Source organism: Callospermophilus lateralis, chromosome 17 (genome assembly GCF_048772815.1).
Source record: "Callospermophilus lateralis isolate mCalLat2 chromosome 17, mCalLat2.hap1, whole genome shotgun sequence".
Taxonomy (NCBI): domain Eukaryota; kingdom Metazoa; phylum Chordata; class Mammalia; order Rodentia; family Sciuridae; genus Callospermophilus; species Callospermophilus lateralis.
This window is the reverse complement of record NC_135321.1, coordinates 3,856,724-3,927,468: the sequence shown is the minus strand read 5'-3', so window position 1 is coordinate 3,927,468 and position 70,745 is coordinate 3,856,724. Positions and strand designations below refer to the sequence as shown.

The 70,745-nt window shown below is 47.4% G+C and overlaps 2 protein-coding genes and 1 non-coding gene across 7 annotated transcripts in view; 2 read left to right on the top strand and 1 right to left on the bottom strand.

Moving 5' to 3' along the window:
- Dipk1c (divergent protein kinase domain 1C) overlaps window positions 1-5,928 on the bottom strand; it is a 16,826-nt gene extending 10,898 nt beyond the window's left edge. For both annotated transcript variants that reach the window (XM_076837210.2, XM_076837211.2), the window contains exon 1: window positions 5,746-5,928. In XM_076837210.2, coding sequence (XP_076693325.2) covers window positions 5,746-5,928 — 183 coding nt within the window. The remainder of the gene's footprint in view (window positions 1-5,745) is intronic.
- An 8,773-nt stretch (window positions 5,929-14,701) lies between these two features.
- LOC143383054 (U6 spliceosomal RNA) lies at window positions 14,702-14,807 on the top strand. Its single transcript, XR_013089100.1, has one exon. It is a non-coding gene; the product is annotated as a U6 spliceosomal RNA (small nuclear RNA).
- Window positions 14,808-40,001: 25,194 nt separating this feature from the next.
- On the top strand, window positions 40,002-58,535 carry LOC143382493 (cytosolic non-specific dipeptidase). Of its 4 annotated transcripts, none has more exons than XM_076836511.1 (12): window positions 40,002-40,042; window positions 43,126-43,244; window positions 44,415-44,558; window positions 47,275-47,437; window positions 49,886-49,974; window positions 51,567-51,767; window positions 52,990-53,074; window positions 54,057-54,217; window positions 55,110-55,274; window positions 56,557-56,698; window positions 56,935-57,082; window positions 57,849-58,535. In XM_076836511.1, the coding sequence occupies exons 2-12, from the start codon at window positions 43,185-43,187 to the stop codon at window positions 57,916-57,918; spliced, it is 1,428 nt and encodes a 475-aa protein (XP_076692626.1). In that variant the 5' UTR covers window positions 40,002-40,042; window positions 43,126-43,184; the 3' UTR covers window positions 57,919-58,535. The 4 variants fall into 4 exon arrangements, with proteins under 4 accessions (XP_076692626.1, XP_076692623.1, XP_076692622.1 ...); XM_076836508.1 differs by having other exon boundaries at window positions 40,038-40,078; XM_076836507.1 differs by lacking the exon at window positions 40,002-40,042 and adding an exon at window positions 40,086-40,288.
- The last annotated feature ends 12,210 nt before the right edge of the window (window positions 58,536-70,745 follow it).

Genomic DNA, 70,745 nt, shown 5'->3' with positions numbered 1-70,745 from the left:
TGGAAAGGATGAGACCCTTGGTGTCAGCCACGTTGCCTATAATTGCTTCCATATTGTCCTTGTGAGAAACCATGTGCCCCAGAGACCACAGCACAGCCTGGGGAGGAGGTGGGAACCTAAGAAGACGGGAACCACAGACGCTGGGCAGGCTATTGATTTTACTTGTCTTTTCTTTTTCCCTACTTCATCTGGTGTTTTCAGTATAATAATCAATTTTAAATTTCCTTTTAAATAAGAAACCAAAAAAAAAAAAAAAAAAGGCTGAGCACGGTGGCACACACCTGGGATCCCAGTGACTAAGGCAGGGGGATCGCAAGTGCCAGGTCAGCCCCAGCACCTTAGCAAGGCCCTAAGCAACTTAGTGAGACTCTGCCTCAAAATAAAAATGAAAAGGGGCTGGGGACGTGGCTCAGTGACTAAGTGCCCCTGGGTTCAAATCCCAGCGCCAAAAACAAGTAAAGGATGATTTCCAAACATGGTTTGATTCGATTTCATAAACATTTTTCCAGTGTCTCTAGATTTATAATTTAGCCAAAGGTGCTTTTGTGTGAAGTACTTAACAGAATTGAAAAAGACAGTAAAGTGGGCAGCAGAAGCCCAGCGGGGGCAGCAGGGAGAGGTGACCCGTGCTGGGAGGAGGGGAGGGAAAGCCTAGGAGGCTGGCAGCTGACCGCCAGGACCCTCATGCTTCTCATCTGAGCTGCAGCCACCTTTGCCATGAGCCATGAATGACTGCTGGGGGCCCAGAAGCCAGCTGGATACTGACAGGATTGGGAAAGGCCTCCGGCTTTCAGCCCCACCTTGCCACCTGCAAACCACCAACACCAGCTTCTGCCCAGAGACAATGAGGGTGAATGTAGATCAGGCCCAGGAAACAGGATGCAGAGGCCCAGTCCAAGCTTCAATGTAGCACCTAGTGTTCAGAGAACCAGAAGGAACCAGCAGAGGAGAGAGCCAACTTAAAGATGTGAACTCAAACTTTGCCCCGTGAACTCAGAAGGCAATCCCAGCAGGAGCTGCTGGACATTTGAGCAGTGGTTTGACCATTGGGTTTGGCATCAGCCGTGGGTTTTTAAGAGGAACATTATTCTTGGCTGCTTTTCTGGAGGTCAGCACATTGGCTTATCAGTGCAGGGCCCACATGGCTGGCTCCTTGCTGGGATACAGAGTATCAGAAAGGACAGGAAGTGGAGGTGGGTGACCAAAGCCTGGCCTGGCCCTGCCAGTTACCACAGTGAGACCCTGGGTTTCTGACCTAACTTTTCAGTGCCCCAGTTACCTTGTTTGCCATGATGGAGCATTTACATTAAAACACAGACACACACAGTTTTCACAGAGCTGCCGTTTGCCATTATCCTTTATGATGCATGTTGGTATCTCAGTTTTGCCCTTCTTATACAGACTGTGAGGCTGTGGCTGGTTACCAGCGCTTCAGTAAGTGCTTAAGGTCTCTTGGCATGCCTGTGCCCGCTGGCCACAATTAAAGCTTCATCCAGCGATTTAAAAGACAGTAAGTTTAACCCCAAAATAACAAGTTTGAAAGGGAAAGCTCTCATCATGGGAGAGACAAGAGTTGGATTAGCTCAGTAGCAGCATATCCTGTTGAATCAGAAATTTTTAAACTCATTTAAAGTGGTTTGTTCAGGGCTACTTAAGTGGTAATACACTTGCCTAGCATGCACAAGGCCTTGGGCTTTATCCACAGCACCTCCCTCCAACACACACACACACACACGTAGGGGTTTACTTATTTTTAAAGTCAGACTTTATCAGACATTTTTCTGCTAATGGGGAGCTCCTAACTGCCAGCTTGAAAATAGGTGCATTTCTGTAACCAAATTTGTGCATACAAAATCCACAGGTGTCATATTTTTAAATAAATTGGGCAAAAAGAGGCCTCATTGTCTCTAGCTCTGGCAGTATTTAAGTTAATGAAGTTCACAGAGGATTTGTGTTTCTCATGGACATGTATAAACACACAAACGCCCATTTCCATGGGGCAGCCCCAGCTCCTGTTGGAAGTCTTCTTTGTGGTTGTTGCTTAGTGTCTTTGCATTTTATATCATGGTTCTCAGGCAAAAACAAAACCTGTCCACTCTAATCTAGGAAACGACTAACAGGCTCTCAGAGGTCATACTGAAGGGCTGTTTTCTTTTATGTGCTTGGTTTTGTAAGAAGCATTCAGTTCTGGTGTGGTTAGCCACATTCATTTTTCATGAGGGTATTGCTTCCTCAAGCCGCTACAATGTGCATTGCACAATCTCAGCCGGTAGCTGGTCCACTGTGCAGTCCCTCTCCATATTAAAAACATGGCCAGGCACTCAAGGAAAGAGCCAGTTGCTGCTATGAAATCTTCCTGGGTATGGGTCCTGGCTTCTGGGTCCCACGGGGGCCACCAAGAAAGACAAGCCTGCCCTGTTAAAAATGAATCCCTAACAAAGGCCCCAAATTAAATCCCATCAAAAACTAACCAGCCACAAGGCAGTTAAGCCTCCTGATAACAAGTCTCTGGGGATAGTTTTGAAGTGCTTTGAAAATGACATCCATGGAAAAGCTGAGTATCCGCTAAGTAACAGCTTAGGTTTTTTTCTGTCGTTGGCTTGGATTTTTGGGGTATCAGAGATTGAACTCAGGGACACTCGACCACTGAGCCAAACCCCAGCCCTATTTTGTATTTTATTTAGAGACAGGGTCTCACTGAGTTGCTCAGTGCCTCACTTTTGCTGAGGTTGGCTTTGAACTTTGGATCCTCGTGCCTCAGGCTCCCAAGCCACTGGAATTACAGGTGTGTACCACCACGCCCAGCACAGCTTAGGGTTTAATCACAGGAGAAGCCACGCACTGTCTCAGGGTTTCTACTGTGAGACTGCACAGAGTCACACCCTGGCTCCTCAACACAGTGGTAAAGAAGGACAAAGTTACTTTACCTGCAGCTCTGTTTTGCCCTCTGAAAAAGGGGGCTACTACAAAGCAAATACCTAATAAAGGCTGTTGAGATGATTAAAAATGAAATAATACATGCACAAATCCTCTGCACAGTGCCTGCCATAGAGGACATCCACAGCGCCGGCAGCAGGCATCTTCAGGCTCTGAGGAAGTGTTCTGCCTGCAGCAGCAGCCAGGCACCAAACTGAGCAAGCAGAGTCAAATTCCCCGCAGCCTGGCTGAGCTTCCTTGTGCAACTGGACTACGGTATATGCTGAAAAGCCGCAGAAAGAGGAGCCCTTAGTGTGACTGAGAAAATCCAAAGCTCCAAGACCCAGGGTATGAATCCTTTCCAACAACTCAAGTTGGCTCTTCTAGGGACTCCTGTCCCCAGAGTGTGGTGCTCCCCCAGGAGGTAGGCTGGGGGCATGGGGGAGCCTATAGATCTCCGACCCCATCCCCTAACTTCATCATCTGGTGGCAGTATCTGCAGGCAGCTTCTCCTAGGCCAGCAATGCCACCTGCCCTGCTGGGCCTGGGAACAGGAGTCCGGGATTCACTAGCACTCCTGGCTCTGCCAGAGGCTCCCTTTGGCTTGGCTGGCAAAGTTGATTCTTCTGTGCTCCGGTACTCAGAGTGAAAGCTAATGAGAGTCTGGAGGCCAATCAGGAAAATAACAACTCGTTTTATTATGTAGGATGAAAGCCAGGCAGAATGAAAAGTGCCGGGGGAGCCGGGACACAGAGGCTCGATTCAGCTGGAGTCCTCAGAAGCCACAATGCCACCCTCTGCTTGGCAGCCCAGCCCAGCCCCGTCTGGGCTGTGGAAATGGGGGTCATATTTAAGCCTGTCCTAGTTTAGAGTGTCCTGGACAGAAGTTGAGTCAGAGCTCTGGGTAGGTCTCACACCAGCAAATGCAGAACAGCAGAAAGAGATGTGGCAGTAATAAAGGGGGAGAGAGCTTCTGAGTGAGTGTGAGGAAGAGCAAACTCACAAGGCGATTCACGGGCTCCCAACACATCAGTTCACCTGAGACACCCTCAGACAAACCTGGGGAAGACAGATGTGTCACTGAACCCTTCTTTTGGCAATGGTTAAGATTGAGAGCCTTTACAAGCAGAATCACTCTCTCCAGTGGTATGTCAGACTAGAAAATGATTCCATATGACTGCCATTGAAGATGTATTGGCAAACTTCTCAACAGAATTGGTTTTAATTTTGGACCTAGAATGCTGGGAAAGTTATGATTAGCAATTACTTAAATTATCGCAGGCTATTTAATTTCCATTAGGCTTTTCCCCTCTTGGCCAAAGATAAATAAATGAAAAACTGTGTTTGTTTTTTATGTTAATCTAGAATATTATCATATTAAATTTATAAATAGGTCTTGCATCTTAGCCAAAGTATTAATTTTTGTTTACCTTAGTCAATCCGTGCCCCAAAAATAGAGGGGGGGAATCTTTATAACTGAGATGAATTTTTATATGAGTAACTGAAAAAAACCATACAGCTCTTGAAACTTAAAACTTGATCGAAATTCTGTGCAACGGTCGGGGGGATGGATGGAGAGTCTAGGATGTGTCTCACCAAAAAACCATCAACTCCTCACAGATTCCCATTCAATTAGGGAACAAGATTTGTATTAGATCTTTATTTTTTCCAATCTCATTTTTTAAATTATTTATTTTAAAAACCTTTATGCTGCCACGGTTTGAAAATCTGCAATCCCAAAACCCCACCCATATGTAAGCAATTGGACTGAACAGTTCCCATGTGTTGGGGATTTCTTAAATAGATCACCTTTCAAATCAAATGTGTAGATGGTCACTATTTTAGGAAATAAACAATGGCTTAAGAAATCAAGCAACATAGCTGCTGAGGTCTTCTTTTTTTTATTTCCTTGGGGAGGGGGGCGGAGTGTCTGTCTACCTGTATTCCAGTCTCTGCTGCACATAATCTTCCGCACCCAAGGACAAGAGCAGCTCTTGTTTGGAATCAAGGAAGACCAGCATTTCGTTTGGGGGCACAAGGCCCAGGGCACAGAGCAGTCTGCAGAAGCCAACCAAGTGTGTCTTTCTGCCTAACTGCCCAGGCCAGCCAAGGAGCTGTTCGGTGTGTGCCTGCAAGCCCTCCACTGCGTTAGGAGACTGCAGTGGAGGACCAGGACAGGCCCCCTCAAGGCACCAAGCCTGCTCGCTGCGCGCTGCGCTCGTCCGCCAGCGCTCTGCCTTGGTTCCCACGGACCCCGACCATGCAGAGCCTTGGCTTTGAGGCGCAGAGGCGGGGCCCTACCATCCATGTGCGCCCAACTAGGCAAGTTGCAGGTACCAAGTTATCCCAGGGTGGACTCAAAAAAGGGCGACTGGCCTAGGGACACCGGAGGACCCGAGGGACAGAAGCACGGTCCCCTACTAGCACCGAACCCCAAGCCAGCCCACTCCCCGATCCCGGCCGCCTGACACTGGTCGCGGGCACCAGAAACCGGGAACCAACCCGAAAACTTTCTTCGGGAGCTTAGGCTCAGAAGTGGCGGCGGATAGTCAGGCAGGGACGCTGTCTTGGGACAAAGGAGCGATTTTGACAAAAAGGGGAGGGCTATTCCCTGTGCCCCCATAGAGGACTCCCAGGCTGAGACCCCGGTCGTGAGCCTCGGCTTTCCACGCAGGTGGCGGGGCCCCCTCCCCCGGGCGGGAGCCACCGCAGCCCTCGGCTCCGGGGCGGGGTGGGCGCAGCCTTGCCGCAGCCTCCAGTGGCCCGAGGAGGTGTCGGAGGCCCCCACCCCGGACGCGCGGCGCGGGGCAGTGCGGCGGCGGGACCTACCAGCGCGGCCAGGATGCGCCGGCTCTTCTCGTCGGTGCAGCGCTCGGAGAAGACGCCCGGGTGCGCGCGGAGCAGCAGCGTGGCCGCCAGCACCCAGCCCGCGGTCCACGCGGCGAAGGCGAGGAGCGCGCACCGCCCGCACCGCGCACACCGCCCGCACCGCGCGCCCGCCGCACGCGCCATGGCCAGGCCGGCCCGGCCCGCCGCCGCCAGAGCCCCGCGCCCCGCGCTCGCGTCGCAGCTCCGGGACCCGCCGGGCGGGAGGGGGCGGGGGAGGGGCAGCGCGGGGAGGAGGGGAGGGCGCGCACCGAGCCCCGCGGGCGGGTCCGCTCGCAGCTCCCGGGGGACGCGCCAGGCGCCCCGCTCCACTCGGCCCCCGCCCGCTGCCACGTCCCACTTTCCCCAGAAGACCAGCCCCTCACTCAAACGGAATCCGCGTGGATTCGCCCCCGACCGCCAGCTCCGCTGCCTACGCCCCAGCTCTGAGCCGCGGGAGCGCCCGGGTCCCACCTGGACCCCTGACTCCCCGGTGGCTGCTATTCTTTTCGATCCCCTCCCTCTCCACGACTCCGACCTCATCTGGGGCTTCCTCCGGGCCCTCCCTCCGGGTAGAGCTGGGGGTCGGACCGTCAGGGAACGTCTGGGACAACCTGGTGCGCCCTTTCCCACCCGCCCAGGATCAAACAGCCGCCGCCCACCCGGGCAGCCCAGGACTCCCGGCGTCTTTCTCCGTGTAAAGAGGACACACTGATCTCCGCTTATGGGGCGAAGAGAAAGTGCTCAGCAATGTGCCTGCATCTGCACGTATGTAAAATCTGGAGGAGCACGCTTCCATGTTCAAATCCCAGTCCTTACTTAAGCAGGGGGGGCGTCGGGGCTCCATCCTTTTCCCTACACACACACACACACACACACACACACACACACACGGAGCGGGGTGCTTCTCCTGCTCCCCAGACCTTTCTCCAATAAAAAGCGAGTCCGCTGTGGGTGGCGCTCACCCCTGGCACTGTCACAGCTGAAGGTCCCGGAAAGCAGCCGCCCGTCTGGCCCAGGCATTCACCAAACCAAAGCCTATTCAGCGCTGGTTATGTGCCAGCCCCATCCCTATGAGCCTTCCTCCTTCCCTGTGCCCGAATTTCTCAGAATACATTCCGAGCTTAGACATAATAGAATTGCACAAACCCAGATCTCGCGTTCTGTAATTGCCTCAGGAACAGGCTTTCCAACCTAGTCTATTCTGCAGCTGGTGGTTTAACTTCTCCTTATGGCTGGCCCCGTGGTACAAGTCCCCAGGAACTGGAAAATATCAAGTCAACAAATGCTTGGATCTAAGGAACACTTTGAATACACCACAAATAAGTATTTCCTTAATGGGACAGCCCCTGGGGATGTGAGTACCACTCAATCACTTCAGTCCTGTGAGACTGGTTCTCTGGCCTCTGTCCATCTCTAAGACACACCCAACCAGAAGCACCAGGAGTTTCCTAGCTGAAAACTTTCTTCTCCTACAGTTGCAGGACTCAGAAAGCATCACAGGGTGCTTCAGCATCTGCGATAGCAGTGTGCAGTGGCTGCCCTCTTCCAGATTTCATTTGGTGTGGAAGGAAGGAATAGGAAGGAGACTGAGATGAAGAAGTGTGACCACTTGTTCTTTAAAATCTAGGAATAAGCCAGGAGTAGTGGCGCTGCCTGTAATTCCAGCAATTTGGGAGGCTAAAGCAAGAAGATTGTAAGTTCAAAACCAGCCTCAGCAACTTAGTGAGAACCTGTCTCAAAAAATAGCAAGGGCTGATGATGTAGCTCAGTGGTAATGTGCTCCTTGGTTCAATCCCCAAGTTTAAAAAAAAAAATCTAGGAATTAAAATCACAAAAATAAAAATCATTGAAAGGAAAATCAGAACTTGAAATAAAGATTGACATTAAGGTTTACAAGGTAAAGTTTACTTTTGTGGGTTGTATAATGTTAGTAATACATTTCTTTTGGTATTTTATAAGGAAAAGTATAGAGAAAAGAAAATTGAAACCCCATGACGAAGAGATCCTTTTAACAGGCAGCATTATTTCAATACAGCAATTAGGGTACTCTCTAGAGCCAAAATAAGATCCTAAGGGACCCCAGCAGGACTGTCATCCTGTTGTGCCCTTTGTGCACTGCAGTCAGATAGGGCTGAAGTCCGTCAGAAGTCAGTCAGTTCACTAACTCCTCTTTCTGGGAACTAAAAAGGGACACTTTATCAGAAGAGACACTTTTTAAATTGCCTGTTCAAAAGGGACTTATTATTATTATTATTCACAAGAAGATGCCTTATAGGCTAGCTTTACTTGGTACAAAAGATGATCCCCTAGAGCAATAAAAAATAAATGAATAAATTATTACATTGACAATGAAATTGCAAACTTCTGCTGAATAAATGAGAAATTAGCTTGGTCTCATTTCTCAGGAGTCCTGCTTGCTGCCATGGGTACCACCCGCCAGTTCTGTGTGATTTAGGATGACTGGCAGGCTAAGTGGGGCTAGGGGCAGGGCAGCTGCACTCAGGATGAAGGGGAGCAGGGGAATAGTTTGCTCCAGTCCAGTTCACGTCATCTTGACTTGAATAGGGTTTGACTCCTTTAAAAAAAAAAAAAAAGAAGAAGAAAAAAAAAAAAACTATGAAATTCAAGAACTACTTTCCACTACTCCCTTTCCCAAAACTATGAACTCACAGTCATATTAGATACTGAGTTCAGTGACCCCCTCCAGTCCTATCAAACTGCATTCAGACAGAAATTCATGGTGCAGTGTTCCTTTGCCTTGAAGGAAATGTAAACTTAGCTCTGTATAAGCAGAGGAGAGGCATCCCAAGATTCCAGAGTCCAGGACCCAGGACCAATGCCTGAGTCTCATTGAAATGAACAAATCATGTGTCTAGAGGTGGTTTTGACAATGAAGCCTCTCTACCACCACCTCTGCACTGTCTTCCATTGGACTAGAGGAGGCCTGAGGCTTGGGCGTTGAAGACCTGGTATCTAATGTATGCCTGATGTGGAATAGGCCCTTAAAAGTCTGCTGAATAAATGAGTGGGATATGGTTGCAAGCATTTCCTCTGAATAATCAGAAAACTTTGAACACCCCATGGAATTTTTCTCAAGAGAGTGCTTTTAACACATAAATATTTCTTTCTGATTCTTGAGGCTAAGTTGAGCAGTGCAGACACATCACAGGGTTGGGAATATGTTTGAACATATCCTCTGGGTTCTGACCTCCTCTATCGAGAGCTGAACTTGTCGCTGAGAGCAGAATATGAATGTTTGGTTTGCAGGCCATTACTGGAAGGAAAAGTAACGTTCCATAGTTTCCTAGACAAATAGGGTTATTAGTGTTCATTCTGCTACATTTCTACATAAACATATTTATTCTTGAAAGGACTTTGGCAACAAGAACTAATTTTTATGACTGTACAGTACTTTATATATTCACAGTGATTAGATCATAAACTTCTGCCAGCGACCCAACAGTGTAGATGAGCAAATGTTGTTAACTCATGTTCTGTAGAGAAGGGCGCTGGCCTTGTTTATGTGGTGGGAGTGACATGGCCAGAGTTCACCAGCTTCTTGGCTGGACATTCTGATCATTGTATTGATATTAAATTGCCCCCTCCAGAAGCAGACATGGAAAATGCTCTCTGCCGTCACACCTGCTCACTGAGGTATCTTGCCTGGGGCTAAGAAACCTTGCAAGGGTTACCGGCATTATGAAATGTTTCCAGCCTTGGATGGAACAAGATTTTAACTCGAGCTCAGTTTTGCTACAACTTCTTTTGCCCATTGCAGCTTCACACCCCCCACTCACAGATGGAGGGGCCCTTTGGGGCAGGCAGGGGGCAGTTCTGGTCACCTACAGGGCTGAGGAGGGCCAAGTCAGAAGCACCTAAGGCCAGCCAGCAATGTCTCCTTAGATGCTGTCCCGGCTTGAAGAAAGTCCTCTTCAGGGCATGACTGCACCCAGGACTTTGCTTTCAATGAGATCAGGCTGGTTTTTGAGGCGAGAGTTTGAGAGGAAGGGAGGTGTCTGGAGGACCTGGAGGTGAGGGAAGAGGTGGGGACGTGGGAGAGGAGAAGGAGGCCTGGGGTGACTCCACCTTATAGAGCAGGGGTTTGCCACCAGCTCCTCATTCTAAGAGCTGAGGTGGAAAGGCTCTACACCTGGTCTGTGCAGGTAAACCACCGCCATCTCGAGCTAATAAAAATGACCACCTGTGAACTTACTGATTCAGCAGAAGTCCACGGGTGCATGAATATACTAAACTCAAATCAGAAAAACCAGACCCATGAGCTTATCCAAGACACCAGACACTGAATGAGGGAACCTTGTCACCGAGGCCCAGAAAATGAGGAGCACCCCAGGACCGGACTTGGGGTCCCAGACCCAGTTACCCGGTATCTCATCAAGCCTTGCCCAGGAAAATCACTACAGTGACATACTTCCAAATGTGCCCTCAGGCGTCTCCTATCTGTGAGAATCATGGGTGGCCCACTCCAAGCTGATGCTCTGAAGCTGCTGACCATCCAGACCCTAGCCTAGAGCAAGTTCCTGCACTTTGACAGCTCTGCACCCTGAGCAAGATCAGTTTGTGATCTTACAGTGACTCTGCATTCCCACCTGCTCCAAGCCTTGGCTTTCAGTTCAGCCTCCTGGACCCTGTGCTTTCAGAGTCTTTCTGTAACACACACACACACACACACACACACACACACACATATACACACACACACATATATGCACATGTGTGTGTAAGGTATGATGTGTGGCTTGAGTGTTATAAATATTAGAACTTAAGACTGGAATAAAAGAACTTGTGTTTGCTTATGAGTCTCGGGTGACCCACAGGACTGAGCAGACTGCCATGCTGACAGTGGTGTGCTTCCGACACTGGGAAAGACAGAATGCTTTGAGCCTGTTGCTGGCATGGCTTGCTCACCACAAGGAGCCCAAAGCTACCTGTGCTGTATCAGGCTCGCTACCCATCAGCACCGGTTAGGGATCTTTATAATGGGGCAGAGAAGAGCAACAGCAGGCTAAGTACCTAAACACGCACAGTAGGGACTGGGTAGATCACCCTTACTCATCTGTCGGTGGAAGAATGACGCGTTGCAAGGAAAACAGTCTGTCCTTTCTCCTTGTCCTACACCCCAAGTTTCCTGGGGGACTCACACCCCTTCACCATTCATCTCTGTGGTTTGTCCCCACTGTCCCCACCGGTGGGAGCAGGACTTGAGATGAAGCCTACTGGGGGCAGCTTCACATTCCCCAACCACAGGAGCCGGCTCAGGCAGCCCCAGCCCAACAGGCCAGTGGGAGCCAGGGGCACCCGTTCTGGTGCTTCCTGGAGCTATTAGGAGAGAGTGGCCTTGTATGGGCAGATTTGGCCAGGGCCACCCAGGGGGATATGCTGGAGGGCAAGACAAACCGGTGAGAGGGAGGGCATGTTCCTAGGATGGCCTCTGGCTCCTGACTTTCCAGTTACTCTGTTGATGAATTCCCTTGGGGCTTCAGCCAATCTTCATGGAGTTTCCATCATTCAGATGGAAAGTCTTGCCTGGCATGGATGTCCATGATATACTGAGTGAAAGAGCAGATTCCCAAACACAGCATCCCACATATTTCCATCTCAGTTGGTGCTCACTAGTGTACCATATACTTACGTTGTATGCAAAAAAGTCTGGAGACATGAAGATGTTTACAGTGGTCTTTCTAGGTGGAAGTCATGCAGCGATGGTCTTTTTATTCTCTTGGCTTGTGATGATTTTCTAATTTTATTTACAACCAACGTGCATTATTTGTGTCCCAGCAAAGCATTGTTAGTTGAAGAAAAGAATTACCAGAATTACCAGCCGGGACTGAGACACCAGAGTCTGGTCTCTGGAGCTATGGCAGTGAGCTTGACAGGGGAGAGTTCAGCTCTGGCTCATCCTTGACCACTCTGAATGGACAAAGCTGGGCAACTGCATCTATTGTCCACTTTCCTGCTGCCTTGGATGCCAGTCCCAGGTCACTCCAAAGGTACACAGGAGCCTGGAAAGGATGGCGAAGGGAGCATGGTGGTGGGTAACAGTGGAAAAAGGCACAGGGTCACATAATGTTCCTCTCTGTTGATGGCTCCCATCTTTGCTACCTTCGCCCATTGGCCCAGGAACTCAGGACTCTGGCTCTTGCTCCTAGAACTCTTGCCTGTAACAGGGAATGTGATTTCCAAGGGCAGGTCCTCCTAGATCCCAGGTCCTCCACAACTTAGAGTTGAGATTCCTGGGTTATAGTCATCATCATTGTTTTTAATTGATTTATTAAAGTATAATTTATATACCATAAAACTTCCTTTTTTTAAGCATAGAATTCAATGATTTGTAGCAAATTTTCAGAATTCTTCAATCTAGTTGGGAACATTTTCGTCACCCAGAAAGGTCCCTTTTGCCCACTGGTGTGGGGCTTCCTATTCCCCACCCCCAGGCAACCTCTGATCCATCTCTACAGATTTATTTTCTTCTGGATATTTCATATAAGTAGGATGATATCGCAGTGTCTTTTGCACCAGGCTTCTGTCACTTGGTTTACTGTTTGTGGCTTTCTCCACAGGGTGACACCTGGCTCCACTGCATTTCTTCTGCATTACAGCAGCATTGCATCCGATGTGTGAGCACATACCGTCTGTCCAAACATCGGGTGACGGGCATCTGGATGGTCTTCACATTTTGGCTACTTTCATAACTGCTTCTGTGAATATGTGTACATGTCTTCATGTGGATATATGTTTTTATTTCTCTTAAATTTCTAGGAGTGGAATTACTGGGTTTTATCGTAGATTCGGGTTTAACTTGTTAAGAAACTGCCAAATGTTTTCCAAAGTGGAAAACACCATTTCATACTCCCATGAGCGATGTCCATCTCCTCCTAGTTCTGGCCAACACTCACCGTCTTGATTACAGTCGCTCTGGTAGGTGGGGAGGGTTTCAAACAGCATGTCCTTATGAAGAGTCATTGTTTTGACTTTCAGTGGCCATAAGTGGCCTTACGACTTGTGTAACTATCCTTTTCTTGTCTTGTGATTAAGTCACAATTTAGAAGCTGCAGTCCCAGCATTCTCCCCTTCCGGCACTGATTGGTGCAATGGTAAGGGCCTGCAGGACAGGGACGGGGACGGGCGTGCAGAGGATTGTCAAAGAAGCAGAGTCCAGTTCCCTGGAGCACAGATGGGCTCGGGGTCCTTCCAGGAGCACATGTGAACTCAGCGTCCTCCCCGGAGCACACAAACACACTGTGGAGTACACATGGATTGGGGTCCTTCTTGGAGCACATGAGAGCTCAGGATCCTCCCTGGAGTACTCACACAAGCGCAGGGTCCTCCCTAGAGTACATACACCATTTCAGGGTCTTCCCTGGAGAACCTGTGAGCTCAGGGTCCTCCTTAGAGGAGCACTTCCTTAGAACATGATTATGAGCCATGAATTTTAAAACTGCAGGCAGTTGCTATTATTTCCACACAAAAGTTTAGAAGTAAAACATTTAGAACCACACAGTGAAGTTGTTGCTGTTCTCTTTCACTAAGGCCTCTGTTGTTTGTTGAGGTTGGCCAGAAATCTCTGCACAAATGAGTCACCCTGTTTCTCACAGGACTCAGCTTGGTTTATAAGCCTCTGGGGTTTCCTAACCATCCACAGTTGCAGTGCACTTGGAGACTAAACTTCAGGAAACTTATAACCTTTTTTATTCCCTCCCTTCTTTTATTTTCACTTCAATTCCATTACAACTGCTTGTTGGGCTTCCCCTCCAGACAAGGGACAGAAGGAGGAGCCCCTGATGCTGATCCTTCACGTACACAGGTGCATCTTCCTGTGGGCACACATCAGAGGTGGGTATCAAGCCCATCCTGGTCACCCAAAACTGCTGCATGCGGAAAAAAACACCATGGTGCTTGGCTTTGAAACTCTTACAGCAGCATCCTCAGGAAAAAGTGACATCCCAGAGTTGTCATTTCCCACTTGGCAAAGGACATGCAACTCTTTGCAGAAAGTGGCGCTCTGCCCCTCTGAAGGAGTCTGCAGCCCTGGCTTCTCCCTGAGCTGCATAGGGCCCGCGGGTGCCCTCTTCACCAGCAGATGAAAGAAGCCTCTTCCCACACGCTTTGGTGGACCCAGGATGTTGAGATTAGAAAAGCCTAAATATCCGACCATAGCTGCTCTGCCAAGTGAACATCCTGAGAATACGGAGAGTTCTGGAATTAGATTCTCTTGGCCAAGGGATAAAGTAGTTACTAAATGTCAGCATGTGAGAAACCATGTGTCAGGTTGCCAGCATCTGCACCCCATTAAGCTCTCCAAGTACCCTTGAAAGATGGGGTGGGCTTCATCAGTAAAAACACTGTTTTATACAGGAGAGTCTGTGCTACCGAGAACCTCTCCACAGGGTCTCCTGGCCTTTCTGTGCTCAGCTCTTCCACCTGCTCGGCTCCAGCACACTCCTAAGAGCCCTGACATCTGCCAGTGACGTCATAAGCCACCCAGTCACTTCCTAGCTCAGAAATCTTGGGTGATTCTGGTCCCATCCCACTGTCACAACCCAACACTGCAGGTTTTTTTGTTTGTTTGTTCATTTTGGTCTTTTTGTTTGTTTGTTTTTGAGCTACAGCCTCAGGTCTAACACCATTAATTTTTAACTTAGAAATGTTCTTTTTTTTAAATTTCTTTCTTTAATACATGACAATAGTGGAATGCATTACATTCATAATTATCCATTCACAGCACAATTTTTCTTAACTCTGTATATAAAGTCTGTTCACGGCAAATTATGACATTATACATGAGCTCTCTTATTGTTTTTTGCATTACAATTCTTAATACACCTTTATACCACAATTTATCATATCTCTGTTTGTATAGATGGTACCAACACTGCAGTTTTTAAAAGTAAAAAATGTTGTGCTGGGTTGGGCAGCACATACACTAAAACCAGAATGACACAGGAAAGTCAGCATGGGTCCTGTGCAAGGAAGACATTCCAGTCCTTGAAGTGTTCCATATATTTGTGAAAATTATAGAACACTGAGAAATAAGTTGAAGAATATGTTCCATATTAACAAAGGTGACTTTACAGAATCACTGCCATCTCCATCAAGATACCAATGAAATTCTTCACAGAACTAGAAAGAACAGAACTAAAACTAATGTGGAAGAATAAAAGACCAGAATAACCAAAGTAATATTAAACAAAAAATAACAGTGCTGGAGGCCTCTCAATGCACAATTTTAAATTATACTCTAGGACTGTGGAACAAAACCAGCATAGTACTGTCATAGAAGCAGACACATAGACCAATACAGAGCGAACCCACACAGATACAGTCATCTGAGAAAACCACCTTGGGGAATAAAAGCCTTCTTAAAAAATGGTGCTGGGAAAACTAAATACCCACATGTAGAAGAATGAAACTTGCCCTGCACAAAAGTCAACTCAAAATGAATCAAAGACCTCAGAATTAGAGCAGAAACTTTGCCACTGCTAGAAGAAAACAGAGGGTCAACACTCCAGCATATAGGCACAGACAATGACTTCCTCGGTAGGACCCCTAAAGTTCAGGAAATAATGCCAAGAGTTAGTGAATGGGGTGGCATCAGATTAAAAAGCTTCTGTGCAGTAAAGGAAACAATTAAGAATGTGAAGAGAGAACCTACAGAAGGGGAGAAAATCTTTGCCAGCTACTCTTCTGAAAAGAATTAATATCCAGAATATATAAAGAACTCAAAAAACTTAAAATAAAAAGCCCACAAATAACCAAATCAAGAAAAGGGCAAATGAAGTAAATACACACTTCTGTAAAGAATGGCAACAAATGACAAATGAATATATGAAAAAATTCAAGATCTTTAGCAGTCAGGAAAATGAAAATCAAAATTACAGTGATATTTCATCTCACCTCAAAGTGGCAATCATCAAGAACACAAATAATAATAAACTTTGGAGAGAATGAGAGGGAAAATGAACACTTTCACACTGTTGGTGGGATTGTAAATTAGTACAACCACCATGAAAATGAATATGGAGTCTCCTCAAAGACTAGAAATGGACCCTCAGATGATCCAACTAAACCACTCCAAAGACTTAAAGCCAGCGTACTGTTGAGATGTACGCATGCCCGTGTCCACAGCCAAGTTATGGAACCGGTCTTGGTGTCCGTTGAGAGATGAATGCATAAAGAAAATATGGTATATATACACCATGGAGTTTTATTCAACCATAAAGTAGAAGGAAATTATGTCATTTGTAGGAAAATTGACAGAACTTGAGAGCATTGTGTTAAGCAAAATTAGTCCTCAGAAAGTCAAGGATCATGTGTTTTCTCTCATATGTGGAAGGTAGGAACACAAACAAGAAAAAAGGGGTGGGGGAGCTTCATAAAAAAAGAAGAGTAGAGCAGAGGGACAGGATAGGGGTGTTGAGGGGAGGGAACCGTGAGAACGGGGGATGGAACAGACCAAATTCTAGGTGCATGTGGAGACATATCACAATGAAGTCAACTGTTATGTATGATTGTCACACACCAATAAAAGCTTAAAAATAAGTAAAAATTTTTAAAACACAATTTTTAAAGGAAGTTTTATGTTCACAGTAAAATTGAGAGGAAGATACAGGGATTTCTCACTCACAGCACCACCTACCCCATTATCAGCATCCCCAGGGAGGGGTACAATCAGTGAACCTCCGAAGACACCTTGCATTCGTCCAAAGTCCCTAGCACCCTCCCCCACAACCTCGGGCAACCACTGGTCTTTTTTTGTAGAATCAAATAATATGTAGCCATTTCAGACAGTTTCTTTCACTTAGAAATATGCAGTTCAGGTTCCTCTGTGTCTACTCATGGCTTGAAATCTCATTTCTTTTAGCACTGAATAAATATTATCATTTTTCATGTATTACTTTATCCATTTACTTTATCCGGTTATGAATAAAGTTGCTATGAACCTCTGTGTTCATGCTGAGTTTTCAGCTCATTTGGGTAGATACCCACAAGTGGGACTGCTAGGTCATATGGTAAAACTACGATTCGTTTCTACAGAGACTACCAAAGGCCTTCCAAAGTGGCTGCACCATTTTGTATTCCAAACAGCCATGAATGAGGGTCCCTGCTGCTCCATATCCTCACCAGAATTTGGTGTTTCAGTGTCCTGGCTTTTGGCCACTCCAGTGGATGTTCTCTGTGTGGTATCTTGTTCTAACTGGAACTTCCTTGATGACACACAGTGTTGAGCGGAGTCTCAGCGGGCATTGTAAGTAAGGACCCAAGGACAGCACAAACAAAGTATTTGTTGAAAGTACTTTGATTTTGAATATTTCATGAAAAGCAATGACATAACATGAGAACGCTAACTTTGTTAGACCTCTTTCACTTGCTTAATTTATGGCTGAGACGTAGTTTTGACGTAGTTTTGGAAGAGACCACCATCACTCAGTGTTCTGAACTACAAGAGGTCTTCCCTGGACCTCTCGGGCCTTCCCTCCCTCCTCTGCTCAGCTCCTGCCTGATCTCTACGGACTCCACCAGGGCTCTGGGCCTCCTCTAGCCCCGCCTGCATCAGGCCACGAGCTCGTCTTAGAACAGCAAGTGCTGGTCTTTGCCTGTCAGCTACTCCCAGCCAGTGCCATCCCACCCTCCTCTGCCCCAAGCCTGCCAGTCTTCACGGTCACCATCTGTCCATCAGACTCCGTCACTATGGTACCCTTGGTCCCTGCTGGTTCCCGTGGCCTTGCTCTTCCTGCAGGACCCACCTCCAAGACCACCTCCTCTCATTCTCCAGACTGCTCTCTTCTCTCCCGACACTAACACTTTCCACCACCTCCCCAGGGTGCGCGCGTGTGTGTGTGTGTGTGTGTGTGTGTGTGTGTGGAGAGAGAGAGAGAGAGAGAGAGAGAGAGAGAGAGCTGGTTCTCCTGCTGAGCTGGAGACTTCCAGAGGTCTCCTCCTTCCTGACTCTCATCCCCCTAGGCGTCGCATAGGCCTCACGTGTCAGTGGGAGGGACCCCACCCCCACCCACCCCCCTCACTAACCAACCTCCAAACTCTGCTCAAGAGAGTCCTTCAGAACACTTTACCCCACAGACAGTGAACTCGTGGAAGACAACACCCCACAAGATGAAGCGAGAGAAAAGTGCTTCAGGAGAAGTTGGGGAGCATTTTGTGATGGCCGTGCTTCGGCACACACTTCCCCGTGAACAGAAGGCACGGGCAAAGGGGCTTCGTCCCTCCTCTTAAGACTTCCTATCTGTCCTATCACTAGTTATGCTCTCTACCCACTAACGAGCCTTTTATGAAGGGTAGGAAAAGCTGCCACAAGTTGACTTCTAAATCAACATGCACTTTTTAGAATCTCCTAGATGATTTTGGCACTGAAACAGTGAGCAGGGGAGAAAGAAGCCAGTTAAGGATAACCAAGGAAGTGGCTCATAAATAAATTAATGGCATTATGTATTTCTCTTTGTTGATATTAATTTTTAATGATAAAACTAATGCCTGAAAAGACATAGTTCCCCATTGTAAAGCATGAATTTGCACCGTGGTAAAATAAACATAGTTACACGAAACTGGATTTCAGATGCTCAGCAAGGTACAGAATGATTCAAGAAGAAAATCTCTTACAGCTAATGCAAGTAATCGAGTTCACAGCAAAAGCCAATTGCCTTTCATCTGTGCAGACCAATTAGCTTGACGCCCTGCCAGTCTGACTGCAGCCAGGGGACCCTTGCTCCAGCGCTCCTCAGCCTCCCTCCCAGCCTCACTGCCAAGTTCATCTCCTTGGGTGCTGTCATTTCCCCTTGTCCACTCATGCCTGCCAGATGCACTCACCCTTTTCTTTAACAGAGTCCATTTTAATGGGAAAACGAGTGCAATCGTCTCTAAGCTCTGCGCATGGCCTTCCCATCAATGCCGTCCTGGACTGCAAATTCCAGGAGGGCAGGGAAGGTGTTCTTTTGTTTACTTTGAGTTGGGACTGTCCCTGAACATTCTATCCTCTGGCAGGAGTGGATGTGGGGTGGCGAAGGGACCAGGCAGGGACCTGGTGGTGCTGTCCTGGCCTCTGCAGAGTGAACATCTCCTCAGCCTACTGAATTAACTTGTCTTCTTATGGTGCCATCTAAAGCAGGTTTTTCTTTCTTTTTTTTTGTTTTCTACAACATCTAGTGTTTTCAATATTCCTGGCATTTGTGGAAATTCTCATAGCTTAGTCACTTTCGGTGCTAAACAATAGTCTCTTCTTTAGAGAGTGAGGCATGTAATCCTGTTTAACATTAGAGCTGCAAAGTTCACTTAAAATCCTCTGCCTTCTTGGCTCAGGTCAGCCTCAGACCACAACATCTGCACTGTGGCGGCGTCTGAGGTAAGATCTGTTCCCTCCCTAGTTCTTGGTCTCCCTCTCCCTAACTTATAAAGAATGATGTTTTTATTTCCTTCTTTACAATCCTTATGTCTTCGATTATTTTTGGACCTCCTGTACAAGTTGTTTAGAAGTAGCAGTCATAAGCATCCTATTGGTTTTGTTGTTGTTGTTGTTGTTGTTGTTCTGTAACTAAGCCAAATATTTTATTTGTATAACTGAAGAAAATGTACAACTGGTATTGGGAGCTTTAAGGAGTTCTTCTATAAGGAGGATCTTGTGAATGGCTATTATTTAAAGTGCATAAAAACGATCATCTATACAAATGTTGCTCTTAGCCTCTAGGTTTTATTTTTATGTCAGCATACATAAAAGTAAATTCTGTGTGTGCTCACTGTTCTATGAATATACCACATGAGTAGATTTGCATAACCACCAACACCACAATCAAGATGCAAAATAGCTCAGTTACCCAAAAACTCCAATAGCCACCCTTTAACAATCACCCTCCCCCTACCCTTAACCCCTACTCTAGCTGCAAACTGTAGGTTTTGGTATAATGTACATTTGCTTTAATTCATCTCAGTATTTTCTAATTTCACTTGTAAGTTTAAAAATTTTGCCCATTAATTATCAAAGAGTATGTTCTTCAGGTGTTTGTGAACTTCCCAAATTCCTTCCACTTTTTGATTTCTAATTTCATTCTGCTGTGATCAGAGCACATTTTCTGGATGATTTTACCCTTTTAAATTTGCTGGGCTTTTTTTTACAGCCAGAACATAGAATGTTCCGCAGAATGTACTTGAGAAAATGTGTATGCTTCCACTGTTGGATGGAGTGCTCGAGGTCTTGCTCATTTATTGTAATGGTCAAGTCTTCTGTTTCCTGTTGGTCTCCTGACTTGTTGCTCTACCCATTTTCTGAAGGGGTTTAGTGGAGTCTCCATTACTGTTTCTTCCTTCATTACCATCAGTTTTGCCTCAAAGATTTGGGGACTCTGTTGTTAAGTACATATATGTTTACAGATTTTATGTCTTTTTGATGATTGACATACTTAAGTATTGTGTCATCTTTGTCTCCACAATTTGGTCATAAGGTCTTTTTTGGTCTTATGTTAGCATAGCCACTCCCTCTCTCTTTGAGGTATTATTTGCATGGTGTATTCTCATCTATCCTTTTACATTCTTCCTCTTTATGATGTTGAATTTAAATATATTTTTTTAAATATAGACATACTTATAGTTGAGTCATGTTTGATTACCCATTCTACCAGTCTCTGCCTTTTGTTAGAGTGGCTAGTATATTTACATTTAATGTAATTACTGATAAGGTAAGATTTACATATGCCATCTTACCATTTTTTTCTGTATATATTGGGGCTTCTTTGTTTCTCTCTTTCTTCATTAGTGCCTTCCACTTTATTGAATAGATATGTTTTAGACTACCATTTTAATTTCCTTGCTATCCCCTCCCCCATGTGTGTATGTGAGTATATATGGATGAAGATTTTTTTTTAAGTTTTTTAGTTGTAGACAGACACAATACCTTTATTTAATTTATTTATTTTTATGTGGTGCTGAGGATGAAACCCAGTCCCTTACATATGCTAGGCAAGTGCCCTACCTCTGAGCCTCATCCCATCCCCAAGAATTTTTTTTAAGTATTTTCTTAGTGGGTGTCTCAGGAATGACCATATCTGAAGACATTCATGTTTGTATTAATACTAAATTTTGATTGTATACTGAAAAAAAAAAAATTTGCTCTAAAAAGCACATTCTCTCCTCCCCTTCTTTGTGCTATTATCATCATACAAATTACACCTTTATATGTTATATTCCTGTCAGTACAGTCTTATGATTATTGTTTTACATATTCATATTTTAAATCACATAAGAAAAATGAGCTGAAAATAAAAACTCTAAGGTCACTGGCCCTTATATTAATGTCATTGGATACCTTTACCACTTTCTTCATATGTCTTTGAGTTACTTTCCAATGTCCCTTTACTTCAATTTGGAGACTCCCTCACACACTTTTTCTCTTTCTTCCCTCCCTTCCTCCTTCCCTTTTTTTTTTTTTTTTTTTTTTTTGTACCAGGGATTGAACCCAGGTGTGCTAACCACTGAGCTACATCCCAGCCTGTTCTATTTTTCACTTGGACATAGGGTCTTGCTAAGTTCTTCCTCCTGTTTCAGCTTCCAGAGTCACTGGGATTACAGGCGTGGGCCACTGTGCCCAGTTGAAGGACTCCCTTTAGCATTTCCTACAGGGCAGGTGTACTATTCCTACATTCCTTCTCTGGGTATGTTTTTATTTGTCTTTCATGTTTGAAGGAGACTTTTTCCAGATGTAGAATTCTTGGTTTACAGTGTTTCCTTTCAGAATTTTAAATGCCCTTCATTGTGTCATAAAAAAAGAAAAATGGCTGTTAATCTGAGGTTGAATTGTGCATGACAAGTTGCTTTTTTCTTGCTCTTTTCAAAATCATCTCTTTGTCTCTCAACAATTCAACCACAATATCTCTAGTTGTTAGTCTCTGGGTTCATCCTACTTGGAGTATGTTGGATGCGTGTATATATAGTATTTCATCAAATTTGAGAAGTGCTCAGTCATTATCTCTTTAAAAACTTTTGGCCTTTTTCTCTCTCTTCTCCTCCTGTGCACCCAATTTTGCATATGTTAGTGTCCTAGAGGCTCCTTTTACTTTTCTTGATTCTTTTTGCTTCTGTTCCTCAGACTAGATGATCTCAGTGACCTATATTCAAGCTCACTGATACTTTCTTTGTACAATTCAAACTCAGTGCTGAGCCTCTGTAGGGAAATTTTTATTTCATTTGTTTTTTTGTTTTTTGTTTTTTTTTTTTTTGACACCAAGGATTGAACTCAGGAGCACTTAACCACTGAATCACATCCTCAGCTTTTTTTTTTTTTTTTTTTTTTCTGTATTTTATTTAGAGACAGAGTCTCACTGAGTTGCTTAGGGCCTCACTACATTGCTGAAGCTGGCTTTGAACTTGTGATCCTTCTGCCTCAGCTTCCCGAGCCACTGGGCATGCACTACCGCACTCAGCCAGTTGTATTACTTTGTAACTTCAGAATTTTTATTTGCTCCTTTTTTATAATTTAGATTTCTTTATTGATATTTTCTATTTGGTGAGACTTTGTCACACTTTCCTTAATTATTTAGACATGGTTCCATTAAGTTCTTTGAATGTATTTTTAGCAACTGATTTATGGTCTTTGTCTAGTAAATTCAACATCTGGACTTCCTCAGACATTTCTGTGGGTTGTTTTATTCTGTCTATGTATAAGCCATGTTTTCGGGTTTCTTTACATGATGTGCATTTTTTGTTGAAAGCCAGGCATTTTTAATGAATATAGTGTGGCAGACTGAAGATTGTGTTCCCTTTCCTTCTCAAGGTTTGTTGTTCTGTGTGTTGTTGATGATATTTTTTACTCAATGAATTTGTTGGACTAATTCTATGAAGTCTGTGCTCCTCATGTGTATAACCGCCGTGGGGTCATGTTGTCTAGCAGGCGATTTACAACTCAGTCTTCACTGCTGCCTGGGCAGAGCCTCAAGCTCCTCCAGAGAAGGACCTGTCAGGTCTCCCTGGGTGGACACACAGCCTTGCATATATGTGCCTTCTCCGTTCCCTGAAATACATCACATCTCTTCCCAGTCCTCTGTTGTCATCTTGTTCAATAGTTTTTTCCTTCAATTTTGTTTTTATTTTGTTTGTTTAGTCTTTTATTAGGCCCAAATTCAGCTGGGTGTACTGTTAACCACTGGAGATAGGACTGTTCACAGAGAATAAGCTGAGTCAGGTCAAAGAAAGACGGGTGGAGTCCAGGAGCCAAGGTGAAGCTTTTCCAGGGAGCTGGCATCAGGTCATATGGTGGCACTTCTCTAGAGATGGGACTTATTTTGAAGGTCCCTTCCATTTTTCTCCTTCTCGTAGCTGCCAGGCGGAGCAAGTTCTGAGGTTACTGCAGAGCTGGGGAAAGGGCTATGGGAACTGGTCATGTTAAAACCCGACAAGCTCCCAGTTCATGCCGATCGTCACTTGCTTTTCTAGAATAGGGTGAAGCCCTTAGTCAAATCTCACAGAGTTCTGAAAAGCTGATTTTGACTTTTCTCTGGCAGTGTTCCTGTTTTCCTGGAGGAGTGGGTTTTAGAGGACCTGACCCTGCCTTTCCGGGAGTGTCTGATTCGGCGGTTTACTCCCTCTTTCCTACCTCATCAGTGTCTCCTGTTATTGGAGCAGAACCACCCGAACACAAGCATCTCTATTTTCTTCCTTCTTCACAATGACAGCAAAACTCTTTGCCTCCATCTTCTGCCTGACCTCTGTCCTGTCGTTCCAGCAGAACTCTTCAAGAGGGTCAGCTGGTTCTCAGTGTTGCTCTTGAGGCCACTTGTCACACTTCTGCCCATTTCACGGCTCCCCCAACCCCCGCCCCCGCCAGTCAGTGACCAGTTTCCCCCACAACGCCATGTTCAATGCTCACTTCTGGGTCCGCATTTCATCTGGCCAGTCACAACATCTGACCACGTTGATCACTCTCCTCCCGGAAGCTTTTCCTTTGTCCTCCAGGACCCAATCCAATCGGCTTTCCCCTCTTCCTTCCTGCTTCAACTCACTCCCTGGTTTATTCCCTGCTCTTCCACCTCTACGTGTTATAGTGGCTGGACTCAGTCCTTGGACTTTCATCTGCTACTTACCCCCTGGGGCTTGCATCCATCTCCTGACTCTAAATAACTCCCATGTGCTGAGGACTTAGAAATTTCATATCTCTAGCTCTGACCCAGAGCTCCTGGCCTGGTCAGCCTGTCCCCAACAGGCAACTAAGGAGCATCTCAAGACTGCTTGGCCCGGAGGTCCTGCCATGTCCCGATTCCCTCGATTCCTCCCTAACTCAGTTAACAGCACCCTTCCTGCCAGAGCTCAGGCTGAAGTCTGCCTTGCCCTGGGTGTCTTTCTTTTCCTCCAATCCCAACCCATCAGCAGATCCCACGGACTTCACTCAGCACCCATCCAGGGTCACTCGCCATTCACCCACACACCCAAGATCTGTCCTCCTCTGTCCCTGCATGAACCTCACTATTCCACGGCCTGTACCTACGCCCCTGACCTTGTGCAGTCCATCCTCAAGAATGGGTGTTCCTCTGCTCAGAACCTCTGTGGTTTTCCCTGCATGTACAATAGAACTAAAGTTGTGACCATACTCTACATGATCCGGTTCCTTCTTGCTCGTTCACCTTCTACCTGTGAAAAGATGCAACAGCAGGGTGCTATCTATAAACCACAAAGCAAGTCCTTACTAAGTGCCAAATCTTTCAACACCAGTCTTAGACTTCAAACTGTCAGCGATAAATTATGCTGTTTAACTTATGGAATTTATGTCATAACAGCCCAAATGGACTAAGACAGCCTCTCTAAAGGTCTTAGCATTGTTTGTAGGCTGGAGGCAGGAGGAGGTGAATAGCTGATCCTAGGAAGACCCACTTTGGACACCTTCTTTGCACGTCCTGCTTGGCTGGTCTGGCTCTGCACACTAGGACGTCAGAACACTTGAACCTACTGTGTTGCTCTCATCTTAGAGCTTTCTGCCAAACCTCCAAGACCACGGGATAGCCACACAAAAAAGCAAGACATTTATATAAAGAGAAAAAAATGGAGAGAGGAATGAGAAAGAGAATCTAAACATTTTCCTTTTAAGTGGAGAAAGAGAAAACAAAGCCCATACCCAAGCAAAACCCTCCGTACAGGAAGCAGAGGCCCCCACGTGGTCATTCAGGATGCTGCAAGAGGGGTCTGTTCATTTCCCCAGGGACTTTTCTACTAATGTCCCACACACTGGAAGGCTGAAGTAAGATGTCCACTTTCTAGTTTCCATAACCTGTCAATATGTTGTTTATATGGCAAAGGAGGCTTTGCAGTTGCAATTAAGGGAAGAATCTTGAGATGACAGAACCCAATGATTCCTTATGAAAGAGAGAAAAAGGGTCGAAATGAGAGAAAGGGAGATGTGGTGATGGAGCTGGAGGTCAGAGAGACATGCTGGAAGGAGGAGGAAGGGGCCATGGGCCAAGGGACCCAGGCTCCTCTAGGAGCTGGAAGAAACCTCCAGAAGGAACCAACCCCAAGGACACCCTGATTTTAGAGACCCACCTCCAGGCCTGTAAGAGACGGAATTTCTGTTGTTCTACAGTGACCACAGAAACGAACGCATCTTCACGTGCCTGAAGGAAGGACCACCTCCAGGTGCCCTTGGCATGGAGAGAACGCAAGGTCCTGCCATGATGCTGCGCCGAGCCCGTGCAAAGTGCAAGTGGCCACTTTCCAGCAGGCTCACGGGGAGGCCGGGGCGCTGCTGACGTGAGCAGAATCCATCCTGGGCTAATGCAGGGGCGAGCTCCCAGCTGCCATAAACCACATCCCAATTCCTTTTTTCTTCTTTTTAGGGAGACGCTGAACAGTGATACTTGAATTCTGAGTGACAACGACTGTTTATAGTTCAGAAACCTGCGTAATAATCCATGGCCAGATTACCTTTCCTAATTCAACTCTTACCTGCTTGTGTTCAAGCAATAGGAAACCAATGTCTTAAAGGGAAGTAAAGCTTTATTCCCACTGGCATTTAACAACTGAACCCCATCTGTTCATGAAGATCTTTAATGGAGAACTTGTCTTCAGTTGTATGAGGGAATTTCTCACTCCACCAAACTGAAAGAGAAGTTTATGTTAATATTCCTGTCTTAGTTTGGGCTGCTCTAACGGAATACCACAGGCTGGGCGATTTAACAGTGACTTTATTTCTCGCGGTTTTGGACGCTGAAAATCTGGACCAGGGTGCCAGCGTGGTGATTCTGGTGACAGCCCTCATCCTGGTTACAGATGGCCACCTTCTGTATCCTCACTGGTGGAGAGTGAGCTGCAGCCTCTTCCTCCCTCACTGGGCACTAATCCCCTGAAGGCTCACCTCTTTACCTGATCACTTCCCCAAAGCCCTGCCTCCTTGTAGCACTGCTTTGGGGATTTAGGCTTCACCATATAAATGGGGGGTGGTTGTTAGCATTCATACAAGGGCAGTTTCCCTCCTGTTCCCTTGCTTGCTGGCCCTTGGGTTGCTGGCCCTCATAGCAAATGTTGCTACGAAGGAAGGACACACTCCTCACTGTACCTCATAACAGCACAACTTCCCAGGCAACCTGATGTGATAATTGTGGCCACCTCCTGAGTTCCCAGTGGGTGACTCGGCATCAGGCTGACCTGCGTCTCTTGACCCTGCCCACCTCCAGCACCTGAGGACACTGATACGAGGTGCTTGCAAGACTCAGTCCTGGATGCCAAAACACTGCTGGCCTTGGAGGGGCAGGACAGTGACCTTTTTCCTGGTCATGGGAAATCATCTGTGGACATCGTCATCACCCCCAGCCCTGGCCACTGCCTTCCTGACCCTGCACACCCCTCCTGCTCCCATCCACCCAGACTCCATGCCCTGCTGGACCCACAGTCCCAAAGGAAGGAAAGCCTGTATACGAATCTCATGAACAGACCTCCAGGGTGTGATGGAGAGACATACATACCACTGCCCATCCCACAGCTGTTTCCCAGCCCCATCCACAACTGTTTCCCAGATACTGGCTCCCAGTGACCCAGGACTCCCAGGAGGGCAGACGAGGATTCCCTCAGTAGTCCTCAACCTGCACAGCCCAGGGCACCTGGGGGCTTGGAGAGCCTGACCTTCCAGCCCCACCCCCACTGTTGCCTGGAGATAAGGGTTTCTCACACTTCCCAGGGGATTTCCCATGGGCTGAGACAGTCATCCAAGAACATCCAGGGCTTGAGCTAAAAGTCACAATGAAAATGCTGATATAGGGTTTCTTACATTTTATTTTCTCTCACATCAAGTACAGCAAAAAGCTAAGTGGGGTTTTAAACTAGACAGCATGACTTACCTGAGAAGGAGCCCACCAGTCATCCAGATGTGAGTCCAGCTGCACAGCTGGCCCCAGGGTGGTGGCAGTGGGCTGTGCTGGGGGCAACTCTACCCTCCTCAGGTAGTTCAGGGCTGGATCCAGGATTGTGGGACATGAAGGTCTTGCAACTTGGGCATCTTTTTAAGAAAAGGAACACAAAGCAACGAATAAAAAACCAGGCTCAACAGCGAATGCTTATTTAGGAGGGGCCTGTGGGATAAGAAACTGAACCCTAAACTTCAGGGCACATAACTTTTCCGAATAGGCTCAGAACTCCATAGGTGGGGTTCTCTCCGGGGCTAACCCAGGGCCCATCGGCCTCGATGCTGGGGCTGGAACGCGGGGCCTCACATGCTCTGCCACTGAGCTGCACCGGGCCCAATCGAGCTTCCCTTGCTTGCTGGCCCTTGGGTTGCCGGCCCTCAGCCCTCCCTGGACTGTGGTCCGCACCTCGGGTTACGAGGGCGCGCTGCGGTCTCCGGCTGTGGCTTCTGGTCTCCTCCTTGCGTTCCTTTTGTTCCCTCTCCCCCTCTGCCCCCATTTTATGCCAGTTGCTCAGGATGTTCTTCGCCAGGCTGTTTGTGTGACCGGGTTCAGTGGAGAGAGATTCCCCAGCCCCTGGAGGGTCCAGTGGAATGGCCTCCTCGAGGGCAGGAACAGCGCGTGCCTTCCAACACCCTGCGCACGTGGTGGGGTCAAGTGCACGCTGCACCAGGCTGGGCACCCCAACTCCCGTCCACCGGAATCTCGGCGCGACCCTCATTTTGATTAGGGTCTTTACAGATGTGATTTGTTTTAATGAGGTCAAGCCCTAAACCCAACTACTGGATTCCCTCTAAGAAAGAGAGAGGACCCCGGCTCACAGGGCAGAGGCCAGGTGGCAACCGCGAGAGAAGCCAGCCGGGCGCCTGCAGGCTGGGAGACGGAGGAGGGCGCACCTGGGGACCCCTGCGACCCCGGCCTGGACGCCTGGCCTTCCGCACAGCCGCACTCCGTCCTCCAGATTGCGGACAGTGCATTTCTGTCGTTTCTAAGTCACGCGGTGTGGTCATTTGTATGGCAACCCTAGGAACCTAAAGTAAATGTAAATAGATTATTGAAAAAACCTTGGCCCGACTATAAGGTTCTGAGAGAGGGAAACTCAATGTATAAGCTCATGCCTTTTTGACAGAGCCTTTGTTTCCCAATTAAAAAGTGGGATCTAAAAGGAAATGGGTCCAGAGAGTAACATGCTGATCTCAGGAGCAACCGTAAAGGGTACTTCTGAGCCTGCCTCCATTTTTCATACTTTACCTGGGGGCGCTGATGGCGCCAAATATCTGAACACACACAGGAAATTCAGATGCATGACTAATACTTCTCTCTGCAGTTGGTTATTGTGCCTCGGTGCGCGGTGGGCTTGCCGTGCACAGGCTGGGCTGGCGCAGGCTGACCTCCAGGTCCCTCCTCTCCTCTAGCTATGGATAGATTGCTATCATCCAGAGAACACAGGGAGCTTCTGATATTTTCAGGGACATTAGAGGGTTTCGATTTTCCTTTGCTTATCAAGGGTTTTAAAGCCATTTATATTCTGAAACAGGAGACTGATTTTTTTCTCTCTTCCATGAAAAACAGACAAACTAGTTGCAAACTGCCAATAAAAGGTATACAAATGACAAATTTTAAAAAATCTCCAGGTGTACTTTTCCCTCCTCAAAAAAAAAAAAAAAAAAAAAAAAAAAAATGAAAGGTAACTAGAGGGTCAGTCACCGAAAAATGAAAATTGAAGCGTTCTACTCCTAACGGTCCTTAATTGCTTAAGAATAAACTGCCCTGAGAAACAAATGAAGATACAGAAAAACACAGAACACCAAGTACAACACGTGAGAGTTGTTTTGACAGAAATTGCCGTCAGCTTTGGCTGGTGAATAATTTTTGGTGAGTACACACATTTCTGTTATGTTTAATTCCCTGTATTTCAAATCTAAAGCTCAGTGGCGTTGTGTGTTTATAATTAAACTCAGCATTCAGTTCCTTTCTATATAATCAATGCAAGATGAGGAATCAAGGAAAGCAGGGTTTGACATAAAAATGTTGTTATTGGATTAATTAGGAAATATAGTGGGGCATACCTGTGATCCCAGCAGCTCAGGAGGGTGAGGCAGGAAGATTGCAAGTTCAAGACCAGCCTTAGCAATTTAGCCACACCCTAAGCAACTTACGGAGACTCTGCCTCAAAATAAATAAATAAATAAATAAAAGGGAATGGGAGATGCAGTTTAGTGGTTAAGTGCCCCTGGGTTCAATCCCTGGTACCAAAAACAAATAAATAAATTAAAAATTAAAAATCTAGTAAATCCTCAAATATTTGGGTATTTTAAACTATAGATGAACAATGAGTAACAACAGCATTCTTGCAGCATGAAGAATTGATACAGATCTGGAAGGCTTACCCAAGCTCACAGATGAGTCCGACAGGTACTGCCCCGTGAAAATCATAAATGCCATCTTCCATTGTCAACTACGAGGTTCCAGAATCAGTTTTAAATCCTTACAATAACATGGAAATTCAAACACGTTCGTATAGTAGCATAGATGCAAATGGCAAATGGAGAACTCCTGTCCAAGCTAATGTTGTGGTGAAAGGTACACTCATCACCAGAACCCCGATGAGCAACCATGACCCCCAGCCCTGCGTCCCTTGTCTGGACCCTTCCAGGCAGACATAAGCCATGGCGCCAGGGTCCTGAAGAGATGTCTCAGCCCTGGTAGGGGTGTCCCCTAAGAGTCCTCTCATGCCATGGCCACAGCATGACTTCAGGTTTCTTTTTGCGTATCCAGGTGTCCTTTAACTTCAAACAGAGCGCCATCTTTTCTCTTTCTTGAACAAGTTAATGGTTTCTTCTTTGAAACAGAAAGAATGAAGGACTTTGTGAAGCTATGCTTAGAAATGCCAAAGGGGAGTTAAAGGACATTTTAGAAATTTTGCTAAAGCTGACTTTTTTGATGATGCCAGCATACTTTTTTTTTTAACACACACACCCCCACAAAAAAAAAAAAAAAAAAAAATTCTTGAGTTCACTTGTCTTTCAGATTTCCTTATGTCTCAAGGCACTGCTTGCACACTGTAGACAGAGGAGGTCCCTCCTCTCAGCCACCCCACCCCTCCCTCAGCTTGGCACATAAGGTTGACTAAAGAAAACAGGAAGATAGCAGAATGCAGAAGAGAATACCCTGCTCAGAGTTTGCTCTGAGGTCAGGTGGAAGCGTGAAGGGCACTTCAGAACTGTTGAACAGGATGAGTTTTGAAATGGTACTTTAAAAAGAGGTTTCTGCATTTGCCTTAGATTTAATGATTGCAAAGATTTAGCTTAAGGATTCCTGAAAACAGAACTGTTCCCGGGCTGAGGGCATCTGAGAACTGAGGCAGCACAGAGGCCCCCCTTCAAGTCCTGATTCTTGCTGTCAAGTCAGATTTCAGCCATGTCACTCAGAACAACAGGCATGAGATTATTAGAAAGGACAGGGAAAGGGGGCACTCTCCAGGCCGAGAGTGGGTTTTCAGAGGGGTGAGGGACAGCATGCCTCTCCTGCCCTTCAGTTTTATTGGGGGTTCCAGGGAAGTTCCGAAGAGGCCCGCCCGGGGCCACCTCTTGACTTTTGCCTGACAGCAGGATGACTTTCCAGTCCCCACTGCCATGAACACTCTAGGTCACTTTGGCCCATGCTGATAGGTTCTGATTGGAACTTGTTCTTACCAATTTTATGGTTGTGTGGAATTATCCTTATCGCCCTGAGTTCTGGGATTTTATCTGAGTAAGGGTCACAAAAGTCCCCCCGATTCAGGGTAACTTGGGTTTCTCTTATGGACATTATCTCAGGCCTACATTTCTCCTACAAATAACAGGTAGTTTGCTGAGGAATGTGACATATCCTATGCACTTAAGCAAAGCAGGGCTGCAGGTGAATTGTTTTTTAAAAGATAAAGCTTGTGAGGGGTCAGCACAGTGGGTCCACCCACATCTGTCTGTACCCTATCAGAACCACTTGGAGTTAAAGAGCTGTTGCACACCCAGCTGGCAACTGGTCATAGAATCACAGAACCTAAAACAGAATGGAAGAGGAGGCTTTTTTATTTTTATTTTTTGTGGTGCTGGATATTGACCCCAGGGCCTTGTGCATGCAAGCTAAGCACTCTACCGGCTGAGCTATATCCCCAGCCCAAGGGGCTTTTTCCTTCTGTCCAAGGACTGTATCTACAGCAGAAATTTTGGTTTGTGTTGGAATTTTGTCAGCAGTGGGAATTGTAAAACTTTTTTGCCTTGGATGAAATTAGATTATCTGTGGGCACTCAGAACCTGCATAAATAGAATTGTAGGTATTATTCAAAGGTCCTATCTCAGATTATGAGGCTGTGATGCCAGCCTTCTCTGCCTTCATAAAATATACATACACATACATACATGCACACATATATGGGCATTAATAGGTGCATACATAATTCATTTCCCATGTGTGTAATGGTATGTAATTCTGCTAACCAGTGCAAGAAGAATGGGGTGGGGAAGCATTTTAACTTCTAGGAAATGACAACTGTAAACCTGTTTAAGAGGAAAGGACGGGAAAGAAAGAAAGCTTTATCTACTCATTCAGGTGTTCATTCACTCTCCAGATCGCTGTTGAGAAGGCGCTAGGCCAAGTCAGCCCTGGAGACCTAAGTCCTGTTTTCCCAGAGCTTTGTGTTGGCAGGACACAACTACAATTCCCAGAACATTCTTTCCCAAAGGGGCACATTTTCAAGCTATGTGCCATAATGTCTCAATTAAAAACCCAGTGATAAGGTTCTGGAGCACACCCAAGGCCCTGGATTCAATCTCTAGCATTGCAAAAAAAGAGAGAAAGAAAAAGCCAGCGTGAAACCGATAACACGGCTCCTATTGAGTCACACGGCAGCCAAACTCTATCTCCAATCAAAAATGCATGGCTAAAAATAACTCTAGTGCCACAGGGAACTTCCTGTCCAGAGAGCCAGACCTGGCAGCACAGGACGCAGAGCCAGAACTGCGGACACTAAGTGTCAACCATAGTTGCAGGGGTATTTGGTCTGACTCCATGAGGTTTATATTGATCTTTGTAAAGAGCTGTAAATGTTAGTGGAAAAAGCAATTCCCTGCATCTTGACATTCGTCTTTCAAGCTCTTCAAACTCAAAAACCTTTGACATACTCAAGGTAGATTTCATTGAATTTGAGAAAATTGCAGCAGATTTTATGAATTCATTAAAATGACTCTTTAACCTACTTAGTATTAAGGTATTATATGATTGCTCCAAACCAGAAGCAGGAATGGTTTATAAAAAAAATAGGTAAGACTGGGTTTTGTCCCCACTGCTGCTGTTACTGGTGCTCTTGGTGGGGGGCGGGGGGCAAATGGGGATAATTGGATTTTCCTCCTGGCCCTAGTTTAGAAGACACTAAGGTCTTGTTCTGTCTGCCTGTTTCCATATTTCAACTTACTATAAAATCATTGTGGGGAATGAGTCCAGGGGTCAAGTCCCACACTGCCTCCCCACAGAGGGAAGGCATTGCTTCTGTCCAGCTCCATCACGGGTGAGCCAGTACAAACTGCCACCAGGGTGCCAGCTGCTAAAAGCCTTTCCCAGCACACGTCCAGAATGCTGGGCACAGAGGCAGGCGTGTGAGGCCTGCCAGCTCCGAGTCCATCAGAGGAGCGCCCAAGGGCCTGCTATGTCCACACGTGCTTCCATGGAGCTCTTCAAGCACAGACCACCTTGCTGTGCTCCAGGTGGCCTGCCTCCGGACCCATCAGCACGTGGGCTGGTAGCCTCTGAAGAGCAGAGAGCCAGGAACATGCATTCCGTCCATCAGGGGATCTTCTTTCCTAATGGTGACTTGCTAACCAATCTCAAGCTCTCTTTGGAGGAACTTCAACCTCAGACATAAAAAATGACGCCTTGGTATCTGGATAGAAGGTGGAAGCTGTCATGGAGAGCAGGGATCAAGGTCCAGAGTAGGACTGGCTCTTCCATAGCGGACAGTCTCCAGGAAGGAGGCTGGCCAGCCAATGGCAGTGAAAGGTAAGCCAGTTCTCTGTGGGAGTCATACTTTTTGTCTTTTTCAAAAAAAGACAAAAATTCTTGAGTCTTCTTGGCTGGGTCCAGATAAGGACCATAAGGTTAGAGGCAATGCCCATATGGGGGCTCCTCAGAGGACAGGTGCCCACTGAACCCCAGCAGGCAATTACGAAGGAGGAATGGGGGAACCCAAAGTCCCAGGACATGGGGTAAGAGCATACAGAGGAAGCAAGGAGAGGGCCTCTAGAGAAGCTGGGGGAGCCCAGCACAAAAGTCGGGCAGAGTTTAAGAAAATAGGAGTCCCCCAAAATGCACTAGAGGTGCTGGAGAGGGACTTAGACCTGAAAAATCCAGACTCTTTACAAGACCCAAGAGAAGGCTCGGTGCACTGGAGGGGAGATGAAGCCAGGCCAGAGCTGAAGATTTGGAACAGGCAGGTGGAGGCTCTGTTAGGAGAACCTGACCTGAGTGGAATCAGACGAGTAGGGTAGAAAGTCCAGGAGGACCACGCAAAGGTTGAGGGCTTCTTTTAAAAAGCAAGGACATGAATACATGCTCGAAAGACTGGGTGGGCTGGCTGGAGGAAGTGCAAGGAAAGCCGGAGTGTCCAGGTTATTTACCCTGCCGGGGTTGGCATTCACTAGAGTAATCTGCACACTCCTGGGAATGCACAACACCCCAACCATACCGTCTTCAAGTCTCACTTGGAATTTGGCCAAATAGGAAGTCAACTGAACTTTTGGGTGTTTAGAGGACATTCTCTGATCGCTTGATCATAGATTGACAGGGACAACTTCTACTCATCATTTGATATTTAAGGCTCAATATGCGAATTATGAACTCAGCCAAGAAAGTAGAACTATAAACAGAGGTATCTGAGTCAGCCCAGGCTGCTATGACCAAACCACTCACATTGGGCGCTTAAACGACAGATGCTTATTGCTCACAGTTCTGGAGGCAGGAAGTCCAAGATCAAGTGCTGGTGCCACAGAGCTGGTGTCTAGTGACCACTGGCCTGTTTCCTGGTGACAGAGGGCCATCTTCCTGCTGTGTCTCCTCATGATGGGGTGGGGGGGAGTTGGTAAAGAGAGGAGAGGGAGTCTTTTTCTCTTCTTAAAAAGACACAATCCCATCCATCCTAGGGGCTCCACCCTCATGACATCACCTAAGCCTAATGATCCCCCAGAGACCCCACCTCTAAAAATCTTCAGATTGGGGCTTAGGGGTTCAAGGTGAATTTGGTGAAGGGGACACAGACATTGAGTCCTGCCGCAGTCTGTCTGGGCACAAAATAACCGAGGCGCCACAAAGCCTTATAGGTTCAAACAGCAACTCTTTATTCCCGAACTCTCACCGGCACTCTACACACACTTCCCGGGAACACACTTCCTCCACCAGGCTCCCCACGCCAATTCAACGGGAATTCCAAAGCAGCGGGCGCTGGAGGCAGCAGGATCCGCCCTAATCCCAGCAGGATCCGCCCTAATCCCAGAGCTGCCCTATAATCCTGGAGCAGGGTCACCTTTCAACCATTCCCTCTAGCAAAATGCCAGGCGTCATTCCAACTAAACTGTGGCTCTCAACAGAGTCCATAGCATGGGGCCACAGAATTTACTAAGGAAGTTGGTTCTCAAGATACAGCAAGGATTCAGTGTCTAGGTGGTTACTTTTATCAGCTTGTTAAAAAATAAAAATCGGAAACACACACACACACACACACACACACTCTTTCAGGGACAACCTTCCAAGAAGATTCTGTACTTTTAAAATGAATAAAATAACATAATATTTTCCCCTGAAAATCTAACCAGTAAGAAGCAGAGAATCAAGATAGCCCATCATTCATTTTCAAAGAGAAGTCCTTTCTTCCCTTTCTTTGTGCTGCCTCCTTATAGGGGTTCATTCACAGTGTGGGACAGCCTCTGGTGTTCACACAGGGGAAAATTTGTCTGAATTATAATACCTACAGGCCTGGTGGTTAATTACGCCCTTCATGCTTTGGTGGCCTGCACATTACAATTGTTACACAGGACATAAGAGTCCCAGCTTTCCAAGTTAACCAGTTCATGAATCACAACTCAGATGAGCCATCCATCCAAGACACACCAAAGCAACAAACAAAAATACATGTAGGCTTCAAATGCATGGGCACAGATATAAGACTCAGAGGAGGAGACTCTATTTTCCTGATCATCTGAATGATATGACACCTTATTTTACAATATATCATGGCTTAATAACCATGTTGGAGTCTCTAGGACAGAGATTTCAAATATCTAAGTTCCTAAATTTCAAAAAATTCTGCATTCAATATATTCAAGGTGAGACATGTTTATTGTTGGAATTTTAATAAGTTTGGCCACAAGGGCAGTATTTTGATTAGGAGAGATATTTGAAATATGAAGTAAATTAAGTTAGTCGATGATTCAATAGTGTGTGATATTAAGTTTAAAATCCCATTTGTACATGAAGCATGGAATAAACAAAATCTACCGAAAAGCACTTATTTCCTACTCCTAGAGGGTTGCCAGGCTCTGCTGGTGGGGTGGACAGCATGGTTCAGGTAAAGAGGGCCTGTGCTGGATGCGGAGGCCAGAGACGCCCTGCATGTGGGAGTTCTTTTCTTACATGGGGCCACTGGCCACCCTTGAGAACCCTGCAGGTCCAGACTGGCAAGGGTAGAGCCCAAACCTGAGCAACAACTGCTGTGAGGAGAGGGACCAGGAGGACCCCGGCAGGCCTCTCTTCACAGGGAAGCTCAAGCTCAGCTGCAGAGTCATGCAGGCGCTGTATTAATTTTCCAGTGCCTCGTGACAGCTGTGGTTTGGATGTGAGGTGTCCCCCCAAAACTCACGTGTGAGGAATGCAAAAAGGTTTAGAGGAGAGAAAATTGGGTTGTGAGGGTCTAAACTGAATCAGTGAATTAACCCCCTGATGGGATTAACTGAGTGATAACTGAAGGCGGGTAGGGTGTGCCTGGAGGTGGGTATTGGCGGAGTGACTTTGTGTATCTGGCAATGGAGTCTCTGAAATTCCTGGTCGTTGTGTGAGCTGCTTCCCTCGCCACACTCTTCCCCTAATGATGCCCCGCCTCACCTCCAGACCTGAGGAATGGAGCCAGCAGCCTATGGACTGAGACTTCTAAAACTGTGAGCCCCCAAATAAACTCTTTCTCCTTTACAGTTGTTCTGCTTGGGTCTTTTAGTCACAGCTGTGAAAAAGCTGACTAAAACACATGCTTAGCAGCTTAAAATAACACCTGCTTCTTGTCTCCCAGTCTCTGCGGGTCGGGCACCTGTGCTCAGGGTGCCAAGCCAGTGGTGAAGGAGTGGGCCAGGCTGTGTTCTCAGCTGGGGCTTGGCTGGAGAAGACTGCTTCCAAGCTCCTTCAGTAGTTGACAGAATTCACAGGACAGGACCTCGGACCCTTGGGAGCCCTTACCTTCCCTGCCATGTGACCTCTGCATCGTGGCATGAAACATCCTGGCAGCAGCAAGTCTCTGGCTGCTCTCATCTCAACCTGCACCCTATTTCCAAGAGCTCACGGGATCAGGTGAGGCTCACTCATGCTCCAGGAGAAACAGGAAGCTTAGGATTCTGCCACAGCAGAGGTGACAGGAGATGAGCTAAATCACGTGTGGTTCTGAATGTACATACGCACACCTTGTTTTATTGTGCCTCACTCACTGTCTTGTGCTTTGCAGATACCGAGCTTTTTGTTTTGTTTACAGATTGAAGGTTCATGACATCCCTTTAGCCATCAAGTCTATGGGCACCATCTTTCCAACAACTCAGATGATTATTATTTTCTGCCGCTCCTCCTCCTCCTCCTCCTCCTCCTCCGCCTCCTCCTCCTCCTCTTCTTCTTCTTCTTCTTCTCCTTCAGGGTGCTGTATTGGGGATCGAACCCAGGGGTGTTCCACCACTGAGTTATATTCCCAGCCCTTATTTATTTGTTTGTTTGTTTGAGACAGGGTCTCTCTAAGTTGCCCAGGCTGGCTTCAACCTCTGATCCTCCTGCCTTGGCCTCCCAAGTAGCTGGTATTACAGTCATGCACCACTATGCCCATCTGATTATTAACATATTTTAGAAATAAAGTATTTTAAAATTGAAATATGCACATTTTTAAAAAATTAATACTGTTGCACTCTTAACAGTGTCGTGTAAACCTAACTTGTATACATTGGGAAACCAAAAATGTTTATGTGACTTGCATTATCGTGATATTTACTTTATTGTGGTGAATCCAACACACAGTATCTCCAAGGTCCAACTGTGCCGTTTTACAAAGGGCCTGTGGAATATACCAGTGAAGTCCTGCAGGTAAGAGGAAATGGGAGCATTTGGAACTGAAGCATTTGGATTAACTGTCCCCATGGAAACCAACACAGAGCCAGAGACTCCTAGAGACCAACTATGGGAGGACTAGAATTTACCAACCTCCAAGGAAAGGATGTGGAGCCCTTTACAATTGTCCCTCCTAATCTCCTTACACTGCTTCCTTCTTTCTTCCACTCTATCTGGCAATTATTCTCTGAAAAAGTCACCAACTACTTCTCTGCATCAAGTTTTCTGGAGAATAATTACTGTCTCCAAAGAGGTTTCTGTTTCCAGGAAAATTCTCCATTTTCCAGAAGGGTGATTATTCCCATTGTTGGCATGTTTAGTGAAACAGGGTTTATGAGAACTCAACCAGATTCTGGAGATTAAACTCTATCTCCTGCTGGAAACTGAAAATTGCAGCCACTGGAAGCCTGAGCTAATGTTGCTTGAATAGATTAATAATCAATAGTAAGTTCTATAATGCTTACATTTCCTAAGTTCTCATTATTCCCCTTTCCAAAGCACCCAACCCCTGGCCACCCATGTTATGGCTTGGATGTTAGGTGTCCCCCCAGAACTCCTGTGTTTCTGCAGGAATGTTCAGAGGTGAAATGACTAGATTGTGAGACTTGTAATCTAATCAGTCCTTTCTAGTTTGAATGACTAGATGGTAACTGTAGGCAGATGGGACATGGCTGGAGGAGGTGGGTTAATGGGGGTGATTTCTCTAAAGGATTATCTTCCCTGTGGCCCCTTCTTCCTTCTCTTTCTGCTTCCTGATCCTCCGTCCTCCATTGGGACCTTCCCCCATGATGTACTGCCTCATCTTGGGCCAGACCAAGGAAGTCGGCCTTCTATGGACTGAGACCTCTGAAACCCTGAGCCCCCAATACACTTTTCCTCTAAGTTGTTCTGGTCAGGTATTTTGGTCACAGCAACACAAAAGTTAACTAAAACATCCATCTCCATATCTCTCTCCTAGTTTTCTCTCATAATGTTCCTGTTCCCAAATCCAGTAGAGAAGACTAGAAACATATTTATCTATCTCCTGACAACTAAGGCCAGATTCATTGCTATGCAGCCACCTGCAATGCACCCTTTACCAGAGATGAAATGGATGTGCAGGGCCACCTGCTGGAAATTCAAAGCAGCACACTCCTACTCAGATGCTAACTCATTTAAAGACCAGTTGTGTAGGGCAGTGGTCTTGTGACTGACACCCAAGGCACAGGCTTTCTCAGGAGGGCTCAGAGTTTAAAGGGCATCACTTTCCAGCTCTCAAATCCCACGGGGGCTTTCCCCTAGAATTGACAGGCCAGGAAACACACAGGTAGCAGAGCAGAGCCCTGCTGTTCCTCCTGGTCACAGACTGTCCTGAGAGAGGATGCACAGGCAACACTTACAGAGCCCTCACCCAATGCCAGGCATTGTTGTAACTGCTGTGCATTTACCAGCTCATGGAAAACTTCTCAAGTTTTAGACAAAGGTGCAAGTCCAAATTCAACTCTCATTGGAGAATGCCTCCTTAATTGAGGTCTGGAGCATATTTGGCATCTTTTTCAGGGTAGGATCTAGAAAGTTCTCCTTTGTAATAATTAACATATTTCCATGGAAAAAAGTGTTCTACATTAAGAATAAAACTTATGTTTTCTTAATATTTATTGAGATTCATAATTAACTACTGTTTATCAGATGATGATTAACATTGTAAACGCCTCTGTACCTGCCTCCAAATGTGAAAGGTGGACAAGCTTTGCAAAATTCTTTTGAGAATACTCTTATAAAAAAGATTAGCAGACTGCGGAACAACTCCCAGGGTTAAAAAGGGAAGCAGCAGATGCTCAAATCGTGGTGGGTATGCTTGCTTTCTTCATGAATTCCTGGAATTGTGAAACTTAAACTAATAGACTTCTCTTGGGAGTGGTGATAGTGCATGTGTTGCAATCAAGTATCTCAAACTGGAATGTACTTGAATGTGTGGCTTGCAGATTGCTACTCCTTGGATTCTGCTGGTACAGGGGTGCAAACACAGGTCTCGGTGGAAAACATCAGGTCCAAAGCCTGGGAACTCAGAAAACGCAAGGTTGGTTCCTCAGTTTCGGACTTCAAAGCTGCGCTGAAGATCTACACGACCTCTCGCACCCCACAGTCGAAGCACCACACCCCCGACCAACCCCGGCGAGTGCCGGGAAACCCAGCTCTAGACCACCGCCCGCGGCCAGCGCTCCAGGGCTACCGGCCTTCACGCCATTCGGCCCCGGCAGACTTTATGCCCCGCCTTCATCGCGAGCTAGCGGAGGAGGGGCGGGGAAGACGAGGCCCGGGATTGGTGGGCGGGGCACGTGGAGGGGCGGGGCGAGACAGTCCGACTAGGACGAGGATTGGTGGGCGGGGGTGGAGAGGGGCGGGGCAAGACAGTCCGGGACGAGGCCGGGGATTGGCGGGTGGGGTGGGGCGCGGGCCGCTTGGGGGCGTGGCCTTGGACACGTGGTGCGGAACCGGCGCCTTGGGTGAGCGGGCCTCATTGGCTGGAGCTTCCTTCTCTGGTGGGCGATCCGGGCCTCTGGCGACCAGGCGGGAGGGCTCGCGCAACTGCAGGAGTCGCACTCCTTGGTGTGGGAGCGTCGGGCCCCAGGCCGCAGCCAGTGAAGCCCGGCTGTCCCGAGCGCGGTCGGCGGTAGAGGCCCTAGCGGGGCCGCAGATCGGAAGGGGCCTCTCGCGCCGCATCCCGAGGGGCCAGCCGAGCGTCCGGGCGGGTGAGGGGACCTGCTCGGCCGCGCCCGGGCTCCGGCCTGCGTGGCGACCTGGTGCAGGTGGGGTGGCGGGGAGCAGCGTGCAGCTAGTGCTGCCCTCGGGAGGTCTGTCGTGCGCTCAGCCTTCTGCAGACACGCTCCGGGCCTGGCTCGCTCGGGCACTTGAGGCGGAGGATTCCCCTGCGGCGGGGAGACATTCCCTTGCCAACTCGCTGGTGTGGGCAGGGCCCTTATTCCATCACCTGTTTCCTCTGTAAAATGAAGTCTATGCCTGGTCCCCTGCACTAATGCCCTTGAGTCCCTGGGCCCTACAGAGGGGGCCACCAGTGTGGTTGGCTTCTGGAGAGGCAGCCTGGTTCAGACTCCGGGTGACAAAATCAGGAGAACCTCTCCTGGGACCTGTTCCTGACAGCCTGTGTTGTCTCAAATGTTGGCAGGGAGGAGTGGCAAAAAGTAGTTTCGTGATATGTTTAGGATGAAATTCTAGAATAGGCAAATAGGAGATCCCCACCCGCGGTTTAGTGAGGGTAGTAGTTCTCTAACATATACCTTGAGGTCTCAGGGGTAAAAGATTGAGACACTCAGAATTAAAACAATCATTTGTGTGTATCACTGCCTAGTTCATATCATTTCTCCTTCCCCTCTTACCAGCCTCTATTTAAATGTTGCTCCCCATGAACTTTAGATTTTTAGAGGGGAGGAAGCCTGTCATATATTTGGAGGGATAATATATTGCTTTTGTTCTTTCCAACATACTGCGTTTACCTTAGTAAATGAGTTTCATCAAGTCACATAAAAGTGGTTCCATTTAGTGTCTTTGGTGTTAGTGGAGGTGAAACAGAAGTCAAGTACTGATTGGAAGACCAAAAATCAGAACCTGCCTGACCTGCTTTGCTTTCTGACAGTTAATATAGGGGAGGTGCTTTGAGCAGTCCTTGTGATTTTACAGGGTAACTGAACAATCTATATCTGTTTACTCTTGGTGAACTCTTGTTTAGACAATTACATCTTTGAGTGCTTTAGAAAGCCATTAGTTAATTGACTAAAAAAAACAATATTAATGAGACGATTCCACAGTGAGTTTGGAATTTGTGGTATTTAGTGACCAGAAACTCAAAGGAAAAGCACCCAGTGCAGGGTATGGTCTGGCTGATTAGGATTTCATCTCATGTAAATAGGTGGCTTCTCTGTGTACATTTTTGGTGACAGATGGATGAAATTTGACTCATTAACACTCATAAAAATGCCTCAGCAGCATTCATGGACTCTGTTCTACTTGAGACCCTTTCCCATGAATGCCTGAGCTGGGGCATTCATTACGAGTTGGCCCAGAGTATGGAAATATTTCATGCTTTCTTGCTAGTGTCTGTGAGGAAGAAGGGGAAAAGGACATTGAGAGCTTAGTGGTGTGATCTCCTACCCATATAGAAATCACATCTGCCATACTGTGCAGCTGGAGAAACTTCCTCAGTCTGCTGTGCAGCTGCCACACTTCATGTCACAATGGATCAAGTCAGTCACCTATTTAGAACAGCTCTAGAGCCCTATACCAAGAATATATGCTATTCAACAACAGTGTGTCAGTGTGCAAGCATTTGCCCTGCACCCACTTCAGACCCATAAAAGTTGTGGTAGGATCTTGTCACTTTGCTTCACTCAGGACGAGTCTGCTCACTCAGCTGATCTCTTTTCTATTTCTGCTTAAGTCTTGAGTTTTTGAAGAAAGAGGAGAGACACTGCTTTGAAAGTCTAGAGACATTTTTATTTTGTCTTCATTCTGATTTTTTTAAAGCAGTCCCATGATTTACTTGCCCTGCGTCTGTAAGATAGAGCAGGAGTCAGGGTCTCAGATGTGAAAGCTGAATGTTAGAAAATGTGTGCGGGGGCAAATATGTGTGCCAGGAATGGAAGTTTGGTTTTTATTTTTTAATTTAAACTTATGTTTTTAACTGATGCATAAAAACATAAACATTGTACATAGTCCTGGCGTGCAATGAGGCATTTCAGTGAAGTATGCATTGTACAATGCTCAAATCCAGGGCAAATATACCTATCTCCTCAAACACCGATCATTTTCTTTGGTAAAAACATTATGAAACCTGTTTCATGGGCTGGAGATATGGCTCAATGGCAGAGCCCTCGCCTAGCATATATGAGGCAGGCACTGGATTTGATTCTTAGCACCACATCAAAAGAAATCTGACGCCTAGCTTTCTCCTGTGTAGTGCGTTATCATTACCCACACTCGCCCTATCGGACAATGGGGAAGTTTCTTTATCTTGGGTCCTTGTGGAGGTTGAGTGCAGCACTCGGCCCTTTGGCAGCTTCTGAGCTAAGATCCTTAGCATTCCTAAAATGAATTTATCTGGTGTGCCTGGGGCTCTCTTGGCTGTGTTCTGGATTGTGGCTGTTGAGACAGGATATGACATTTTTGCTGAGATCTTGAAATGGTCATAGAAAGTGGACAGTTCTCTGTGTGCTTTAAGAATGTGATTTTTTTTTTTTTTTTTTTTTTTTTTTTTTAATGCTGGCAAATTAGTATCACTGGGAAGTGCCTATTTTACTTTTGGTCAGATTGTCTGCAACTCAGGGCCTTTCAGTTACCTGCCACTGGACACAGGGTTTTGTGTGGATTTTCCTTCTGAGAAAAGGGAAAGTGATTCTAAACCTCTAACTAGATCCCAGAGATCATGACTCTGAAGCCAGTGACTTCCTGGAGAGTCCTGATGCCATGAGAGTGTTGTAATGCTGTCCAGGAAGGGAAGGGCAGAGGGCCCTACAGAGCTGATCTGAGAGCTCAGCAAGTGCTTCCAGCCACTTACCTCAGTCCCCACCTACAGGTGGCTGGTGGATCCTTCTCCCTTCCAAGAAGCTTCAAGGTCTGCAGTCTAGTGGAAAGATGTCGGCTCTAACTACCCTGTTCCAGTATATTGATGAAAACCAGGACCGCTACATTAAGGTAAGGGAATATTTCATCCTAGTAAACAATGAAATTTACTTTATTTCTAGAATCTGAGAAACTTTCAATAAGCCAATATGAGTTACACAATTTAAAGCAAGTATTAAAAATGTTACTTAGCAGAGGCTGAGACAGGAAGATTGTGAGTTCAAAGCCAGTCTCAGCAAAACTGAGGCTGCTAAGCAACTCAGTGAGACCTTTTTTTTTTTTTTTTTTAGAGAGAGAGAATTTTTTAATATATATATATATATATATATATATATTTTTTTTTTTTTTTTTTTTTTTAATTTTCAGCGGACACAATATCTTTGTGTGTGGTGCTGAGGATCGAACCGGGGCCGCATGCATGCCAGACGAGTGCGCTACCGTTTGAGCCACATCCCCAGTCCCAAGACCTTGTCTCTAAATAAAACAAAACAGGGTTGGGGATGTGGCTTAATGGTTGAGTGCCCTGAGTTCAATCCCTGGTATCCCCCCTCCAAAAAAAAAAAAAAATGTTACCTACTCTTCTCATTACAGCAAAAGTTATACTTTTTGGCATTTGACAAAAGTGTGAATATGTTTCTAGAAGTAACAACTAATTTGAGATTTTGTTTAATCTCAATCTGTGATTTTTATGTTACATATTAAAGAACCAGTAAATATTTAACATGGTCTAAGTTACTCAGTAATATTATATATTAATGTTTCTTGATGTTAAGTTGAAGAATTATGCTTTAAAGTTATTCTGATGGACACATTTCAGACAAAATATTTAGAATCCTCCTTCTAAAAATTACACTTTAGAAAACTTGACTATTGCCAGGATGAGAAAAAAGCATTAGATATCAGATAGCATGAGATATTGTTCATATCTTTCACTTATAATTTTACTAGATTCAGAGGCTAATTTTTGGAACTCTATATTTAAGTTCACATCATCTTAAATGATTAAAAATACACATCCTGACATTTTGTTGTTCCACTTTAGTTCTTAGTACAGGGTCAGTACAAACAATTTTCAAAGTCTGAACAAAAATAACCTGACAGGTCTGTCCCCTGTGTCCATCAGCCTGGTCAGAGTGAAGCAGCAAGTCAGTTTTATGTGCCAGAAACCTCCACTCTGCAAGTGCCTTTCTCCCCTAAAGGAGCAACATTTCAGAATCCCTTTCCATTTGCTGTCCACAACAGAAACTTGCAAACTGGGTGGCCATCCAGAGTGTTTCTGCCTGGCCCGAGAAGAGAGGGGAGATCAGAAGGATGATGGAGGCTGCTGCCGCGGATATCCAGCAGCTGGGAGGTTCTGTGGAGCTGGTGGATATTGGGAAACAAAAGGTATGACCTGGCCTTGCAGAACCACAAGCCAGATTCTGCCTAGGGGCTGGCAGGACTCTGCAAGTTCTTGGAGGACCTTTGGCTTCAGACGCTCCACCCAAGAAGTGTGACCCTGGTGCAGAGCCTGCCTCTGAGAAGGATTGCCACATTGCTCTGGGGCAGAGGCTCAGTCCAGGAAGGAGAACTGCTGACAGTTACTCTAGAATAAGTTCATGTGATGGTCATTCATAGAGCATAGCTGAAATTCTCCCAGAAATCAGCATGCTTTCAAAAGAGGAAGCTTATTCCTGTCACTTTATTCATATCACTTTAAAAATAGTGAAGACCCCACTCACACATACCGTGTCCTGAGAGAGATGGGGTGCCACGGGTCAATGGCATTTTAATACAGGATTCCAACAGATGAGAATGCTTTGTTTTCTGTGCAGTTTAAGTGAGCAATCTCACTTTGTGGACCTTGGTTTGCTAGTTTTGGTTTTGGATGTTTTGAGGCCAACGTGATTTGTATTTTCAGTTTGGAAGACTCCTATATCACAGAGCATGAGAGCTCTAGTTTGTCTCTGTTCTTTTGCCTGATGACCTAAGTGTTAAGTTGCAGTCATGGTCCTGGAATTTGGGGTGTGGCCATCAGTGTGCTCCCTTCATCCTGGTGGGCTGTGTGTCACTGATTCATGGCAAGGCCCAAATTAAAATTCAGGCCTCCTGACTCAGGGTCCACTATTGTTCTTTTCTAAGATTTTCTTCTAACAACAAATTCAATGATTGGTTTAAAACATATTACAACTCCCCAACAATTTCCTCCCATTCTTTTAAGAATAAACCAAGTCTCTTGATATTGTTTTTTAATGAGAGCAGTCGTGACTTACTCCTCCCTTTCTTCCCAAGATATAAAAAAATCTGGGTGGGGTAAATAATTTTTTTTAAGAGTTGTTTCACTACAATAAATAGGTTTATTCCATCTAACACTGACTTCACAGGGCAGTTCTAAAGAAAAGGCCTCCTATAAATGGCTGTTGTACATTTCAGATCATATTGAACCTGTTTCAACAAGGAGTTGAAAGATTTCACCACTGTGGAAAAGTTCTGCAGAGACTTTTGCAGGAGGCGACAGCACACTGGTCTTCCCCTGAGTATTCTAGTGGTAGCAGGGCTCCTTGTTTAGAGGCTGATGGCCTGAGGCAGGTGTGCAGGGAGCACCAGCCAATGCAGGAGCGGGAGTGTTTCCAGCTTACAGAGGGAAGTGAACACCAGGAATTTCAGGTCCTCAAGGACTTCAGAACCAGTTTGCCTATGGGCTCCAATAGCTTCTTAGAAAATGCTGAAGTATTTCAATATTTCAGGCTCTGTCAAATAGAAATATATTTAGAGAAAATCTGCTGTCATTTAAAAGATCATTTTCCTGCTCAGGCCAGGTGAGCTCTGGCTGTGATCACAGAGGCCGTGTGTCCTTTGTGCCCAGGGCAGGGAGTTCAAGGAACAGTTAGTTCTTTGTCCCACCAATGCACAAACCCAGCCTTTGGTGCAGTCAAGTGAGCAAAGGACATTGAGTCCTCACTCTGCACACTGGTAGCTGCCAGGTTATGAGAATTACTTGGGGTAAATTATTTTACCAGTAGAGTCTACTGAGAAAACAAGTCATGTGTCCTTACAGGACACCCAGCTACCCGCCTGGTTCTCTGACCGCTTGTGTACATAAAGCTCAGAAGCCCTGGAGTTTGGGAGGTGGACAGATCTAAGCCTGTCACCAGCATTGTCCTGATCTGATTGTCATTTTCATTTGCTGTTCATTTTACCTCTTCAGTGTAAAATGTTAGTTTAGCTTCATTATCAATTCAGTTTGTATGTTATGTTTATTAACAGATATTTCCAGAAATGGTGTTTTCTAATAGCTAGATTAATACATGTGTGTGATAATCTGGCTGGAACAGTCCTTTCCTCCTGTGCTGAAGCAAGAGTGTGTGCACTCCTACCCTGACACTTTGTAGCCATCGTAGGGGCTTTCTGTTAGGATATAGGACCTGGTAGAGGAGGAGGAACATGAGTGAGTGGGCCCCATGTACAGTCGCAGATGGAGACCATGGACATGATACGAAGAAGGAAAAGAACTGACTGGTTTGCCTCCCTGTCCCCATGATTCTTCTCCAACAAAGGGGGATTTTGTGACTAATATCCCTTTTCCCCATTCTTACAGGACAGTGGACAATTGATAAAGGCTTTGGGAAAAAGCTCAGAGGACTACTAATCATCACTACTTCATTTAGTAGGGTTTAATATGAATTGCACTGCTTTATGTCTTGATTTGTTGCCCATCCTGTGCATAATAGTAGTCTGCATACAGAATTTCAAAAATTTGTCTTTTGATTCAAGATTATAATTATTTTAACCATTATATTTCAGAAAATAATGAAAGTGACATCCTGAATTCAACCTTCATGATACTTTATTATATAAAGTTTTTTTAAAAAATAGTCTTTAAAATTTTAACAAACTAGTTGGTAAATGTATTCACTTATACATTTATACTTAAATGTATTCACTCTTGATTTCAGGGAAGGAAATTCTTGCTGATTAATGGCTGTGTTGAACATTATGGTCTTAAACTGTGTGGTAGAAGTTGATTATAAGAACAGATAAGAAAGCCCAGGTTTATTTTCATCTTTGATGTGAGTTCTGAGCTTATTAACAGGACTGCCCTTGATTGCTTCCTCTGACTCAGCTCCCTGATGGCTCGGAGATACCACTTCCTCCCATTCTGCTCGGCAAACTGGGCTCTGACCCCCAGAAGAAAACAGTATGTGTTTATGGGCATTTGGACGTGCAGCCCGCATCCTTGGAGGACGGCTGGGACAGCGAGCCCTTCACCTTGACAGAGCGGGACGGTGAGGGACAGTGCTTCCAGAGCTCACTGGCCTCCAGAGTAACAGTGCTTTTAGTGCTGGGAGGAGCATTTCTGTTATTTGAGTTTTGGAAAGTTGCTGGTGGTCACTTGTTTTTTCCGCTGTGCAGTACAGCGTGTTTTTCATGTCAGCGGGAGGTTGGGTTCCAGGAGTTGCGCAGTGTGCCATAGTTACTGGAGGTCCCGAGAGCCTCCCTCGCTCTGGAAGTGTGCTGTCCATGGTGTGGGTCTTCTGAGCTTCCCTTGCTACTGCTGCTCTTTCCAGAGCAAGGTTCTGAACTGAGGCTGTGTGGCCTCCAGAGCTGTAATCTCGGGCCTTGCCCTGCTGAGCTGGTCCCCTGCCTGCCCTGTGCATATAATAAGCATGCTAGACACTGGGAGCCCCAAGCTTGGCCTCTTCTTCCATCCCCCTTGGCGAGAGGGTTCTCTGCTTTCCCTTCTGAACTTTCCCTCACCTCGCCACAGGGCACTCTCTGGCCAGCTAAGGCAGTCCTGTTTGCACCTTGGCCCTCAGGGCAGAGCTCAGACCCTCTTGTCTAACTGAATGCAGAATCTGCCTTCAGGCCTCTCCTGACTTGCTGTGGACCACCTGTGACAGTGCAAAACTGAAAAATTGTTTAAAGCAGCATCTTTTATGACACTCAGTCCTGTCCCGTCCCCACCACAGTGTGATTGTTGAGGTACCAAGTTGTAGAGTTAGTCCTCTCTGTGCACTCGGCTCCTCTGGTGTCAGACCCACATGTCTACCAGGTAGCTCCGTCACCATGTGAACCCACCTGCCCGGGAACAGGCTTTCTTGTCTTTGCTCTTCAAGCACTTGATTGTGTCCCATCACATACATCAGAAGAAGGGTCATTCTGTCCCCACCCTGCCCACCCTTCCCTCGGCCCTTCCTGGGCCACTGCTGCTCCCACGCTGAGGACCCCCCCAGTGCTGGCTGGCATTGCTTGGCCCTGCCCCCCTCCAGGCCTTGGCTGCTTCACAACCATTACATATTCCCCCCACATGACCCCCAGCATGCTACTCCTTACCTGGCACCAAGCAGAAGAGTCAGCTGACTGCAGATTCCCTCCCATCACCTGCCAACCTGCCTCCCCTTCCCTGCTCCTCCTCCCACCTGTGCCCAGCCATGAGGAGCCATGTGCAGGCCCCAGAACCCAGCTCTGCACAATGAACAGAGTGCTCAAGCCACCGTGAGCACCTGCTTGTACTCCAGCACTGGTCACTACTGCCAAGTCCTCTGTTAGGCCACAATCTGAGAACCCAACAGGTGGACATCCACACCCACCCTCCACAGACTAGTGTAGCTCCTCATACCTCAAAGAAGCTTCATTACAAACATCCAACCAATGTACCTCCTCCTCGTCAGGAGCCCTGAGCATGGGGAGCAGGAGTGTTTATCATTCACCTATGATCCAGCACAGCCCTGGCCACTGTAGTTATTTGGTGTTTGTCACAGAAACAAGTTTATTTATTTATTTTTTTAAGGAGAGCTTCTATTTAAGTTTTTGTGCAAAGCTGTGTTTTGTAATAAAAGGAACTTCCCAAGGTAACGATGGCTTTAAGCTTCATGCTGCTTTGGGGTAGGTCATTCTGAAACTGCCAGACCTTTAAAACCATCTAAGGATGAGGAAGTAGGAGAACCAGCAAGGACAGACAGTAGAACTCGGGCATGGCTGAGCCTGGCTGAGCCTGGCCAAGCCTGAACCCATGAGCTGGGACCCTGGGACTGAGGAGGCCAACCTTGGGTCATGTAGCAGAGGGAGGAGGCGGGTTTTGAGTGATCTGAGATTTGGTGTGTGTTTTGCTTTGTTTTATGATATTGGGCTCAAACACAGGGCCTTGCTCTTGGTTGGTGAGGGCCCGACCCCTGGATACCCACTCCTCTAGCCCCGAGTTGCCTTTGGTGGTGGTCAGCTTCTCGGCCCAGACCCCAATGTAAGTGGTCCTAGAAGCAAGTGCAGAGAGGGGAACAATAGGACCAAGGACACAGACTGGAGGTGTGTCATGTCCTGTAGTTTTCAAAGTGGTAACTAAAGGAAGAAAGAGAGAAATGGAGAAGTGAATAATAAAAATGCAAGGTCTGTTCTGTATCAAAACAGGTGTCCAACTTAGGGTGAGCTTTGGGATTTGAGCTTTGGGGTGCTTTTATGATGATGGCATGTGTGGTTCCTAAGTGTGACCAGGCCTCCTACCTGTAGAAGTCCACCAGCCACCTTGGGAGGCAGTGTTGAAAGAGCTCATCACCTCCTGGGGGTTTCCTGGAATCGCCCTGACCCAGCAGTGTTGGCTGGCTCCTGGGGCTTCTGATATGAAGAGAAAGTCTTCCCCGACTGTGTGTGTGTGTGTGTGTATGTGTGTGTTGCTCACTGGAGATGAGCTCCTTCCCAGCTCATCGTGGTTGTAACTGATTTACTGATTGCTATTCTAGGCAAATTGTATGGGAGAGGTTCCACTGATGATAAGGGGCCCGTGGCGGGCTGGATGAATGCCCTAGAAGCTTATCAGAAGACCGGTCAGGTATGCCTCCAGCTCTGCCCCCATCGCATTCCACCCACTCACCAGGTTCCACCTGAGCAATCACTGGGCAACCTTAATCAGCACAGGTGATTCAGATTTAAGATCATAGCTGTTTTCAACTTAGAAACATGAGAAGTGTAATTGTTTCACAGATACTCAAAGGTCATACTATTGACTACTTAGCAAAGTCAGCAGGATTCAGCCAACACATGGAATGTGAATTTTCTTGCTTTCTTTATGAGGCTAGGGATCAAACCTAGGGCCTCATTCTTTCTGGGAAAGTGCTCTACAGTTAAATTGCACCCCCAGCCCAAAATGTGAAATTTCAGGCATTGATTGTACCCATGACACTTGCCAGAATGCAGCAAGCTTTGGGATGTGGGACAGATTCCTCCCCAGCTCCCCCCTCCCCTGTTTATATTCTCTTAAAAATAAGTTGTTTTAAAAGAGAACTTCATCAGCTGTGAAATATGTGCTTGTTGTTCAAAGTTGGTAAATTAGAGAAAAAAAATTGCTAAAAATCCCAAACCTCAAAATACTCATTTAGTATTTTGTTTCTTACTAAACTCACTATTGGTCTTTACTCTAGTTGTGATCACATTGTATGGATAGTTTTTGCATCTGGCCTTTATCTTGTATCATGATAAAATAAGATTAAGATAAGCATTTTTGTCAAAGTATGGACTGTTAGCTATGAAAAGGGTCTCAGGCCCTCTGGTCTGGCAAGTGGTTTTGCATAGGAGGGAGCCAACACACAGAACCACCTGGCTGGCACAGGCAGCCCTTTGCACTGGGCATGGGAGCCAGGAAGCCTCACCCCTCCAGTGCTGCCTGGAGCCTCGGCCTTGCGGTGGAGATGCCTTGGGGTCTAGGAAGTCCAAAGTGAGGGACAGTTATGTATAGTAGAGAACCCTCCTAACAGCTCTATCACCCCTATTCCACACCCAGGTGCCAGGAAAGGTCTCACTTGAGGGTAGAAGAGGAGGAGGAGAGCAGGAGGGGACGCACATCTGTGGACAGCACTGGGGGTGGAGGGCAAAGTACATGTGGTGAACTGTGCTGCTGCCGGGCAGATTTGAACCCGGTCTCAGTAGACCTGAGTCTGCATTTGGGGCTGCTGTTCCGTGCCCTGTTGGTCTCTCGGGTTTCCCTCTTTCTCACCTGCAGCTTCCTTTTCTCATCTGGGGAGGGGACCACTGCCTCACCCTGTAGATCTGGGAGAGCACCTGTAAGATGTCTAGTGTGGCTGGTGGTGCCAGGGCTCGCAGTGAGGGAGAGCCTACTTGCAGGTCCTTGCGTTGGCAGAGGCTCTCTGTGCAACACTGAGGATCTGGTGCTCAGGTGTGGATGTTCTTTGTCCCTCTGTCATAGAGGGAGCAGCTTGGGCTGTCCTGAACACTCTGCATTTGCTCTCACTGGGCGTCCACAGACGTCCCATTAGGGCTTACCCAGGCATGAGGCAAGGGCTTTCCCTTCCCTGCCCTGGTGCCCTGCAGACCACTGTCTGCCTGTGGCTATCCCAGGAGGTTGGGTATTTGAAATTTCAGTGGAGAGCAGAGAAGCCAACTCCCTCCTCCTGCCTTCTGTCACAGGACATCCCTGTCAACGTGCGGTTCTGTCTCGAAGGAATGGAGGAGTCTGGCTCTGAAGGCCTGGATGAGCTGATTTTTGCCCAGAAAGACAAGTTCTTTAAAGATGTGGACTACATCTGCATTTCTGACAACTACTGGCTGGGGAAGAAGAAGCCCTGCCTCACATATGGCCTCAGGGGCATTTGCTACTTTTTCATCGAGGTATGTGCCACGTTCTGCAGGCTCCTCCCTAGCCCCGAGTTTCCTGTCTTCCTACCCTAAAGCAGGCACGTGCCAAGAGGCAGTCATACAAGAAGGAGAAGTACCAAGCTTGGGTGGTGCCCACTTCCCAGGCTCCACAGCCATTGTAGGAGCCCAGGCACAGATGATGAGACTTCCCATGCTCAGAAATCATTTCAGAGAAACATCCAGCCAGAGCACTGTTGTTCCTGTGTTGCCTTGGAGCAAGTGGGAAGAGAGGCCATGCTGGCCCGTCTAGGAGGGCCAGTGTGCAGAGCACTGAGAGCACCTCCTTTGGGAAGTGGAGAGCGTTTCTGAGGGCTTGAGCCCTGCAGCCCTCAGCCTGCACTGAGTTACTGTGGGGGATCAAGACCCTCCCTAGAGGAAGAGAAGCTGACGCCTGAGCGAGTGTGGGGAGCCAGCTGGGCTCTGCCCTCACTGGCAACCAAGTAAGGGTGGCACTCCCCCCGACCCCCCCGACCCCGCACAGACTCTGGTGATGGAAGTAGACCCCATCACCCAGTCAGGGCAGAAATCGTGGCCGTGGCCACACTGAGCACTCACCCTGGGCGTCACAGCCTTCCACACATCACAGGTGACCTGGTGCTGAGAGTGAGTTCCCTTCACATGGGGGCCTTGCCTTCCCTAGTTAGAAGACTGGTCAGTGGTGGGGTGGATCTGAACCCAGGTCCTCAGGCTTTCCAGGTCCTCATGAGTCGTCATTTATCTTGGGTCTTGCCCACTTGGGAGATGATCCTTGTGAATGATGGGGCCTGTCCTTCCCCTGGAGGAGGCTCCGTGTCCTTCAGGGTAAGAAAGGAGAGCTTGCCCTGCAGCGCCCTCACCTGTGGCCAGTATTCCCAGCATGGCTGTGGCAGACATACCTGGGGCACCTGGGGCCGGCATTCCCACATTTTGTGGCAGATGTTCACTGGAGATGAGCACCTTCCCAGCTCATCATGCTCATAACTGACTGCTGTTCTAACCTATAGTTACCCAGGGCCTATAGTCAGCATATCCAGGATCACTTTTTCTTGTCTGAGTTTCCTAATTGGAGGAACACCTTTCTTTGCTCCTTGAGGGAACAAGTTTTGGTTTGGGAAATTGTCAAGTCTTATAAATGTTCTTTGTTCAATGTGCTGTTACATGATACAAATAAGCTTCCACTAAGCAACCAGATAAAGTGGCCTTTGTTTTCATCCAGGTGGAATGCAGTGACAAAGACCTCCATTCTGGGGTGTACGGTGGCTCTGTGTACGAGGCCATGACGGATCTCATTGCACTGATGGGTGAGTGTGCACTGGCTCACCCTCGGTCGGTGCTTGCTGCGTTGGGAGGCTGGTGGGGCTGCTGCTTCCAGGCTCTGCAGTTAGTGCGCCTCAGCGTTCTGCATGAACCAGCTGGTCCGTTGTGATGAATTCCTTCCCTCCTTCTGTCTACTGTTTTCTTTAAAAGTGTCTGTGCTCCATTTCTGACGCTGTCCTCCTCTGCTCTGCCTGGGACTGTCCTGGGCGTTGTCTCCACCTGTTGAGACCCTGCCCTACCCCGCAAACCCCACTGGGACACCCCAGTTCCTGCCCAACCTACCCTTAGGAGCACAAGATGCCATCCCTCCTCTGACAGCAGACTGCTGTCCTGGAGATGACTACTCTCCTGGGAGCATGGGCTTCGGTCACTTGCTGTGGCTGCCTACACCTAGGTCTCCTGGGAGTGTGGGCTTTGGTCACTTGCCGTGGCTGCCTACACCTAGGTTCCCATCATGGTCCCCGCTCGAGGCTAAGCAGAGCTCTTATCTCCCACGTGATTCTGTAAGCTCTCCCTTCCTACCTGACGGACAGAGGTGCCTCGGGTGAGGTGATGTCTGCTCAGTCCCACTCCCAGTTTCTTCTCCTGGACTCCAGAGCAGCTTGTTTCTTGTGGGACGTCCCTTAATAAAAGTGAAAAGCTGGATGGTGTGGCCCTTTTAGAGCAAGCCTGCTTGGAGCCTGCTGCTCTGGTTGCTATGTGGTGTGGCTGAGGGCAGTTACCTCCCCTGCTCCTCAGGCTTTGTCTGAAAACAGGAGTCGTGATAACTGACTGCCTGACTTACTGCCATAAGCACCTGCAGAGGTATCGGCTCAGGTACATCACCACCAGGGCTGTCCCTGCTGTTCCTGGCCTGTTCCGTCTTGGGCCCCGGAGGCTGAGCTGTGGTCTCTGCGTTGCCTGACTTTCTGGAGTCAGCACTGCTGAGAACTGCTGAGCATTTTAACCCTTTGCTTCTAACCCCAGGCTCTCTGATCGACAACAAGGGGAAAATCCTCATCCCTGGTATCAATGAGGCCGTGGCCCCCGTGACGAGAGAGGAGCATGAGCTCTATGACCACATCGACTTTGACCTGGAGGAGTTTGCCAAGGATGTGGGGGCTGAGACCCTCCTACATGACTTCAAGGTGCCCTGGGGCCCTGCCCTGCGCCAGCTGCCAGGGCTCCAGTGGGCCCCGCCTGGGGAGGGGCACACGCACACGTGTCGGGTGGCAAACCTAGAAAGGAGGGCACGCCAGGCTGGGCACACTTAGGGCCTTTTCGTGTCAGAATCTACTTTGACTCTGGAAGAACTGGAGGCAGTGTGCAGGGGGAACACTGTCATCTCCTGCTGGCAGGTGGCTCCGCTTTCTCTGGGATCTCTGGGATTTGTAGCGTGATCTCTTTACAGTGGGCCCAAAGGTTAGTTAAGGCGCCCTACAGGGCCAAGTTCAAAGGCAGAAGCTGTCCACACCTTGTTGACTTAGCTGGGGGTGGAAATTGTGCTGTGACTTTACTCTTGGTTTGTTTGAATAAAGTTGGTTTATGAGGTGTGGATCTCAGTTCAGCAGTTTCCATGAAGCTGACTTTAACTGAATTTAGCAACAGGCCCGGCTCTCTAGGGTGGGGATGGGAGCAGGCAGAGCAGGCTTGGCCCTTGAGTTTCATCTTTCCCTGAGAAAAGTGAGCACAGAACTCCAGAAGAACATGCGTGGGACTGTGGGCTTGCCCAAGGCTCGGGTCGTGGACAGATCTGAAAGTGGCCTCATTGGGGTCCTGCAGTAGCACTGCTCTGCCAGCAGGGACAGGCTGGTGGGAATAGCAGAGAGGCAGAGATGTGGCAGCTGTTTGGGGGCTGAAGGGTCAAGCACATGCCCCCAAGTGTCACAGTCAGCTCCTAAGGCTGTTAAGGCCAGCGAGCTTCCCCTGGGGTGAGGGGCAGTAGTTCCAGAGCCTGCAGCAGCTCTAACCAGTCCGACCAACTGCTAGATGGCATCTGTCTCCTCAGTGAGCGAGCAAACATCTGTCATGATTTTGCAGAAAGACATCCTCATGCACCGTTGGCGTTACCCGTCCCTCTCCCTCCATGGCATCGAAGGCGCCTTCTCCGGGTCGGGGGCCAAGACCGTGATTCCTAGGAAGGTGGTCGGCAAGTTCTCCATCAGGCTTGTGCCAAACATGACTCCTGAAGTGGTCAGCAAGCAGGTCCGTAGGAGTGCGGCGTGCGGGTGGGCGAGAGCTATGTCATCAGGATGTGGGGAACAAGGGACTTCACTGGGGCAAAAGCCTAGACCCTGAACACCCCTACCTCTTGGCTCTTGCCTAATCAGTAGTCATAGAATAAGCAGTTCAGAAACTTCCCCTCAATGAAGGCCACATGAACAGGCATCCCAAGAAAGTGACCTTCCTCACTGCTAGGGCAGCCAGACCTGATCTCTGACCTCACCCCAAGGCTTCAGGTCAACTGAGGTCCAGATCTGGTAACTGGGTCCACCTGGTTCAGAGAGCAGTCACCCCCTCCTCCAGGGAGGTTCCTCGGAAAGATGGAATCAAAGTCCTTGCTGCTGGGAAGAGGAGACTGGCCCACTTGCCATGTGTGGGAACTGAGGTTTGGGCCATATACTGGGTATCTCCTAGATCCATTTTTCCACCTAGGTGGAATTTAGCTCCTGACCATTTTTATAAAGCATATTAGTCTGCTAGAGCTGCCATAACTGAAGCTGACAGACTGGGTGGGTTAGGTGGCAGAAAAGAGGAGGCTGAAAAGTCCAAGTTGAAGCTTCCAGCAGATGGTGTCTGGCGAGGGCCACTCCTGGCTTGCAGGTAATACCTTCTCTGTGTGCACATAGTGAACAGTGAGCGAGGCTGTAGGGCACTAATCCTGTCTAACCAGGGCCCCAGCCTATGACTCATTGAACCTTAATTACTTGTACAAAGGTCTTATCTCAAAGTATATTCATAGTGGTGTTTAGAGTGTCCGCAGGCATTGGAGAGATACAAACAACCTTTTCTTAACAGAAAGCAAGTCAGAAAACATGGTTTTTCAACTTAATGTAAACATTATCATCACTTGGAACTCCTGTGTAAAGGGTAAAATGCTTGAAATTTAAACATCGCCTTTTACCTTCAGATAACTGAATTTTATTTCTAGATTAAGTCTAATTTCCTGATCTTGTGGATATGTAGATTAGTATTCAACAGCAGAAAATGAGACTCTATAGACTCATTATAGAATGTTATAGAGCTGGGGCTGGGGTTGTGGCTCAGCAGTACAGCACTTACCTGGCATGTGTGAGGCCCTGGGTTCGACCCTCAGCGCCAAATAAAAACAAACAAATAAATAAAGGTATTAAAAAAAAGAAGAATGTTGTAGAGCTGTTGTAGCAGACTTGTTGTAGATGACTGATTATAGCCCAAGTAAATCACTAACGTTCTATCACATGCCACGTCTTTTAAAGAGCATGTGTCTCTCCTGTTTGTGGTTTAGGTTACAAGCTACTTGACTAAGAAGTTTGCTGAGCTACACAGCCCCAACAAGTTCAAGGTGTACATGGGCCACGGTGGGAAGCCCTGGGTATCTGACTTCAACCACCCTCATTACATGGCGGGGAGAAGAGCCCTGAAAACAGGTGGATGCTCCTTGGGGACAGAAGCCAGGGATCATGTAACTGAGCATGTCTGAGGGCCTTGTCATATATCATGTTGGATGCATGACTGTTTTGTCTGTGGTGCTCTCGGGAAGGGCATGGGGTGACTTCCTCAGGCCGGGCTGCCGTCCCCAGCATCTGTCAGTATCGCTGCCTCTGTGGTGGGTCTGTAGCTCGAGGCTCTGAGTTCACTATTTCTCTCATTCCATTTCTTCTAGTTTTTGGTGTTGAACCAGATTTGACCAGGGAAGGTGGCAGTATTCCTGTGACCTTGACATTTCAGGAGGCCACAGGCAAGAATGTTATGCTGTTGCCAGTGGGCTCAGCCGATGACGGTGCCCACTCCCAGAATGAGAAGCTCAACAGGTGAGCCTCCAGGGCGGGGGCCTGAAGCGGTGGGTGCCTGGAGGAGCTTCCCTCCAGCCTCTCTCCTCCCTGCCTTCCTGCCTCCCAGCTGCTACTGCCAAGAAAGGCCAAAGGCCAGCAGGCTGCATGATTCTGTGACCATCCCTGCATTTGTATCTGTATTTGATGGGAGGCAGGACAGGGCGTGGTGACGGTGCTGTGTGAACCATTCAGCCAGTGTTCTCCTACCACTCGTAAACCCCTCTCTACTGTTCCTTTTTGAAAAATTCCTTGTCACTGCTCACTGCTTGAGGCACTTGTACACTTCTGACTTAGGCAGACATGACAGGGCTTCCTCTAACCCACTGGATGAAGTGAGCCTCTGGGTAGTGGCAGGAAGGAGAGACCCAGGCAGGCTGGGGCTGTGAGCAAGGCAGGAGGAAGTTCCTGGCTGGAGCTGCTGAGGACTGGCAGCAAAAACTCATCTCGGGGAATCAGGGTAGACAGGACTAGCAGAGTGCAGCCCTGCAGGAGGGCCTGGGGGAGACAGGCCTGGTTCCTGGGATTCCAGCTGGGCCTGTTCCCTGATCAGAGCCTTGGGTGTGACCTCCTGCATTCTTAGACCAGGACCAGTATTGGTTCTTGGCAGTGGGGTGGTAGAGATAAGCAGGACTTCCAGCGGAGGTCAGGGGCAGAGGGTGCGCCTGTGCCTTGGGAGGAGTCTCAGCAGGCCAGGGGGCTGTACTCTGTGACTCCTGCTGACGTGGTGTTGTGTTCTTCCTCCCAGACATAACTACATAGAAGGGACCAAGGTGCTGGCCGCATACCTGTACGAGGTGTCTCAGCTAAAGGACTAACAGGCCTGGTTTTCTGTGGACTGCCAGTCGGAGCAGAAGGAATCCTGCCCTCTGCCCTGTCCTCTTCCTCTTCTGACTCGCCCAGGAAGTGGAAGTTCCCCTCCCTTTTCCTCTAACAGGTCACTCGCAGACTGCCAAGAATGGACACAGGTGCATCCAGCTGTCGGAGGGTGGAGTTAGCTGTAGTGGCAGTTGGAAATGCTTAGTCCTGGGGCTTATTGGGGACAGCTGAGTGACCCCCAGGGTAGATTCTTAGAGGTGGCCATTGTGACTCAGCCTCCAGAAAGCAGCCAAGGTCCAAGAGCACAAGTTCCTCAGGAGGCACCTGCTGTCGAATTGGGGTGGACAGGGCTTGCTCTTCTCTGCCCGCCGCCTCCCTGCTGCCAGACGTACACAGCTGGGACACCCAGAAAGGAAATGGAGAGTCCGAGGCTTCCTACACCATGGTGGTCCCTCTGAGACCCTCACAGTTATGTGAATCTGTCCTTTCTGTACACCTTGACCGTCTGTCTCCCTACTCCATCACAGTCCCTTGGAACCCAGCCTGCAAGTGCTAGTGACAGCACCAGTGCCTCTCCGTCCACTCTGCTCAATAAAGTGAAAACAGAGCCTCTGAAGGAATTGCTGTGCCTGGCTTAGGCCTGGAGCACGCGTGTGCCAGTGGGGTGCCATGGGGTGTGCTCATGGAGCACCCTTGTGCTTGTGGGGTATGTGTGTGCTTGTGGGGTACCGTTGCGTGTGCTGGTGGGTGTTCCCAGGTGTTCTGCTGGGGTACCATTGTGTGTGCTGGTGGGTGCCCTCAGGTGTGCTGGTGGGGTACCATTGAGTGTGCTGGTGGGTGCCCTCAGGTGTGCTGATGGGGTACCATTGAGTGTGCTGGTGGGTGCCCTCAGGTGTGCTGGTGGGGTACCATTGAGTGTGCTGGTGGGTGTTCCCAGGTGTGCTGGTGGGGTACCATTGTGTATGCTAGTGGGTGTTCCAAGGTGTGCTGGTGGGGTACCATTGTGTGTGCTGGTGAGTGCCCTCAGGTGTGCTGGTGGGGTACCATTGAGTGTGCTGGTGGGTGTTCCCAGGTGTGCTGGTGGGGTACCATTGAGTGTGCTGGTGGGTGTTCCCAGGTGTGCTGGTGGGGTACCATTGAGTGTGCTGGTGGGTGTTCCCAGGTGTGCTGGTGGGGTACCATTGAGTGTGCTGGTGGGTGTTCCCAGGTGTGCTGGTGGGGTACCATTGAGTGTGCTGGTGGGTGTTCTCAGGTGTGCTGGTGGGGTACCATTGAGTGTGCTGGTGAGTGCCCTCAGGTGTGCTGGTGGGGTACCATTGTGTGTGCTGGTGAGTGCCCTCAGGTGTGCTGGTGGGGTACCATTGAGTGTGCTGGTGGGTGTTCTCAGGTGTGCTGGTGGGGTACCATTGAGTGTGCTGGTGAGTGCCCTCAGGTGTGCTGGTGGGGTACCATTGTGTGTGCTGGTGAGTGCCCTCAGGTGTGCTGATGGGGTACCATTGTGTGTGCTGGTGAGTGCCCTCAGGTGTGCTGGTGGGGTACCATTGAGTGTGCTGGTGGGTGTTCCCAGGTGTGCTGGTGGGGTACCATTGTGTATGCTAGTGGGTGTTCCAAGGTGTGCTGGTGGGGTACCATTGTGTGTGCTGGTGAGTGCCCTCAGGTGTGCTGGTGGGGTACCATTGAGTGTGCTGGTGGGTGCCCTCAGGTGTGCTGATGGGGTACCATTGAGTGTGCTGGTGGGTGCCCTCAGGTGTGCTGGTGGGGTACCATTGAGTGTGCTGGTGGGTGTTCCCAGGTGTGCTGGTGGGGTACCATTGAGTGTGCTGGTGGGTGTTCCAAGGTGTGCTGGTGGGGTACCATTGTGTGTGCTGGTGAGTGCCCTCAGGTGTGCTGGTGGGGTACCATTGAGTGTGCTGGTGGGTGTTCCCAGGTGTGCTGGTGGGGTACCATTGAGTGTGCTGGTGGGTGTTCCCAGGTGTGCTGGTGGGGTACCATTGTGTGTGCGGGTGGGTGCCCTCAGGTGTGCTGTGCTCCATGTGCACACATGAGCTCCTCGGGGCTGCTTCTGGAGCGCCCATATGCATTTTGATAGTGTGTGACGTCAGATCATGATCCAGCCTCAGAAAACAAGACCCAGATCTTTGAAGGTGAGCGCTCGGTCCTCCCAGCCCACTGAAGTGATGTCCCTGGCCACTCCCTGTGCTGGCAAAGAACTGGCCTGACCCTGCCTGCTGCTTACTGCTGCCAAGTCAAAGTCATCCTTCTTTCACAAGAAAGAATCAGTGGCTGCAATGATATCAAAGCCCAGGGTAAATGCTGACAAAAGGAGCCAGGCTCCTTGGAGAACTGATTGATCCCAGGGATGGGGCAGCAAAGATACCAGAGGATCCCAGAGTGCATCACAGTGGCAGAAAGTAACACCAGGGGACACGGGAGTGTGAAGTCAAGTGGAGGAAAGACAGGCTCAGCAAGATTGGATTCTAACCCACAGCACAAATGCTACCCAGGAGTCTGTGCTGATACAAAGGACAATGGATGAGTGAGAAGGTCAGGGCCTTCTTGTGGGGTGCCACTAGTCAGTGTCAGCAGAGCAAGGGAAATGGAGAATTACCATGGCGTGCCACAGGCAAGATCTCCCCACCCAGTGTGTGCTAAAAAGGGCAGGCAAAATCTTAAGAATCAGAATATTTGCCTTTCCTGAAAATATCTCCCCAAGTTCTTAATCTTCAGGGGAAATAGTGACTTTAGAGGACAGACCTGGCAGCCACTATCTGCTTCTGGTGGGAAAAGTGAGACTTAGTGGTAATGACATACATTTCAATGTCACATAGCCCTGGCAGGGTGCCCTGACATGTCATTCTGATAACCTCGCACTTATTGTGAAAAGAAGTTAGTCAAACCCACGCTTGTGAAATCCGAAGAAAACCTACAGTTGATGTTACACTGCTATTAAATTCTTTGTTTTGATCATTGTACTATGTTTAGATATTAGCTAGGTGCTGTGTATATAGATACTTGACCAATTTTGCAACTTCTCTTGAAGTCCAATACCAGTTCAAAGTGAAAACTTAAAAAGGAAGCCGGTCACTGGCTTCAGGTGCAGTTGGACCAGCAGTTGGTCTTCTTGTTGCTGGGGACTCCACCTCAACTCCTCCATCACTGATGTGAGAAATGCCTTCTGTAATTCTGGAAAAAGAGCTACAGGGTTTTTACCCAGAAATGGGCTCAAGTCAGTCATGAACCCATTGCAAGCAGTTCTTGCACCAGAGCATGTAGCACCCTGCGCAGTGCACTAGATCCACAAGACCCAGGGATGATCTCATTCAAGTCCCTAGAGATTAAAAATGGGATTTATAGTCATAGGCATATAGAATCCAACAGTTGGAAGAGTATATGTTATAAGCACCCACCACTTCTGAGATTGCACAGCCAGACTCGAGCCCAACCCCAAGGACTGAGGACCAGACCTTGCTGGCAAGTGTGTGGCCATGGCCCAGCATCCACTGGGGGAGCCACAGTGGTGAGCCCTGACAGAACTGGCTGGAAATCAGCCCTCTGGAAGCCGTGCACAGGGATGCATCTAGCTGAAGGCATTCCATTGTGAAACTCCACAAGGATGGTGTCAGAGGAAGCTAAAGGCCTAGTGCATTGTGGGCTGGACGGCTGAGAACACAGGCAGACCGCAAGAACTAGGAGTTTGTTCTACCTCGTTCCTCTGAAGCTGCCTAATTCCAGAAATCAGTATAGAAAGTATTCTTGCTTATGTATATGGTCTGCATTTTAAAACATCAGTCTTATTCATTAAAAACGTAATATTGTGTCTACCTTGCTGACTATTTTGACTCGGGTCAGAACTCAGATGGAGCCTGTCTTACGCAGCACTTACTAGAACAGATGGTGAAACTGGGAGTCCCTCGGCTGTCATGGCCTCTTGTTAGTAATGGGGTTTCCCAGGTGCCCGTGCCCTGAGACACCTCTACCATATCCCACCATATCTTCAGAAGCCAGGCTTGTCTCTTCCTCCTTACCACCTTCTAACCCTGTCCTCCCCGGCCCCACTAGTCCTCCCAGGGAAGTGATCCTGAGAACAAGTGTATAACATTTTACATGCTTGAGTGACCTATGCATGTAAAATGTTATGTGTTCGTTCTCTCTCTCTCTCCCCTTCTCCTCCTCCTCCTCCTCTTCCTCCCCTCCCCCATTTCTATCTATCTCTATCTCTCTTGGGTCTTTGCACATTCTAGTTAGGAGATAAAACCTTTATTGTGGCAATGACATGGCTGTGATTTCAGCAACAAAATGTTCCAGGAGAAGTTGGTCTTCGGTGTGGAGCTCTTCTTGGGAAGTCAAAACCTTGTCCTGCATTGTGTTCCCAGCAGGAAGTTGGCCACTGACAAAAGCAACCACCTTGTCTGACGTAGAAGCTGCCAGGCCACGTTCTTCACCTAGGAAAGAGAGAGCTGAGTGAAGCAGCTTGACTTGAAGACTCTGAATTGACCGAGGCAAAGTCAAGTTCATTCTGTTCTTGCCATTCTGGAATCTGTGTCAGAAAATGTTGTGCTAGAAATATCCAGGACCCTTTAACAATGGTGTATTAATTACTGAGAATATAGGCTGGTGTATTGTCAAAATAACAAAGACTTGCACACAGTGAAGGTTAATGCTTTATCCTTCATGTAAATGTCTGTGCAAGAAATCCAGGCCTGGTGTGGTGGCTACTCTGTCATGTGGGGCCCAGGATCCCTCTGTCATGTAGCAATTCTCTTCCACCCTCAGTTTCATCTCAAGGACAATGATCTCTCCACCATCTCCTGCTGGAGCAGCCAGTGGGAAGGAGAGGAGGAGGAGTCAAGATACACTTCTTCCCTTAAAGAGCATAATCCAAAATAGCAGGTATTTTTTCCATTTGCATCTTACTGTCCAGAAAGTAGTCACGTGACTATCCCTACTTGCATGAGAGGTGGGGAAATGCCTGCCTAGAAATCCAGTGACAATGTAGGGAGGGAAAACAGATATCAGAAGGCAACTTTTAAGTTCCTCTGTTACACTTTGATTATATTGTGACACCTATCCCAAGGAAAACAGACCAGAAGAAATTTTTTAAAAGAAATGAAAACCACCTAAATTGGAAAGGAAAGTTTTAAATTGTCTCTGCAGATGGCATTTCTATATATAGAAAACCCTAAAGATGCCAACAAGAACCTCTTTGCACTTATAAACAAATTTAGTAAAGTTGGATACAAAATCAACTCACAATCAGTTGCATATCTAAACACTGAAAATAAGCTATCCAAAAAAATTGAGAAAGTGATTTCTACTTATAATGCCAAAAAGAATAAAATACCTATATGTGAATTTAACCAAGGAGGTAAAAGATCTGTATAAGGAAAACTAAAAGACATTAATGGAAGAAATTGAAGAAAACAAAATAAATAGAAAGACATCCCATGGTCATAGATTGGAAGAAGTAATAGTGTTACTGTGTTCATACTACCCCATACAATCTACCAATCCAGTGCATTCCTATCAAAGTTGTAATGACATTTTTCACAGAAATAGAAATAAATCTTAAAATTCATTGGTTAGTATTATAGGAGTAAGTCCCTGGTAGAAGGATAAGTTCATCCCCCTTTCTTCTCTGTTCCTCTCTCATGCCCTCTCTCTTGTGCATCTGTGCACTCTCTTACTCTTCTGCTTTCTACCATGGGATGATGCAGTAAAAGCATCCTTGCCAGATGGTGACCCCAGATGGTGGATCTAGAATGTCCCAGACTCTAGAACTATAAGTATTAAAACTATTCTTCATAAGTTACCCAGTCTCTGCTCTGGTCTTCTGTTACAGCAGCACAACATGGGCTATGATAATTAATTTGATTGTGATTATCATTATATCATGTGTGTTGTATATTATTCACTTGAATGTGTATAATCTTTGTCAAATATTTATTTTTTAAAAGACTATATAACAAAGAGGAAAAACTCATGGAACTATACTTTGTTATCCATGTCTCAGGGAAAAAATTCAAACATCCATGCTAGTTCTGCCTGCTGGCCTTGGATGGGTACACTGCTCCCTCTAAAAGGTGACACCCCTCTCACCCCACCAAAGCATCCAAGGAGCAGCAGCTGGAGGTGACCACTAGACTCCAACAGCATCAAATGACTTCCGGGCACTATCTCATCCCAAATCTGTGCACATGAGACACATTATTTCTTCTTCCTCTGTGGTCAGATTGAAAGAAGCATCTTTGTTCCCAGATGTGAATGGAACTACTATATCCTCTTCATCTTTTCCTAGTGGGGGTGCAATGAGTTGGGGCTCAGAGAGATATTAAATGAGAGCATCTTTAGGCCCTTGTGGGACTTCTTCCACATTCCTTGGTGGTGGAGGTACTGCTCCAGGCTTCAGAACTCCAGCCAGATGGATCCCAAACTCAGGAGAATGGCAAGTGGGACCTGCAAGGCTAAGAGCCTGCTGGATCAGGGTACGCTGGTCCCTGGCCTAGGGAATGCACACTGACCCAGCCAGCCACGTAGGCAGGGGGATGCCCAACATGCCCTCGGGCCTCTACTGACAGATGTCCCTGCCCCAGGGATATGGGATTTGGAATTACTTTATCAGCGATACTTTAGGATGGTTAAATATTCTTCAAAATATTTAATGGCAACATTTCCAGGAAGTTTATTTTCAAGTGTTTCATGAACTCCGCCCTCAGACTTCCTCCACTCAGCGTCATGTTTTTGTGGCCAAGTGAAACTCCACGACATGAACGTGCCACATTCCATGTAACCATTTGCTAGCAGATTGAGGTGGTCTGTCTCCACCAGTGCGAATAGTGCTGCTGGGAACATTTGTGCACTGGCTCTTGTGTGGACATAAGTTTCCATTTTTCTTGAGTATGGAAGCCAGGAGTAGAATTCCAGGGTCATGTGGCCTGTCATTTGAGAAAGTGCAAGACTCTTGCACAATGACTGCACTGGCACATTCCTGCCCACGGTTTACAAGGGTTCCCATTTCTCCGTCCCCTGCCCTCTGCACTAGTTTATGCAACTGTTTTGTTGTAGTCATCCTGTAGGCATCTACACGTCTCAAATGATTGCTCTGCATTTCCTATGATGTTGAGCATCTTTTCATGTACCTTTGACCAAGGAATCTGCATCTTTAGCAGGAACCCTCTTCCTTACTTCCCATTCAAAGGATGCTGACATGACTCTGAGAACATTTTCAAGTTCAAGTAGAAATGCTCCCTGGGTTCTGTCGGCTTGTGGGTGTGTTTCCTGCTCCAAGATTCTGGATCTGAGCCTGATTCTGTGATCTAGGGCTCAGCTTATTTCCGACTAAGTTCTTCTACTGTTGATTTGCATAAGACAGGATCTGGCTTTCTCTTCCAAGCAGCCTGTTAAAAGCTAGAAGAGGGAGCGATAATGACCAGAAAATGCATGGACATTGGTGACCAACCCTTTTCCAATGAGAAGATAGAATGCTTCCCTCTTGGAGAACAGCCTTCTCCACCCAGCAGTGATATTTGACCAAAGAGACCCATGACTGTATCCACTCATGTTTAGTTCTCTATGTTCACAGACCCAGCCTGCCAGAGAGGGATGCACAGGCTTCTCCCAGGGCCTGTATTTCTCCCTGGGCAGCCACCGACTTCTGGCTTCTGCCTTCACACCAGCTCACAGTGGAGAGGGAGAATCTTTTCATGGCTCGCGAGTGCCTCCCTGTCCCCAGTCCCAGCTCATTCTGGACAGGACGGCCAACAGGGAGGTCTCTATTGCTTCCCTGGGCAGCCCTGCTCACCCACAGCCAAGACACTTCTCCACTGTGGGGACTGCCGGGGAAGACTGAGAAGCAAGTGGCCCGGGAACAGCCATGTGGCTGCAGACATGGTAGCCGCAGGCTAAGCTAGCCAGGGCATTTCCTGGCTCAGTCTGCTCCTTGCCCTGATCTATTGTTTTAATGGAAAGTTTTAAACAAGCTTAAAAGTGGACAGCTGGGTGCAATAAGCCCCCACATGCTCACCAGCCATTCCAGCAAGTATCGCTCATGACCTGCCTTGAGTGAGCGAAGCACCTTTCAGTCCCTTCCCCTTCCCAGACCTTTCTAAAGCAAATCCCAGACACTGCGTCACTCTACCTACCATTGTGCATATCACCATTCCATTCACACACTGTAAACCTGCAGCAATTCCTTCATATCAACACACTGCAGCCATCAAATTTCTTGCACTGCGCCATGAAAAATGTCTTTTTTATGGTTAGTTTTCTAGAACCCAAATAGAAATAAAACCAATGTTTCATATTTGTGTGATAAACTTCTCAAATATTTGCTGTTCTGGAATGTTACCCTCTAATTTGGGAGGATCATTTATTTATTCAGGAAACCAGACCATTTTTCTACAGAAAAATCCACATTTAATATTGACTCAATTTTTAAAGTTTCTGCTTTATTTGATAGTATCTAACTTCTGGTTTAAATTGTCCTCTCACCACAATAAGCAAATAATGTAGTTATGAATGATTTTTTGCTATCTTCTACAATTCATATTGTCATCTACCTTTTTATCACTTAGAAATTTATTTTTATCATTATGGAAACATTAATTTTTGGAACAATGTCATGTTTTAGAAAAGAATAAAAGTGGCTCGTGGTATTGGTTTTTAATACCCTGGTGAAAATGCCTGAGCTCTGCGCTGATTTCTGACCTGGCCCAGGCTTCTGGAATGGGCATCCTAGCTCAGCATGCTCCCCACCAACAAATGACGTGACAAGAGGGATCAAAGGGGGTTTTAGTGAGGATTGGAGAGCAAGTTGGGACAGTAGACCCTGTAGACCATTAGAGAGTTTCTAATGCCTCCATTTTCTTACCTGTGAATGGGTCAGCGATGATATCTGCCTCTCAGGATTGTCAGCTCATTGCTTTAAAGTGCTCAGCACAGTGCCTGACTTTCATATATGTTGCTACTGCTAATAAAAATGCAAATTGGACCTTATTGCAAGAGGACACGGCTTCTTTCGTGAATAAACCATATGATGTCTGTACTCACTGATCTTCTCCACTGCTATATATAATCTGAAGAATGCTCAAAATCTCAGATTCTGAGCTTGGCTTTATCTAATAAAGGGATGCCAACTTTCCTTCCTCACAGCATTTTAGCACAATCCATGGTAGAGAGTTTAGAATTCTGTTGATGAACCACATGGTAAGGAATCCCACAGTGGGAGTTGGGAGAGCCTGCGAGCCTTTGGTTGTAGGGCACCCTCCACTGTTCACATCAGAAACTTGATGGTTCCAAAAGAGAGGGTCTGGGTGGGGTCCTCCCTCCTGTGGGCTCCCTGTGAGGGCAGCCTCGGGCTGTGGTGCTGCCAGACTCCTGGGCTAGGAGGAGCATATGTGCAGTTCAGTGATGATACGTACCCCACCATGGCTGGGAAAGACCCAGCTGCCAGCTCCCCCCAGGGCATGCTGTGCCTTCAGGTGGAGCAGTCACCCAGCAGGTCGCAGGCAGAGAGGCTGCTCCACACCCCACCCCATTCATGAGGTACCCCATGGCCCCTTGGCCCACACCTCTACCCCAAGGAACCAGGGTGCCACCAGGAGCTGAGGCTCACCTGGGGCTGGCACTTGGGCTCCTGGAGAGGTCGGCGGCGGCGGGAGAAGAGGTTTGTGGTAGCTCCAGTCTCCACCCTCTAGAGGCTGCCTCCACCTGTCTGAGCCCTGAGACAGAAATGTGGGCATGTTATTTATGTGCCGGAAGCTGGCCAAGCAGTTGTACTTTAGTCTCAGGTTTCAGGGAGGACTGGAGAAGTGTTGCATTAGGGAGCTTTAACCTAAAGACCTTCCTGCCCAATCCCAGTACTGCCCAAACTGAGGGAAGTAACCTTTATACACAAAGAGAGGGACTTCTGTCCCCAAAGCACAATGCCCCAATTTCCAGCTTCTCAATCACTCTTTCAAAAGATTCAAAGTGCATTGGTTAAAACAGAGGCAACTTTCAGGGTACATGAGTGGTTCAGAAAGGGACACATACTGGGCTTCTGGCACCATTGCACCATCAAGCTGACTGTCCCCTGCTGAACCACTAAGGTTTGGGATCCAGAATGCCTCAGGGAGTAGGTGTTAGGAGGAGAGGAGAGAGATGGTGTTAAGAAGAAGTCTGTACAATGAAGTTCCCCAGAGAACACAGGTGAGAAGGAGGCCCCAGTACCACCCAGGAGTAACCCCTGTGCCCCGGGCACCCCAGGTCCAGAGTCCATGGTGTTTATCTTCACAGTGCACTTTGGGCACTCATTATCCAATCTGCCCTTTGTACCACAGGCCACAAGTCCACTCAGGAGTGCTGGTATAGGCAATACTTCACCTGACGTTGGTCCTGCAGACAGGTTGGGGTTTGGATCTTGCGCTCCTGGTATCAGGACCACAGTTATGAATAATTCCCAGTCCTGGCCATGGAAGCTGGGGATATCCAAGATACGAACACTGATGCCTTGTAAGGTTAGTGATTGGAGCATGCAACCTTTTCCGTGAGACCTCTGGTCTTCAGCTTATCCCTGCCCTCTTCCTACTTAGGAAAGTCTGCATTGGGTCACAGGTGGCACTTCCTGTGGAGTCTGCAATGTTGAGCACAGGACGCAGGTCAGCATGTGTCTTGCACACTTCCTGCATTGGCCAGGGGGATGGGCTGGCTGAGAAATAAAAGCTAAGAAATAGGACCATGAAATCACCACAGAACACAGAGATATAGTTTCAGAGCAGGGGCAGCAACGGACCAGCTGACCAGACGGGTGCAGCTTCTAACAAAGATGGAGCCCATGCTTTCTTTATTTATAGGGGTACAGGTCAAAGGGGAGTGGTAGGTATAAGGTCTCCGTGTGGGAGCAGTCTTGTCTCCGTGCTTGCTTCTTCATGAAAAACAGGATATATGTGCAGGTAGGCAGGCTGTTTGGCTGTTAAGGGGTCACGCCCATGTCTGGTGTTTTGAGGACCTTTTGGCAGAGCTGGGTAGGAGTTCACATGTATCGGGTCATCTCACCAGCAGGAGTGCTGCTGTGTGTTCCCAGATACCAGATCTTCCCGTTCAATGGCTTCAGTGCCCATCTGTTCTATGCACATTTTGCGGGTGGCTTCCCATACATGGAGACATCATCTTTCAGGAAGCCATATCCTTGTAGGCAAGTTCTGATCAAGCTAGTCAATAAGTTCTCTTAAAATTACCAACAAAGCAACTGACTGTACCTTAAAACTTAAATCAAAAAGGAATAGACTTAAAAGCCCACTAATGACACTACTAAGGGATACAAGACAAGACATACAGTGATGATCTGGGGCTGAAGGTGCGGATTGGCTGGGCCACAGCATGAAGGAGCGAGAGTCCCACCAAAAGCAGGTACCAAAAGCACCCCAGATGCAGAAGGCAGGCAGAGCCAGCCCAAATGTATGCAACTCAGGGGCAGACTAGTTCCTGTCATGGGCCAGGCTATATGGGCAATGACCAAACAGATTCCATTTTACCCTAAGACTCCATACCATGTAAGAAATGCTTCTCTGGTGGGAAAGCCCCGCCTCTGTACCTATTAATAGTTACCTAGCATGACATACTTGGCAACACAAAATAGTAATTCTTATATAATGTAAAATTGTCTTCTTTGGTTTCCATTTTTCCTGGGCAATGTACCTTGTCAGAGATGGATTGTCTAGATGTTAGGAGTCACTCTTCAACTTTGTGCTCAGCTAGGGTCATTCTGACCCCCTTCCCTTCTGCCTGCTTCAACCTGGAAAGTCCTGTGGGAAATACCAGTGTACCCATTGTGTTGTCTCACTAACTTCTCACTTCAGCTTCTGTACCTGCTTGCTTGCAGCTAGGTCAACCCAGATGTGCTTTTTGCCTTTAAATATCCTAAAATGCTCAGGATTGGGCCTGTTCCTTGCAGAGACAGTTATGGGTCCTGTGGGGAGAAGTCACCAGCTGGCTAAATAAAGACTCTTTAATTTGGACAAAACTGGGACTTAGCGTGTTTTCTGAGTGACCTGCCTCACAACAGTTCCCAGCTGGCACTGCTTGGGGACTCAGAGTCACCAGTGTTGGACCTGGAATGGGCACCTCCAAGCACCAAGTGGAGGATCACAGCGTATCTAGAGAGCAGTCATTGCAGAGGAGAACAACTCCTGCCTCCCAGTCAAGCCAGTGCACATCCCAAGCGTACCCCAGAGGGCCAGGAAAAGCGGTGCTCCCTTTTTTGCCGGTTATAAAGGGTCATGGCTGATACTCTTACGACAAAAGGCAGTTTAACAAGAGAAAAGCATAACAGATTTATTAAGGTGTACATGTTTACAAGAGCCACACCAAATATGAAACCCAAGAAGAGGGCCAGACGGTTGAAGGTTAAAATCTTCTTCATAGGAAGAGGGTGTGGGGGCTTCCTGAAATTCTAGAGGGGAATAGGTGGATTTGGGGAGAAATTAATGACCCCAAGATGATTCAATAGTTTGAGACAAAGTTCCTCTGGGCTCTGATTTCCAGTCTCTTCATCCATGATAAAAAATTTGATCTTCCTTTGTTAGTAAAATTCCAGTAAAGGATTTTTGGGACAATTCTAAGATCTTTGGTAGATCTGGAAATTGAGGAAAAGTCCCTTCCTAGGCTTCAGAAGAGAATAAGGACAGAGAGGATCCAGAGACTGGCTGTGGAGGAGTTAAACCTGCTTCTGAGACTCTGCAGCTCAGCATGTCACAATACCACACTTTGGGGTACGTTTTCTGAGCCCTCAAAATACAAAAGGCAAGTAAGAAGAAAAATGGCCCCTAAAATTATTTGGGAAGTTGATCAC

What these genes read in the sequence shown, in the direction of transcription:
- LOC143382493 (XM_076836511.1), top strand. Translation starts at nt 43,185, where the DNA reads ATGTCGGCTCTAACTACCCTGTTCCAGTATATTGATGAAAACCAGGAC. An exon ending in ACCAGGACCGCTACATTAAG is followed by an intron (nt 43,245 to 44,414) that starts GTAAGGGAATAT and finishes TGTCCACAACAG; the next exon opens with AAACTTGCAAACTGGGTGGC. An exon ending in TTTGCTACTTTTTCATCGAG is followed by an intron (nt 51,768 to 52,989) that starts GTATGTGCCACG and finishes GTTTTCATCCAG; the next exon opens with GTGGAATGCAGTGACAAAGA.